Source organism: Somniosus microcephalus, unplaced genomic scaffold, assembly GCF_052327205.1.
Source record: "Somniosus microcephalus isolate GS21.2 unplaced genomic scaffold, FLI_Smic_1.0 unresolved_chr1, whole genome shotgun sequence".
NCBI classification, from domain to species: domain Eukaryota; kingdom Metazoa; phylum Chordata; class Chondrichthyes; order Squaliformes; family Somniosidae; genus Somniosus; species Somniosus microcephalus.
The window spans coordinates 24,105,125-24,176,510 of record NW_028225179.1 but is presented as its reverse complement, the minus strand read 5'-3'; the positions used below and the strand labels follow the sequence as shown (position 1 = coordinate 24,176,510).

General features: G+C 45.7%; 12 non-coding genes across 12 annotated transcripts; 5 read left to right on the top strand and 7 right to left on the bottom strand.

Annotated features, from left to right (window-relative positions):
- Positions 1–41,155: 41,155 nt before the first annotated feature.
- Positions 41,156–41,245, top strand: trnap-agg (transfer RNA proline (anticodon AGG)). The gene is given in 2 exon segments: positions 41,156–41,191; positions 41,210–41,245. It is a non-coding gene; the product is annotated as a tRNA-Pro (tRNA).
- Positions 41,246–42,517: 1,272 nt separating this feature from the next.
- On the bottom strand, positions 42,518–42,607 carry trnar-ucg (transfer RNA arginine (anticodon UCG)). Its single transcript is given in 2 exon segments — positions 42,518–42,553; positions 42,571–42,607. It is a non-coding gene; the product is annotated as a tRNA-Arg (tRNA).
- Positions 42,608–44,147: 1,540 nt separating this feature from the next.
- Positions 44,148–44,237, bottom strand: trnar-ucg (transfer RNA arginine (anticodon UCG)). Its single transcript is given in 2 exon segments — positions 44,148–44,183; positions 44,201–44,237. It is a non-coding gene; the product is annotated as a tRNA-Arg (tRNA).
- A 1,541-nt stretch (positions 44,238–45,778) lies between these two features.
- trnar-ucg (transfer RNA arginine (anticodon UCG)) lies at positions 45,779–45,868 on the bottom strand. Its single transcript is given in 2 exon segments — positions 45,779–45,814; positions 45,832–45,868. It is a non-coding gene; the product is annotated as a tRNA-Arg (tRNA).
- Positions 45,869–47,680: 1,812 nt separating this feature from the next.
- Positions 47,681–47,770, top strand: trnap-agg (transfer RNA proline (anticodon AGG)). Its single transcript is given in 2 exon segments — positions 47,681–47,716; positions 47,735–47,770. It is a non-coding gene; the product is annotated as a tRNA-Pro (tRNA).
- A 1,272-nt stretch (positions 47,771–49,042) lies between these two features.
- On the bottom strand, positions 49,043–49,132 carry trnar-ucg (transfer RNA arginine (anticodon UCG)). The gene is given in 2 exon segments: positions 49,043–49,078; positions 49,096–49,132. It is a non-coding gene; the product is annotated as a tRNA-Arg (tRNA).
- A 1,811-nt stretch (positions 49,133–50,943) lies between these two features.
- trnap-agg (transfer RNA proline (anticodon AGG)) lies at positions 50,944–51,033 on the top strand. The gene is given in 2 exon segments: positions 50,944–50,979; positions 50,998–51,033. It is a non-coding gene; the product is annotated as a tRNA-Pro (tRNA).
- A 1,544-nt stretch (positions 51,034–52,577) lies between these two features.
- On the top strand, positions 52,578–52,667 carry trnap-agg (transfer RNA proline (anticodon AGG)). The gene is given in 2 exon segments: positions 52,578–52,613; positions 52,632–52,667. It is a non-coding gene; the product is annotated as a tRNA-Pro (tRNA).
- A 1,274-nt stretch (positions 52,668–53,941) lies between these two features.
- Positions 53,942–54,032, bottom strand: trnar-ucg (transfer RNA arginine (anticodon UCG)). The gene is given in 2 exon segments: positions 53,942–53,977; positions 53,996–54,032. It is a non-coding gene; the product is annotated as a tRNA-Arg (tRNA).
- Positions 54,033–55,557: 1,525 nt separating this feature from the next.
- On the bottom strand, positions 55,558–55,648 carry trnar-ucg (transfer RNA arginine (anticodon UCG)). Its single transcript is given in 2 exon segments — positions 55,558–55,593; positions 55,612–55,648. It is a non-coding gene; the product is annotated as a tRNA-Arg (tRNA).
- Positions 55,649–58,790: 3,142 nt separating this feature from the next.
- Positions 58,791–58,881, bottom strand: trnar-ucg (transfer RNA arginine (anticodon UCG)). Its single transcript is given in 2 exon segments — positions 58,791–58,826; positions 58,845–58,881. It is a non-coding gene; the product is annotated as a tRNA-Arg (tRNA).
- Positions 58,882–59,060: 179 nt separating this feature from the next.
- trnap-cgg (transfer RNA proline (anticodon CGG)) lies at positions 59,061–59,151 on the top strand. The gene is given in 2 exon segments: positions 59,061–59,096; positions 59,116–59,151. It is a non-coding gene; the product is annotated as a tRNA-Pro (tRNA).
- The last annotated feature ends 12,235 nt before the right edge of the window (positions 59,152–71,386 follow it).

The following is a 71,386-nucleotide window of genomic DNA, read 5'->3' as shown; positions in this document are numbered from 1 at the left end:
AAGATACCACTGAAGCAGAGTTGTGCAGAGCTTTGCATCTCACGCCTATAGGTGACGCCATGGAGATGGATAACATAGAATCATAGAATGATTGAATATTACAGCACAGTAGGGGGCATTCGGCCCATCGAGCCTTTGTAAGAGCGAACCAATTAATCCCACTGCCCTGCGGGTTCCCCATAGTCCAGCATATTTTTTATTTCCAATTGTTTATCTAATTACCTTTTAAATATTAGTATTGAATCTGCTCCCACTACCCCTTCAGGCAGTGCATTACAGATCATAAAAATTCACTGTATTAATGTTTCCTCCTGTCACTTCTGTTTCAGTTCCAAATACCGTAAATCTGTGAATTCATGTAACCCACCCTCTGGTCACTGGAAACTGATTGTTCTTCTTAACTCTCCCCAAATCCTTCAAGTTTTTAATCACTTCCCTCAAATCTCTCCTTAATCTTCGCTGCTCCAACGAGAACAATCCAGCTTCTCTAGTCTCTGCACATAACTGAAGTCTTTCATCACTGGTACCATTCTAGTAAATCTCCACTGCACACTCTCTGAGGGCGTGACATCATTCCTCACTGTGGAGCCCAGAATTGGCCACAATACTCCAGCTTGGGCCTAATTAGTGTTTTATGAAGTTTGAACATAAATTCCTTGCTTTTTCCTCAATTCCTCGATTTATAAAGTCATGGACCGCGAATGCCCTCCTTACAGCTTCTCAACTTGTCCCAACACCTCCAAATGCATGTGAACGTACACCCCCAGGTCGCTCTGTTCCTGCACCCACTTTAAATGTAACACGTGGTTTATTTTGACTCTCCTGATACTTCCTACCAAACTTAATTAATTTGACAAATTTCATCTGCCATGACCATATGTCCTCCTGAAATCTGCCAATAACATACTCACTATTTATTACGTTGCCAACACATCCGCAAACTTTGAATTTTGACTCCCCATACCCAAGTCCAGGTCATTTATATATAACAAGAAAAGCACTGATCCTAATACCCATCGCTGGGGGACCCACTGCAGCGAAGGCAGCGCATTACTGCCAGTGAAGCAACATACCACAGGGCCCAGCGAGGCCTCATCATACACAGAACACATTGACAATGAAATCACAGTCACTCGGCCTTCCAGCAACAGTTCGCGTTTTGTTTAATTCAGTGTGTAACTGCAGGGTCATTGGGATATGAATCAGGAAGTCAGAATGACCGAATGGTCTAAGGTGCTCCGTTCAGGTTGTAATTTTCTCTAGAGGCGTGTGTTTAAATCCCCCTTCTGACATTTTGTCCTTTACTTATACAGAACGATTTTATTTGGATCTTTTGGAGGTAATTTTTCGGCCCAGTTGATTTATTCCTTCCAGAAAACGAAGCCCACTTCCATCCAAGTTGGTTTGTTTTATTGGTTGTAAGTATGTATTGTGTTGGCAGTCAGCAGAACAGGGCCAGAATCAATCTATTGTGCTTCAAACTTGCAGTTCCACGTCATAAATTATCAGATAGGACCCAAATCATTCCACAGCAATCTCCAGTGGCTTTGGAAGAGGGTTAATGTAAACTACCATATTTAATTCAGGACATAAAGACACACAATTAAAGTCTTTTTTTAGCAATCAATTACCTGTGATCCTTCTAAATATATTTGGGTGTGCCCATGTTAGATACACATGTATTTGTGAGTTGCTAATGTGTTGAATGTAAATGATTTTGCGTCTCTGTTAGTTACTAATATAGTTAGATGTGTCTGTATTATTATTTAATGTATTGGGTCGGGAATGTGTGTCAGTTATAAATGTATTTCTGAGCGCTGCAAATGTCCAGTCCGGCCCCATTCTACCTTCTCATTGTTCCCACTTAGGACACGGCAGACCATCTGTCACATTCGGATTCAACTTTGCTTACATTAACCATGTTGATATTAAGACAATGTGAAGTTTACACGATAACAACTCTTGTTCCACCAGACTCGCTGCTACCACCTAAGCATTCCTCAATCTTTCTGATACAACCTGAGATTTAATTTCCCACTCTGATATCTCCAGAGCATTGGTTACTCTCACTGATAGCTCCTCAGTGTCCCGTACCCTCTTTGATACATTCTGAGCGTCCCTTACTCTCTCTCTCATACCTCCCGATCGCTCATTAACCTCTCTGATACCTCGTGAGTTCCCTTTACCTCTGCAATACCTTCTGAGTGTCCGTTACTCTCTCTGGTATACACTTAGAGCCCTCATACCCACGTGATACTATCTCAGAAACCCTTCACTTCTCTCACAGCCTCTGAGCTCCCCATTGCTCTGGCAATCCCCTCTGAGAAAATCTGAGACTCCCTGATGCCAGGAGCAATGTGTGTTTGGAATGTTGCGGCGCAGGACAATGTGGGCAGAAACGGCTGCCTTTACATCATGTGTGGGGAAAGTTAAGTAGATCTTGTATGTGAGAAGAGCGCAGAAACGTTTTGCCTGGAGCTGCGCCCTTGAGGCAAGTTTTGTGTTGTCAGGTAAACTGCTATAGTGAAAACACAAAATTAAAACAGAAAATGCTGGAAATATTCAATAGCTCAGGCAGCATCTGAAGAGAAATTTTCCTTTTACCAGGACGTCACTGTCCACTTTGAATTATACTTCACGTAACTTATATCTTACAATTTCAACACCTCCGTGCAAGAAACAGTTTGGGCTGAAATGAGGACTTTGCTGATTTGTGCAAATAGAGCGAGGCAGCTAAACAAAACTTCCCACTGCGGATTGGGCAAGGAAAGGACTCAGATACAGGAGTCTTGGATGTGTTGAAAAAGATCTAGTCTTAAATGCAATAACAGTAGAATTCAAAACAATGCGTGTAGAGCACAGACGATTAGCAACCCATCGCCTTAACCCCTCAACCACCTCGCTCCATAAACACAGCTCAGAAAGCTCTTTTATTTCCCTCTTTCTCACTGCAAAGCCCTTGACTCAATGCAAAAGCATTAGGAGAGCCGGCTTTCAATTATCAGTCACCAGTATCAGAAATGTGGAAACATTGGCGGGGTAGCATGACCGTGGTCAAAGGCACTGGGTTTAGGCTCCAGTTTCTTCGAGGGCTGTTGGTTCAAAAGCCACCCCTGCCATAAAATTGCGTCAATTTTTGTTGTTGTCCGAAGAAATGCTCGCTGCAAAGTTCAAAATAAAAAATATATGATGGAGCGAACATTGATCAGGTCAAGCAGCATCTAGTGAGAAATGCACTTCATCAACAATCCCTTATATTAAGCAACATCATGCGTGAAAAATCTGTTCTTTTTTTTCCTTCCTGGAATGTGGGCCTCGCTGGCAATCCCTAATTGTCCTTGAGAAGGCGATGGTGAGCCGCCTTCTTGAACCGCTGCAGTCCGTGTGATGAAGGTACTCCCACAATGCTGTTAGAGAGGGACTTCCAGGATTTTGACCCAGTGACGATGAAGGAACGTTGATATATTTCCAACTCAGGCTTGTGTGCGACTTGGAGGGGTACATGGAGGTGATGGTGTTCCCATGCGCGTGCTGCCCTTGTTCTTCTAGGTGGTAGAGTTCGTGGGTTTGGCAGGTGCTGTTGAAGAAGCCTTGGCGTGTTGCTGCAATGCATCTTGTAGATGGTACACACTGCAGCCGCGGTACACCACTGGTGAAGGGAGTGAATGTTTAAGGTGGTGAATGGGATGCCAATCAAGCGGGCTGCTTTGTCCTGTATGGTGTCGAGCTTTCTGAGTGTTGTTGGAGCTGCACTCATCCAAGCAATTGGAGAATATTCCATCACACACTTGACTTGTGCCTTGTAGATGGTGGAAATGACTTGGGGAGTCAGGAGATGAGCCAATCGCCATAGAATACCCAGCATCTGACTTGCTCTTGTAGCCACTGTTTTCAGCGGCTCCCAGGCATGCCTCAAGCCGGGACCGGCAGCTCTCCACCGGTAGTGGCGGATTAGAGGGTGGGCATCCTGGCTGCTGCTGCTTCTGCCTCTTGCATTCCGAGAGCCCTGGTGGTGGTCCACACCGATCTACCTTCTCTGGATTCGGTGTCACTTGCAAACTGTGGACCTAGTGGTGGAACGCCAGTGTATCTGCATTCACAGTATAATGCTGTGTGTTTGAATCACTGCGGGATCACTGAGCTTTCACAGTGTGCGGTACTGAGTTTATATCAGGGCAGTGTTTGAATGATTGAATATCCAGTTTTGGGGCAATAATTATTTTCCGAATTAAGTGTGCCTTTTCTGTTACTTTTGATTACACTGTCAGTTTTTCTGTTAGAGTGTATTTTTTAAATCTTATATCTGAACAATGTTGAAGGGATGTGCTGCGCTCACTGATTTTAGAATAACTCTCTCACCCACTAGATAGAGATTTCTGATGCGGTAACAGAGAGGGTTGATGAGCGCAATGCAATTGACGTGGTGTACATGGACTTCGAAAAGGTTTTCGACAATGTGACACTTAATAGGCTTGCCAGCAATGTTAAAGCCCATGGAATAAAAGGGACAGTTGTAGCATGGATACGAAACTGATCTAAGTACAGGAAACAGAGAGTTGTGCTGAACTGTTGCTTTTCGGACTTGAGGAAGGTTTACAGTGTTGATCCCGGGCTCAGTACTGGGACCACTGCTTTTGTTGATATATATTAATGACTTGGGCCTGGGAGTTCAGGGCACAATTTCAAAACTTGCAGCTAATGCAAAATTTGGAAGTACAGTGAACAATGAGGAGGATAGTGGTAGAGTTCATGAGGTCATAGACAGCCTGGAGGAAAGCGCGGACACGTGGAAGATGAAATTTAATGCAGAAAAGTGCGAAGTGATACATACTGGTCGAAAGATTGAGGAGAGGAAATGTAAACTAAAGGGTACAAACATAAAGTAGGTGTATGAAGAGAGAGACCTGGGGGTATATGTGCACAAATCTTTGAAGGTGGCAGAGCAGGTTGAGAAAGCAGTTAACAAATACGCTTACAGGGTCCTGGGCTTCATGAATAGGTCTATAGAGTACAAAAGCATGGAAATTATGATGATCCTGTGGAAAACACTGGCTCGACTCCAACTGGAGTATTGTGTCCAATCCTGGGCACCAAAATTTAGGAAGGATGTGAAGGCCTTAGAGAGGGTGCAGAAAAAGGTGAACGAGAATGATTCCAGGGGTGAGGGACTTCAGTGACGTGGATAGACCGGAGAAGCTCAGGTTGTTATCCTTAGCGCAGAGAAGATTGAGTTGAGATTTAATAGAGGTTTTCAAAATCATGAGGGGTCTGGATAGAGTAGAGATAAGCTGTTCCCATTGGCAGAAGTGTCGAGAACCAGAGGACACAGATTGAATATGATTGGCAACAAACCAAAGGCGACTGAAGCACAACCTATTGTTACACAGCGAGTGGTTCGGATTTGGAATTCACTGCCTGAAAAGGTGGTGGAGGCAGTTCAATCATGGCTTTCAAAAGGGAGTTGGCAAAGTATCTGAAGGAAAAAAAATGCAGGGCTACGGGAATGGGCGGGTGCCAGGGACTAGCTCAAGTGTTCTTGCCGAGAGCCGGCACGGCCTCGACGGGCTGAATGGCCTTCTTCCGTGCTGTAACCATTCCATTCTATGATTCTATGAAAGGCGCTATATATATTCAAGTTGTTGTTGCTTTACAGTTTGTTATAATATTCGTAACATGCAAAATCTAAACTTTACAAAACGAAATCCACACAAAATGTCTGGGGCAATTTTTTTGAAGGACATCCATTGCACCTTTGCACTGGGCCGAGTAACACATCTTTCTGTTTATATGTCATTCTTCGGTTTGCTGATAAACGTTTAACTGGCGGCCAGTTCCCGTTAATGGTCACAAGCAGTAACAGACAGACAGAGCGTGTCTGACCTCACCGAGATGTGCAAAAGCATCAGTTTAGGACAAATGCATCTAATGACGCTAATTTCTTATTTCTCTTTAAATGCCACTGAATTAACTGACTGGAGGAATTGCTTCAACTCCACCTGATCGACTCGACTCAACCTTGGGCCGAGTGGCAAGTGGTGCAAACAAATTCTGCAACTGAATCATGAATGTTCTTCAAGGAAGGGAAACTGCCCCCTACACTTCCTGTTATACAAGTGGCCCCAGGTCCATTCGAACTTTCATGATGCTTAATCCCCTCTGAGCTGGACTGACGAACCATTTTCAAGAAGGCGGTTCATCGTCTGCTCAGCAGAAAAGTCAATCTGCTGGACGTCCAGCTCTGCCAGACTGCATGTTCTTTCAGTCTTTCCCCTTTTCTGCCCCTTTTGCGGGTTAGATCAGCTCTGGCAATCGATGTAAATGTAGCCCGGCAGCTCCAGCTCTTATTTATTCGAGCATTGTATGGAGCTTTAAACAGTATCGCAGCAAGCAGGAAAACCCGAGTGGATTTCAAGCCCAACGCATTAACCCTTCCGACCATCACAGCTGCAAGCGGCAGGTGCTGCACAGCCGGAGAGCATCGCTGCCTGTATTGCTGTGTTATAATCGTATTTGCATTTATTTACAATTTATTTACGAGCAACATAAGTACAAATATATACACAAAAATCACATTTATAACAAATACAGATGCGCCACAGTACAATTGTAAATAAAACTGTTGCATTCAAATACATAAACACTAACACAAATAAACAAAATATATTTTTATTCAACACAACAACTCACAACTACATGTGTTACTAACGCAGAGCCACCAAAATGTATTTACAACTATCAGAGATAAAAGAACATTTTACTCACTGCGGTTCCTCGGCAAATGTTGCTGTGTCTGTTTTTGCTGTGCTTGTGCTCGGTGTGTAGGAAGGTTTGGCTGGGCCGGGGTATATCGTTTCCCAGGGATGGGCTGTAATACGCTGTCTGAGGCCACATGCACTGCTTTATTATATATAAGTAATGACCTGGACTTGGGTATACAGGGCATAATCTCTAAGATTCTATGATTCTACCGATCCAATGCTTGTTACAGACATTGCATGATTTTCATAGCTTAAGAATCGATGGCAACATAAATCGGGGCACTCTTCTTAGGCAGTGCCTGGGAACCCGAGGATGACTTGCTTCCACGTTAAATATTAATTCTCAGGTGGTTGATGAGTCCAATGCGGGATCTACAGACTCTGTTACAGGTGGGGCACACGGTGGTTGAAGGGGCGGGTTGGTGGGACGCTTGGGTTAAAATGCGCTCGTTGTGCTTGGCTTCCATTTGCTCCCGGCGAAGTGTCTCGAGGTGTTTGGCGCCTTCCCGGATGCTTCTCCATCACTTTGTGCGGTCTTGGGCCAGGTTGTCAGTGGCGATGTTGCACTTTTTCAAGGAGGCTTTGAGGTTGCCCTTAAAGCATTTCCTGGGGCTCTCTTGCTGTGTCGCAGTTCTGAGTCGAGCATTTGTTTTGCGTGTCTCGTACCGGGAATACGGACTAAATCGTGGTCAAAGCTTCGATGCTGGGGACGCAGGCCTGAGCGAGAACACTGATGGTGGTGCGCCTATCCTGCCAATGGATTTGCAGGATCTTGCAGAGGCAGCGTTGGTGCTTCCACTCCAGTGCTTTGAGTTGCCTGCTGTACATCGTCCATGTCTGGGAGGCATACAGGAGGGCAGGAATCACTACTGCTCTGTAGACCATGAGCTTGGTGCCGGATTTGAGGTCCTGGTCTTCAAACACTCTCTTCCGCAGGCGACCAAAGGCTGCACTGGTAACTGTGTTGGACTTGTCATCGATGTCTGCCCTTATTGACAGTAGGTTCCCGAGGTAAGGAAAGTGGTCCAAGTTGTCCAAGGCCTTGTCCTGGTTTTTGATAATCAGGGTGCAGTACTGTGTGGCGGGTAGGTTGGTAGAGGACCTTCATCTTATGGATGTTTAGTGTAAGGCCCATGCTCTGGTACACTTCGGTGAAAGTGTTGATGATGGTTTGGCGTTCGACCTCCAACTGTATGCAGAGGCAAGCATCGTCTGGATAATGTAATTAGACGACAGAGAATGGGACGACCTTGCATCTGGACTGGAGGCGATGGAGATTTCACAATTTCCCGTTTGTTCTGTAAATTAGCTTCACTCAAGCGGGGAGCTTACTGAGGGTGAGTTGGAGCATTGCAGCAAGGAAGATCGAGAAGAATGTTGGTGCGATGACACAGCCTTGCTTAACCCCGGTCCATACTTGAATTGGGTCTGTTGTGGAACCATACATCAGGACCATGGCTTGCATATTGTCGTGAAGCAGGTGGAGGATGGTGACAAACTTTTTAGGGCAGCCGAATTTGAGGAGGACACTCCATAATCCCTCACGGTTGACAGTGTCAAAGGTGTTTGTAGGTCAAAGAAGGCCATGTACAGCAGTTGGTGCTGTTCCCTGCATTTCTCTTGTAATTGAGGCACGGTGAAGGTCATTTCCATTGTGCTCTTTAGTGGGCGGAATCCGCATTGCGACTCCGGGAGGAGCTCTTCAGCCACTGGGGAGAAGGCAATTGAGGAGGATTCTTGTGATGACTTTCCCTGGGGCAGACCGCAGGGAAAATCCTCTGTAATTACCGCAATCGGATTTGTCACCTTTCTTGAAGATGGTCATAATTACGGCATCTCTGAGATCCCCTGGCATGCACTCCTCCTTCCAGATAAGAGAAAGTAGTTCATGAATTCACAGCAGTAGTGCTTCTCTGCCATGCTTTAGTACCTCGTCAGGGATTCCATCTGCTCCTGTGCCTTTTTTGTTCTTCAGTTGTCGGATGGCCTTTTCAACCTCTTGCCGGCCTGGGGTTGTGATTAGGTGGTGGCGGGGAGCATGCTGCGGGATGGAGTTGAGTACACTTGCATCGAAGACAGATTCTTAGTTAAGGAGATCTTTGAAGTGCTCCTTCCAGCGGGATTTCACTGCCTCTCTGTTCTTGATGAGTGCCTCGCCATTCTTGGCCCATAGTGGGGTAGGAGCTTGAGTGCTTGGTCCGTACGTGGTCTTGACTGCACTAAAGAATCCACGCACGTCGTGGTTGTTGGTTAGCTGCTGGATCTCCTGTGATTTATCCACCCACCATCTGTTCTTTTTGTCGCTAGTTTTATGTTGCACCTCGGCCTTCAGGCGGCTGTAGAGTTGCTTTCTTGCTTTCAAGTTCTGTTCCTGTTTCCAGATCAGGCATGCCTTGTGCTTGTGGCTTATTAGCTCCTGGATCTCCTGGTCATTCTCGTCGAACCAGTCTTGGTTTTCCGGGTCGAGTGACCGAGCATCTCTTTACAGGTGCTTATTATGGAGGTCTTTATTGCAGACCAGGCGCTGTGGACACTCTGTGTCTCTGAATCACTGGGAGTCGTCAGGTTGATTGTGAGTTGCTGGCTGAACAGGGCTTTCTAAGCAGGGTCTTTGAGTGCTCCAGCGTTGATTTTCTTGTGGCATTGCTTCTGTTGCTGCCGCTGTTCTGTGGCTACGTTGATGGAGATGACAGAGTGGATTAGGCAGTGGATTGTCCAGCAATCGTCAGCTCCTGTCATGGGGCAGGTGACGCTGTCATCCTTGTGGTCCCTCGCTCGGATGATGACGTAGTCCAGCAGATGGCAGTGCTTTGAGCGAGCATGTTTCCATGAAGCCTTGCACTTGACGCTCTGATGGAACAAGGTGTTGGTTACGTTCTAAGCATTTCATCAGGAGGAGGCTACCTTGGAGTTGGCTTTCCCTGTTCCCTATCTGCCGATCGCACCTCCACAGAGGTCTGTGTCCTTTTCAACTCTGGCATTGAAGTCACCAAGGAGGATCAGCTTGTCGCCCGTTGGGACTCGGGACTGGAGTAGAATTCCTCTTTGGTCTCGTCGGTGACTTCCAGTGTTGGGACGTATGCACTGATGACCGCAGCGCACTGGTTCTGGGCTAAGGTGAGCCGTAGAGTCATCAGGCGTTCGTTTATTACACCAGGGGAGACTCTGAGACGTTCAACTAGCTCATTTTTTATGGTGAAGCCTATCCCATGGAGGCGGCATTCTTCTTCAGATTTGCCTTTCCAGAAGAAGGTTTAACCACCACCTTGCTCCTTGAGCTGGCCTTCCCCTGCATGCTAGGTCTCGATTAGGGTGGCGACATCTATGTCTAAGTGGCTGAGTTCGCTGACAACGATACCTGTACAGCATTCCGGGTTGTCGCTGTTGGGGTTGGCCATGAGGATCCCGATGTTCCAGGTCCCGAACTTCATTTTAAATGTTGGAAGATGCCTGTGCGTGAATTCTTCTAACGTGCGGTGGCCGTTTCACTCCAGCTATCACACGGGCTTGACAGAACAAGGTCTTGGTGCAATTGCAAGGGGATCAAAGATGATTGCAGACCAGGCTCTGCTACATCGGCCTAGCACACACAGCACACATGTAGGATCTTTATAGACATACAAACTTCGCTTATTGGGTTGAAATTTGGTCAGAGGTCACAGCCTCCCCCACCCCCATGCGCTCCTGCCATTTGCGAGGGAGTTTTTCAGGTTTAATTTACAGACTGGTTGAGTTGGTAATCAGGGGCGATGGAACCCTCAGTGTCCCCGGGTGAGACAGGGGTGAATCTGCCCGGGCCCGACCCTGAATGTGCGAATGTGGCAGAAAACACCAAGGGTGGTGGAGGAGATGGGTGGTGCTATGAACTGACAGCAAACCCCCTCCACAAGCAAAACTTGTCTCCGTCACAGAATCGAATGTCACTTCCGGGGCGATTGTTGCATCACTTGCTGCCTCCAAGTCTTCTCACTGCCTTTGCTGATTCATTGTCCAAATCTGAGGTATCGCGCCAAACTAATGCAGAAACTCTGCTGCTGCCCAAGGATGGGCTCCTGCTGTCCCGATACATTACTGTCCTAACAGTTCATTAACTGACTGAGTGGAGCAGTGTGGCACTTTAGAAGACAGGTAGAGAAGGCAAAATCAGAGCTATTTCGGCCTCAAGTGCTCTGGTTATCAAGAATGGCTAACACATGGTTTGATTATGGATACCTCTTGAGTGCACTTGCTTCCACCAGCTGGCTCGTTGTTTTAGGGGTATGATTCTCGCTTCGGGTTTATTGGTTGGAACTTGAGAGAAGTCCCGGATTCAAATCCCGGGCGAGCCCTCGTTTTGTTCCCGGCTTTTGAACTTGAACTGCCGTTGAAAATTCAGAAAGCATGTTCCCAAATCAATCCGGGTGAATCTCAAGCGCAAGGGTGTTTGCAAATATTCTGGAATAAAGGCACCTCAACGACGTACACTTTATGTCAACGAGTTTTGCTGGAATTTGAATTTGCATTGGATGGACAGAAGTGGTGTCAAAGGCTGTCTGATTGGATGTGGCTGGCCATGAAATCATACACTGGCTGAACGGCAATGCGGCCAGTGGATTGTTGCTCTAGTGCTGTGATTCTCGCTAAGGCGTTTCACTGACTGATATGCGAGAAGGCTTAGGTTCAAATCCCAAATGAGCGCAATATTGTAGTGAAAAGACGTCAGTTTATGGCGCAACACAACATATCTCGCCTCGTGCGTGCTGCAACATTGATGTATTAACAACTATGCACGCATTTAATGCTTCATTGCTGTGACTCGAGCTGCCTGTAATTTCAGGCTCCATAATCATATTTGATAGGAAGCTGCCATACAGCGATTCTGCTTTGTCAAAAGTTGAACACGAAATGAAAAAGTTCTTGTTCCCTCCGGGTTTCCATAGCTACCCAGCTTCCTGTTCTGTACACAGGGGTGGTGGATGAATGAGACTTGGTGCGAGTTAGGACTCGGGCAGCCAGGATGATCTCAGATTTACGGAGGATACAACGTGGGAGACCGGCCAGGCGTGCATTTTAATTGTCAAGTCTAGAGTTAAGAAAGGCATGGATGAGCTTTTTAGCAGCAGATGAGCCGAGGCAGGGATGGAGTCGGGCGATGTCCCGGAGGTGGAAGCAGGCAGTCTTGGTGATGGAGCACATATGTTGTCAGAAGCGCCTCTCGGGGTCAAATATGTCACCAAGTTTGTGAATACAATGCTTCAACCTCAGACAGTTACGAGTGAGAGAGGGATAGAGTTGATGGCGAGGGAATGGAGTTTGTGGCGGGGTCCGGAATCAATTGCATTGGTGTTTTGCATATACCATTAGAAGAAATATCCACTCAACCAGTACTGGATTATGTAGAAGCAGAATGACAAAACAGAGGCAGTGCAGGGGTGGAGAGCGGCAGTGGTGAGATAGAACTGGGTATCAGCATATATGTGGAAACTGACTCTGTGGTTTCGGATGATGTCGCCAAGGGGAAGCTTATTGATGAGGAACAGAAGGGGACCAAGCATAGATCCTTGGGCTCACTAGAGATAATAGTGCGGGAGCTGGAGGATAAGCCATTGTAGATGATTCTATGGGTACGACTGAATAGATAAGAATGGAACCAGGCGTGTGCAGTCCCATCCAGCTGGACGGCGACCTGGAGGTGCTGGAGAAGCATGGTGAACTATGTCAAATGCTATAGCGAGTTCGAGAAGGGTGAAGAGGGATCGTTTATCTTTTGTCACAGTCGCATAGGATGTCAATTGTGACTTTGATAAGATCAATTTCCGTACTGTGGTGGGGCGGAAACGTGATTGGGGGATTAAAGCATGAGGTTCCGGTATAGATGGACACGGAATTGGGAGGCGACAGCATGTTAATGGGTTTGAAGAGGAAAGGGAGGGTGGAGATGGGGCGGTAGTTTGCACGGTTGCAAAAACAGCAGTGAAAATATAAATAATAATAAAAAAGCATCGTTTGGAATGAAATGCGTCATTGTGAGTAATGAGACCGAACGAGCTTTGGCATGAACTTAATGTTAAATAAACTCCGTTCTTTTCTCTGTTGGACATTTTAATCGAATTGTGCAGAGCAACCGCAATCGAACCTGAGAATACTTTAGTAATTAGCTTTGTCATATGACTGGGAACCGAACCCGGGTCTCTGCGTGGCAGGCGAGAATGTTACTCCTGAAACAGCAATGCTCACCTTACCTTGTGTTTTAATTCTCCAGTCGCATTCGTGTTTCTGTTAATGAAAGAATAAAAGGCAAATCAAAATACTGCACAGTTCTCCAGGTGTGGTCTCACCAAGATCCTGTACAATTGTAGCAAAGTTTCAGGGAGGGAGCAGAGGCTGAGGCTGATCTGTATCACGTGGGAGCAGAACATAATATTCCTGCTGTTTATTTTCATTATCCTGCAGGATATTCCATACTCTTAATATCGGAGGGTTTAGTTTATTGCAAAGATCCCTGCGATTCTTTTCAATTTTATGAATTTGCTGCAAATTAAATATCACCAAACCAACGAAATGGTTATGTAACAATCAGTGCAGCGTCAGATATTTCTGAATTCAGCATGGCCAATTGGTTAAAGGCACTGCAGAAAGCATTTCACGGTTCTGCCTGGGGAAGTTAAAAGCTTGTTGTATTTAAATGTTAATAAATCCAATTTGATAGAAAAGTTTAAAGCCTTGGTTGATCTTAGTTTTGATTACCCTAAAGAGTGAAGAGAGTTAATAGAAAAATCCTACAGAGTCTCAAGTCCAAAGTCGCATTTTCCTCCCAAGCATGCTGCACTTAGCTCATGGCACGGCTCAAATTACTGATACATACTTGGAATGAAAAACATTGGTCGGACTGTGTGTTAGAGCAGGGACATGGCAATAATTGGACAGCTCGTGCAGAGAGCCGGCACGGGAAGGATTGGCCCAATGACTTTCATCACCACATTAAGAATTCTATGATTGTATTACTCCAAGCGTTGAAAGTTTTTCTACCAGCGGCTCATTGCTCCAGGGGTATGATGCTTGCTTGAAAAGTATCTTTAGTCAAACATCAACAATTTCCTCACCCTGGAGACATTGCAGAAGTCTTCAAATCAGTAATTGTTAGAAAATCAGCGCAGAGCCTAATTCCATTGTATCGCAAGAAACTCACGAGTTTATTTTTAACAGCGGGAATTCAGTCCCAGATGTGCAGAAACTGTGACATAAATATGAAAATCCGTCTATTCCCAGAAGCCGCCTCCACAATTTCCATATTGTCAATCTGGGAGCACAGGCAGAAGAGGCGGTAAAGACGACTTTATTAATGATTGTTTCTATCCTTTGGAAACTAAAATATTAAAATAAAAGTGATTTTCGGACGGCCGTCTTTGGATAATAAAGGTAGATGGAGGTTGGTGAGAGGTTAAGGTGATGGACTGTTCATCCAGTTGGAAGACACTTGGCCTGAAAATCTTACAGTCCCCAAGTAAGACAATCTTACTTCTCGCTGTGTAAAATTCTCCCACTTTCTCAAACTAATCTTTCACCCAGTTCTAATGGAACAGAGATCTCGGATTACAGATAGATCTTTCCCCCTTCCTTCCTTCCATTCCATTGCCTGCCGCGTTTCCTACATTACAACAGTGAATATACTTTAAAAGTACTTCATGGGCTGCAATGCACTTTGGAACGTCCGGTGGCCATGAAACGCGCTGCGGAATTTTCAACCTTTCTGTCTTTCCTTGTTCGCACTTTCCTGCCTTATTGGACAAGGAGCCTGATTTTGATGTTAATTCTGTGATCAAAAGCTTATCAGTTCCAGTACTAACCTCGTCTTTTTGCAGAATTATTAAAATCTATTTGATTGAAACTATCCAACATATAATAAATCGTCCATTTACAGCCAGTGAGTTATAACAGTCGTTTCAATGGTGAGGGGAATCTATAGAGGAACAGAACAACTCCTGCAGCATTAGAAATAGAGTCAGTGCCCAGCTCTGCTGTTCGGGGCAATCCTCGCCTCCTCCTGTTTCATTTTCACATCGATGGGAGAAGCTGAGAGCGAACTGCAATCTACACTGGCTTTACACCGCTTGAAAGATTGACGGAAAAATCAAATGATGAGGAATCATAGAATCATAGATAGTTACAGCACGGAATGAGACCATTTCGGCCCATTGTGTCCGCGCCGGCCAACAAAGAGCTATCCAGCCTAGGAAGCTGCAAAAATTGTTTACTTTATCATTTGAAAATTAATTTAATTTCTTATTTTTATTGATTTTAGATGAGCGCAGTTTTCTGATTGGCACCAAGTCTGTACAATTAATTTCTTTTAAAATTTATTTTGCTCCCGCTCTTCATAAAGAACAATGTGTCCCTCGCCATGGGCTTTCAAATACCTTTCAATTATGGCCCACCTCCTGTAATCACTGCGTTCATCCAGTAGCGCTCTTTTCATTTATCTGTTAATTGGTTCAATCGCACATTTGAAAAGACCTGTTAAGATTAAGGCGGAATGCTTTCGATCTAACTGCACCACACCAGCGAGCCAAAGCTTCACATTCCAACCGTCATTGGCAGCTAGGTGACGCTTCCCGTCGTTCACGCATCACGATAGTTTTGGGAAAAGTGTCAACCAGCAAGACAATAAAACCCAGTCCTTCAGTTAACAAGCCCACTATCACAAGCTTCCCGAAGAAAAAAGGTGAACAATCGGGCCACTGTCCTTGTCTGTCGAGCAGTCCCACAGATCTAAAGGTATCGACTGGTTCTAAGGCACTAATGTAAATTGGTGCGAATGGGTCCTGTGCCCAAACTAGCGGTGGTAGCAGATCAAACGTAAGGTGTAAGCAGCTGAAAGTGAATGTTGCATTAGGCAATACCGCAGGAAAGTGACAATGAAATGGAAGGAGGAAAGTAACGGAGGGCTGGTGATTGTGAAAGGATGATAAGGTTGGCTGGTTTGTATTATGGAGCATCAACACAGGTATGTGAGAGCGCAGGGTTTTGAAGGAGTAAATCGGTTTTCATCACCAATAAGACACATTTCTTCAGGTTGTAAGTACTGATGGCTCGCAGCGGTCTATCAGAGAACAGGCAGACAATATAAAGCGAGCTGTGCTGTAATAAGGATTCGAACAGTGGTTGCTGTGGTTAGAACGCAGATCACCAGTCACTTTACGATAACGGCAGCACACATCAGTTGCGGGGTGTTTGCTCTCACCACAGCATAGTTGCGCACGGCACGGATAGGTTTGCTGCTAAATATGAATAAAAAGCAACGTTTGTTTACAGCTGTTTCAATCATAGGAACATAGGAACAGGTGGTGGCCATTTAACCATCGAGCATGCTCCGCCATTCAATTACATCATGTCTTAACTCCATCTACCTGCTCTGATTCCATAAATCTTCATATCCTTGCCTAACAAAAATCTATCAACCTCAATTTAGAAATTATCAATTGACCCCCGGCCTCAACAGCCTTTTGTAGGAGAGAGATCCGGATTCCCACTACCCTCTGCGTGAAGAAGCGCATCCTCACATCATCCCTGAACGCGATAGCTGTAATTTTATGGTTATTCCCCATTCTGCTGGACCCTCCCACCAGAGGAAATAGTTTCTCTCTCTCTCTCACACTTATTTGACTGCAGCTCTGACCGAAGTCCACATCCCAGGACATTAACTGTTCCTCTGATCCTGTCCCACTAATTGGGATTTTGAGCACATGCCTCCTTCCCTGATGATTCTTTGCGCCCTGTCTCTGCAGTTGGATTTGCTGTAGATTACTGGCAGCTGGCGGCAGAAGCAAGCGGGATATGGGCGCTCACAGGGAATGCTGCTTCTCATGGCTGACTCACACCCCGCGGGAGCTGGTGGGGGTTGGAAAGCCGTCATGTATTACAAAGTCAGGATTGAAGAAGTGTTGTCTCAAAGTATAACCATATGAAGGAAGCGCCTCTTTATGGGGGTATTTGAGACACAACAGGATTTTGGGAACTTGCCTGACTCCAGATCATAAGACTACGTGTCCGGGTCACGGCAACTTTTTCTTACCAGATAGTGTGTGAATAACTCGAAACCCCTCACAGTAAACACTGTCGCCTTTCACTGATTAGCGGACGAGTTTCTCGGAGTGATGTGCCTGACCCTCTCATTCATTCGTTTGTTCAAACCTCGGGAAAAGACGGAGGTGGAAATGATTCACAGGAAATTATCAAAACATATCTTCAAGTCTCGCGTTCACCCATAAAGAAGCTCAAACTTACGGATTCATAATCTTCAAATGTAATCGGTTCTGTGGGTCAATGGATAGCGCGTTGGCCTTCTAATTAACGGTGGGAAGGTTGTGTGTTTGAGTTCCACCAGAGTCGCTGTTCAGTCAGGTTTTGGTGATGACCTTTTGCAGCAAAACCACAACTCGTTCATGGATGCCATTCAAGGAATGGGAATCGCCAATGAGTACGTTTGAATTGTGATTAATTAACATGTCAGCTTCAATTTGCACACCTCATGTCAGCTTCAATCTGCGCACCTCATGTCAGCTTCAATCTGCGCACCTCATGTCAGCTTCAATCTGCGCACCTCATGTCAGCTTCAATCTGCGCACCTCATGTCAGCTTCAATCTGCGCACCTCATGTCAGCTTCAATCTGCGCACCTCATGTCAGCTTCAATCTGCGCACCTCATGTCAGCTTCAATCTGTGCACCTCATGTCAGCTTCAATCTGCGGACCTCATGTCAGCTTCAATCTGTGCACCTCATGTCAGCTTCAATCTGCGCACCTCATGTCAGCTTCAATCTGCGCACCTCATGTCACCTTCAATCTGCGTACCTCATGTCAGCTTCAATCTGTGCACCTCATGTCAGCTTCAATCTGCGCACCTCATGTCAGCTTCAATCTGCGCACCTCCTGAAAAAATGTTCTTTACTGCACGAGTGTTGTGTCGACAAACCCTGTGCCTTCTGTCCACTGGAGCTCAAACATTCTCTGGCGAAAAGAGAATCCGAACTCCTGAAACGGTAAAAAGCCATCATTTGAACCTGGGAACCTCTCCCATATCAATCAATGAAACCCCCCGAGCGAGAATCAAACCCGAGACCGTTTCTGAGTCGGGACTTAGTGAATGGGTCCGATCCCGGTGCAGCTCACACACAGTCTACCCCTGACAGAGTCACATCTTTAAACCTTGTATTGATTCAGTGATTCCTCATCTGACCTCCGCTCTGTCAGTTCAGTGCTTTATTTTAACCGACACTCGGAGCTGTCTTTTACAGGGTGTCTGCTGTTTAGGTATTTCTCAGTCCCACTAAATCCATTAATAACACCATTTGCAGCTAACTGATGACCCGGGACTGTAAGCACTCCCGGTTTAAACAGACACAGAGTGATTCGCAAATGACCATGAAACCGCCCATTATAGATAGGCCTGATTTCCAATGCTTATGAAATCGATGGCTGTTTCTATAATGGACGACCGATTACGATGCCCGGTTTATTCTTGGACGCCTTAATCTCCGTCATTTCATTCATGAGAGTATGCCGAAAAGAACGAGGATTTCTCCCCCATTATTTATCTCTCAAGCAAAGGCACTGAAACAGAAAAATTAACGGGTGGCCGATTACGATGCCCGTTTTTTTCTTGGACGCCCAGTTGAAGGTTTACTCCATTATCATTTTTCCCTTTATCTCCGTCATTTCTCTCCAGCCAAATGAACTGTGTGGAAGTGTCAGCCGTGGTTCAGCGGCAGCAAACTCAAGCCCCACTCCAGAGACTTGAGTACATAATCCAGGCTGACACTCCAGTGCAGTACTGAGGTAGTGCTGCACTGTCGGTGCTGCTGTCTTTCTAGTAAGACGTTAAACCGGGGCCTCAGATACCGGGAGAGAATGCCGAAAAGAACGAGGATTTCTCACCCATTATTTATCTCTCAACCAAAGACACTAAAACAGAAAATCTCATCATTAAGGTGGATAAATATTTTTGAAATATCATTGCCTCCTAAAGGAGAAATTTATGTTTCTGCTCCCTAATCATTTGCCTCTGGTCCCGCTACTCTTTCATGCGGTGACAATCTCAGCAGAAGAAAGGAGGAGTTTGACAATCTCCGAATCGCGATCACTGCTCCACCTGCATTCAAGAAGTTGAAGAATTGCAGTGGTCTCTTTTAATTTTAACAAGATATGAGTAATGCATGGGGCACAGACCAGGAGTACCAGGGCAATTCTGACGAAATTGCATTTGAAAGCTTATTTTAGGCAAGATTCAGTTAAATGCTCGGAAAGTGTACCAGTATCAAACGCAATAACGACGAGGAGGGATCCGAACCCTCGCGTACAGATCGGCAATGGAGTAACAACCCATCGCCTTAACTTCTCGACCACCTCATCTCAATCATACACTGCTGTCAGACATTCCATTTCCTGCTTTTTGCATCTAAGCAGAAATACCCTGAAAGCAAGTCCACTTCACCGCTTATCCTGCACGTGCAATCATATCTACAATGTTGAAAATGTACAATCAGCTTAATGTAAGCAAAAGGCCTTCCGCTGCTTCAGTTGAGGGACTGTCAAAAATGGTCGGTTTGAAGCTAGATTCAGAGCATAAAAAGTGTCGCCCAGTTAATTAAACGACCGCAGCAGGACTCGAACCTGCAATCTTCTGATAACTGAAAAACTCGCAATTAGAAGTCAGACGTCTTATCCATTAGGCCACGCACCGTTGCTGCTGCTGAGCTTCTTTTTATGGGGAGAATTGTGTGCAGATTCAAGGAAACTGCTCGCAAAAAGAAGCGGATTGAGGAAAAGATAAACATTTTAACTGAATGAACAGGGCTTCTGCTAGCTGGGTTTGCACCAGCGCAGGGAATTGCAATGCAACTTGAAGTAAAGCATCGGCGGCTCGTTGGTCTAGGGGTATGATTCTCGCTTAGGGAATTTTTGTGGCTTAAATATGCGAGAGGTCCCGGGTTCAAATCCCTGACGAGCCCCGCCGCATTTAGTGAAACTCAACACCTCGGTCAGGAAAGCTGAAATCGCTCTACTTTAAAAAAAACGGAATGATCCGGGACTGTGAGCTCTGCCATTTTAAACAGACACAGAATGATCCGGGACTGTGAGCACTCCCGGTTTAAACAGGCCCAGAGTGATTAACAACTGACCACGACCCATTCCATTATAGACAGGCCTGATTTTCAATGCTTATGAAATCTATGCCATCATAAATCGGACTGTTTCTATAACAGGCGGCCGATTACGATGCCCGCTTTTCTGTTGGACGACAAATTGAAGGTTTACTCCATTATAATATTTCCCTTTATCTCCGTCATTTCTCTCCAGCCAAATGAACTGAGTGTAGGTGTCAGCCGTGGCTCAGCGGCAGCAAAGTCAAGCACCACTCCAGAGACTCGAGCACATAATCCAGGCTGACACTCCAGTGCAGTACTGAGGTAGTGCTGCACTGTTGGTGCCTCCCTCTTTCTAGCAAGACGTTAAACCGGGCCCTCCGATCCCATGAGAGTATGCCGAAAAAACGAGCATTTCTCGCCCATTATTTAGCTCTCAACCAAAGACACTAAAACAGAAAATCTCGTCATTAAGGTTGATAAATATTTTTGAAATCACATTGGCCCAGTAATTCCTCTCTGAACGCGTGAGTACGGACGGGGTACTCACGCGTGTGGCCGGAGGAATTGCCGGTTTTCAGCTTGCACAGCGCATGCGGGGAAAACTGGCATTTCCTGTCCCCTGACCTAAGGGGTTCAGAGGCACAGCGCGTGCGACTGCACAGGCAGCGCGTGCACAGTGAACTTCATCGATTTCATTCATGGATTCAGTGAGGGTAGGTCCTGACAACTTGGAAATGAAAAAAGCAGGAGTAAAGCTATCGAGAAGCTGCGGAGGAAAAGCCTGTCATCGTGGAGCTTCTGAAAGTCATTTTATTTCTGTTTGGGAAAGGGAGGAAAGTTATTTTAAGAATGGCTGAGGTAAGTTTAAAAAAATTTTTTTGTTTAAAACGATTTTTCAGTACTGTAGGTAGAAGGAGCAATTGTGGCTGTGGGCAAGCCCTCATTGAATTTATTTTTATAAAATGTGAAATTTACTGTTTTAAAAATAATAAAATGCTTACAAAATGAAATTGTCATCAGTAATATTTAGAAAGTATGTATGTACGATTGTATGTATGTCTGTATATATTCCATTAAGGATGTGCATTTATGTATGTATTCCTTTCAGTACGTGGATGAATGTATTTATGTAATGATGAATTTCTGCAAATGTAATTTATTAGAAAAGGATCTAGGCCTGTGATATTCATCAGGCGGGAAGGATGTGTTTGCAAGCAAGCAATGCTTCCTGGTATAGGCCGAGTTGATGTTATAGGCACTAAGTTTATTAAAATAACTGTAACAACTATTTCCATTTACTCCGAACAGGTACGTCTGTGTAGTGAGGAGTCCTGTGAGCGAGAAACATGCCCTCTTATAGAAATGTTGCCACGATGTTCTATGTGTATTTGCTTCAAAGAAATCGCAAGGCCAGGGAGCAACATAGAAGATTGAGGAACCATAACCGTCTCCTGATCAGAAGAAACAACTACCCACCCCACAGAGTTTACAGGGAGAGGCGATCATTTGATATGCTGTCCGAGGAGTTGTGTATCAGGAGGCTGCGCTTCAGTAAAGAGGCAATTGGCCGACTATGTGACATGTTGAAGGCAGACTTGTAGCCACGCTCGAAAACACGCACTGCCTTGTCAGTGAACATGAAGGTAACCACAGCATTGAACTTCTTTGCAAGTGGATCATTTCAAGCAGGCACCGGTGACATATGCAACATCTCCAAGAATGCTGCCAAGGTCTGCATTCACCAGGTCACAGAAGCCATTTGCCATAGGCTTTCAGATTTCATTCATTATGACTTGTCCACTCGACATCAGAAGGAGATGGCCTTAGCTTTTTATCGCATTGCTGGATTCCCCAAAGTGTTTGGGGCTGTCGATGGAACCCACATTGCTTTGAAGGCACCCAAGGATGCACCTGTGACATTCATTAACAGGAAGGGGTATCATTCATTGAATGTTATGATATTATGTGATGCACACCTCCAGATCCTAAACGTGAATGCAGGGCACTGGGGAAGTAATCATGACTCCTTCGTCCTCCGTAACTCTAAATTGTATGATTCTCTCAGCAAATTGCCTACAGGTTCCGCATGGATATTGGGCGACAAGGACTACCTGCTAAAATCATGGCTGGTGACGCCCTACCGCAATACCATTAATCAGTCTCAGGAGAGATACAACCATGCACATGTGACTACACGTCAAGTGGTGGAGAGGACAATAGGAGTTCTGAAATCACGCTTCCGGTACCTGGATAGGTTAGGGGGGACCTTGCAGTACTCTCACCAGAAAGTGGCGCGGATTGTGCTGGCCTGTCCTTGCCCTGCAGGAAGGACTGACCCTTAACAATGACGCCTGTTGAAGTGGAGGATGAAGGCGATGGCAATGTGCATGTTGCCAGGCCTCATGGGGAGGAGCCAAGTGCCGCCGAATCTAAGGCTGCTCGCGAACTGCTGGTAGCCAACACCTTGACGCAGTAGTTACGCCCTGTACCTACCCCTCCCCCCGCAAGGCAAAGACAGAAGCAGACACATATTAAAGTGAAAGAGTGACCTTTTATTGCATCATCAAAAACTTTTCATCTTCAATTTCGATGTATACAGTGAATAACTTGTAAATTTTAAGTAAAGCTTCTGTAGTTTTAAAAATTTTCTAAAAATGAACAATGCGGAAGAAATATTGTAAACAGTTCGTTTTTACTTGTCTTTCTTTTGTTGTGCAAGTAAAACATTCAGGATGTTAAGGACCTCTTTTATGCACTTTAATAATATTAAAGTTAACAGTTTTGAAATCACTTTATAAGCAGGTTTAAGTAATTTTTGTCTGATTTACAGTGAAATGGCAAAATTTAAGATGGGTACTACCTCATGTAACGTTTTCAAACATGTGCATAATGCTAACTGTTGGCAAAGAAAGTGTAAACATTTTACAGTAATTTTTACTTTCTTACTGCAATACAAACATTCAAGGTAAGAACTAGCTAGTTTCTACTTGTGTAACTGTTGTAAAAAAATTTGAAATAAAAGAAATGTTTAAATTGTTTTAAGATTGACTACTGGGTGTACTGCTTAAACGAAAAGGTAACATATCCTTTCATGCTGAAATAAACATTTAAATTTAAATATGAAAGAAAACATTAAACATTTCAATAAAATGAGAAATATAACAATTTAACGAATTGGCCACTGGCCTCTGTGGCTGAGGGTTGAAGGAGGCGGAGTGGGCAGAAGGTGACACGCTAACGTTTCCTGCGCCTTTTCAATGCCCTCTGCGGCCGCTGACTCCACGCACTGCTCATCCCGTGTTTGAGAGGTACTCTGTCCAGCTGTGGGAGTGAAGCAGAAAACATTTGCAAAGGTAAAGCAAGATGTGCCACATCACCGATATTCAACACACACCTATCCTTCTTCAACATATAGCTGGGCAGGGCAACTCACTATGAGGGTCAGCAATGTTTGTTTCAGATCCTTCAGCAGGGCGATTGCTAGCAAATCCACACATCTGTTCGACCCGTTCCTCATGCTCGGTCAAAACCCTCAGCAACACCACTGCCTGTGCGTGTGCGTTCTCTGGCATTGTGAGAACTCTTACTCTGATATTAAAGAAGAGGAAATAGAATCATACAGCTGCATTTCTGACATGGTCAGCAGAGGCTTTGAAGACTGGGTTGGGTGTTTCTTAAAATCTCTGATTGAAGTTTTACAGCTCAAAGCACTGGAATCAAAATAAGAGAACAGAAGGTAACCCTGAGCTGCCCCCAAAGCCACAAAGTTTTATTGTCAGCTCAGGTGACTTTACCATGAATTAGCTTTGGAAAATTTAATGCAGAAGCCTTTTGCAATCCAGTTAAAATAAACTCTTAGCAATTTAACAGTACACTTTCGTTAAAACTGTACAAACCCTGACACATCGCAACAAGTCACTGAATTTCTTGCGACATTGTTCCGCTGTACGCGGTATGGTGGAGCTCGCGCTGACAGCTTGTGCAACTTCCGACCACGCTGCCATCTGACCTTTTTGCGGTGCCCTCGACTCCTCATTCCCCATGATGCGCAGACGCCTCGCCTCCACCTCGCTGAGGAGATATCTGAGGTCATCCTCAGTGAAGTTCTGAGTTCTTTTAATCACGTTAAATGTGGTCATTCCAGCCATCTCAATTTGCTAATTAACTGAACAGAATTAAAAGATTGATTTCAAGGCTTTAAAAACTGCTCAAACAGCTTCAATTCTCTTTAAAACATTCTGAGAGTCATCAAAATCATTCAAAACTTTTTAAAAGTTTATAAAAGTTACCAAAACATTGATAAAAATATACAGAACCTACCTGCACTTCTCTTCTGTAAGAAAGAGTGCTCTCCAGCTGCTTTCACAGATTATGGGCGTGTCCTATTAAAATGAGACCTCAAGGGGCGTGTCTCACTTGCACAGCGCACCGCAGGCTTCGCGCTGGCTGCGCTCCTGGGCGGCGTGACGTCATACGCTGCCCGGGATTCTTCTCTTTCAAAAATGAATTCCAGGCGTCCCTGGAGGTGAACGGCAGGCACGTCGGGTAAGTGCAGATCGGGGGCTTGCACGCGCGACAAGCCCCCGATCGTAATTTCTGCCGCATTACCTCCAAAAGGAGAAATTTATGTTTCTGCTCCCTAATCATTTGCCTCTGTTCCTGCTACTCTTTCATTCGGTGACAATCTCAGCAGCAGAAAGGAGGAGTTCGACAATCTCCGAATCGCGATCACTGCTCCACCTTCATTCAAGAAGTTGAAGAATTGCAGTGGTCTCTTTTAATTTTAACAAGATATCAGTAATGCATGGGGCACAGACCAGGACGATGCTGACGAAATTGCATTTGAAAGCTTATTTTAGGCAAGATTCAGTTAAATACTCGGAAAGTGTACCAGCATCAAACGTAATAACGTCGAGGATGGGATCCAAACCCTCGCGTACAGATCAGCAATGGATTAACAGTCCATCGCCTTAACCTCTCGGCCACCTCGTCTCCACCATACACTGCTCTCAGCCATTGCATTTCCTGCTTTTTGCATCTAAGCAGAAATACCCTGAAAGAAAGTCCACTTCACCGCTTATCCTGCCCGTGCACACAGATCTACAATGTTGAAAATGTACAATCAGCTTAATGTAAGCAAAGGGCCTTCCGCTGCTTCAGTTGAGGGACTGTCAAAAATGGTCGGTTTGAAGCTAGATTCAAAACATAAAAAGTGTCGCCCAGGATTCGAACCTGCAATCTTCTGATAACTGAAAAACTCACAAGGGAAGTCAGGTGCTTTATCTATTCGGCTATGCAGCCGCTGATATTGGTTGGCCCCTTTATATGGGGAGAATTGTGAGCAGATTCAAGGAAACTGTTTGCAAAAAGAAGCGGATTGAGCAGAAGACAAACATTTTAACTGAAAGAACAGGACTTCTGCGAGCTGGGTTTGCACCAGCGGAGGGAATCACAATGCAACTTGAAGCAGAATATCGGCGGCTCGTTGGTCTAGGGGTATGATTCTCGCTTAGGGTAATTCTGTGGCTTAAAATGCGAAATGTCCCGGGTTGAAATAACGGACGAGCCGCGCCGCATTGAGTTAAACTCAACACCTCGGCCATTAAAGCTGAAATCGCTCTACTTCAAAAAAAACGGAATGATCCGGGACTGTGAGCTCTGCCATTTTAAACAGACACAGAATGATCCGGGACTGTTAGCACTCCCGGTTTAAACAGAACCAAAGTGATTAACAACTGACCACGACCCATTCCATTATAGGCAGGCCTGATTTTCAATGCTTATGAAATCGATGGCAACATAAATCGGACTGTTTCTATAACAGGCGGCCGATTACAATGCCCGCTTTTCTGTTGGACGACAAATTGAAGGTTTACTCCATTATAATTTTTCCCTTTATATCCGTCATTTCTCTCCAGCCAAATGAACTGAGTGTAGGTGTCAGCCGTGGCTCAGCGGCAGCAAAGTCAAGCACCACTCCTGAGACTTGAGCACATAATCCAGGCTGACACTCCAGTGCGGTACTGAGGTAGTGCTGCACTGTTGGTGCCTCCGTCTTCCTAGCAAGACGTTAAACTGGGTCCTCCGATCCCTTGAGAGTTTGCCGGAAAGAACGAAGATTTCTCGCCCATTATTTATCTCTCAACCAAAGACACTAAAACAGAAAATCTCTTCATTAGGGTTGATAAATAGTTTTGAAATTACATTGCCTCCTAAAGGAGAAATTTATGTTTCTGCTCCCTAATCATTTGCCTCTGGTCCCGCTAGTCTTTCATTCGGTGACAATCTCAGCAGAAGAAAGGAGGAGTTCGACAATCTCTGAATCGCGATCACTGCTCCAACTGCATTCAAGAATTTGAAGAATTGCAGTGGTCTCTTTTAATTTTAACAAGATATGAGTAATGCATTGGGCACAGACCAGGAGCACCAGGGCGATTCTGACGAAATTGCATTTGAAAGCTTATTTTAGTCAAGATTCAGTTAAATGCTCGGAAAGTATACCAGTTTCAAACGTAATAACGACGAGCATGGGATCCGAATACTCACGTACAGATCGAGCAATGGGTAAACAGTCCATCTCCTTAGCCTGTCGGCCACCTCGTCTCCACCATATCCTGCTCTCAGCCATTCCATTTCCAGCTTTTTGCATCTAAGCAGAAAAATCCTGAAAGAAAGCCCACTTCACCGCTTATCCTGCCCGTGCACCCAGACCTACAATGTTGAAAATGTACAATCAGCTTAATGTAAGGAAAAGGCCTTCCACTGCTTCAGTTGAGGGACTGTCAAAAATGGTCGGTTTGAAGCCAAATTCGGAACAGAAGAAGTGTCGCCCAGTTAATTAAACGACCGCAGCAGGACTCGAACCTGCAATCTTCTAATAACTGAAAAAACTCGCGACCGAAGTCAAACGCCTTATCCATTAGGCCACGCAGCCGCAGATGCTGCTAAGCCTCTTCTTATGGGGAGAATTGTGAGCAGATTCAAGGAAACTGCTCGCAAAAAGAAGCGGATTGAGGAACAGTTAAACATTTTAACTGAATGAAGAGGACTTCTGCGAGCTGGGTTTGCACCAGCGCAGGGAATCGCAATGCAACTTAAAGCAGAACATCGGTGGTTCGTTGGTCTAGGGGTATGACTCTCGCTTAGAGAATTTCCGTGGCTTAAAATGCGAGACGTTCCGGTTGCAAATCCTGGACTGAGCCCCGCCGCATTTAGTTAAACTCAACACCTCGGTCATGAAAGCTGAAATCGTTCTACTTTAAAAAATACGGAATTAATCGGGACTGTGAGCTCTGCCATTTTAAACAGAAACAGAATGATCCGGGACTGTGAGCACTCCCGGTTTAAATAGACCCAGAGTGATGAACAACTGACCACGACCCATTCCATTATAGACAGGCCTGATTTTCAATGCTTATGAAATCGATGGCAACATAAATCGGACTGTTTCTATAACAGGCGGCCGATTACGATGCCCGCTTTTCTGTTGGGTGACAAATTGAAAGTTTACTCCATTGTAATTTTTCCCTTTATCTCCGTCATTTCTCTCCAGCCAAATGAACTGAGTCCAGGTGTCAGCCGTGGCTCAGCGGCAGCAAAGTCAAGCACCACTCCAGAGACTTGAGCACATAATCCAGGCTGACACTCCAGTGCAGTACTGAGGTAGTGCTGCACTGTTGGTGCCTCCGTCTTTCTAGTAAGACGTTAAACGGGGACCTCGGATCCCATGAGAGTATGCCGAAAAGAGCGAGGATGTCTCGCCCATTATTTATATCTCAACCAAAGACACTAAAACAGAAAATCTCGTCATTAAGGTTGATAAATATTTTTGAAATTACATTGCCTCCTAAAGGAGAAATTTTTGTTTCTGCTCCCTAATCATTTGCCTCTGGTCCCGCTACTCTTTCATTCGGTGACAATCTCAGCAGAAGAAAGGAGGAGTTCGACAATCTCCGAATCGTGATAACTGCTCCAACTTCATTCAAGAAGTTGAAGAATTGCAGTGGTCTCTTTTAATTTTAATAAGATATGAGTAATGCATGGGGCACAGACCAGGAGCACCAGGGCGATTCTGACGAAATTGCATTTGAAAGCTTATTTTAGACAAGATTCAGTTAAATGCTGGGAAAGTGTACCAGTATCAAACGTAATAACGACAAGGATGGGAGCTGAACCCTCGCGTACAGATCGGCAATAAATTAACAGCCCATCGCCGTAACCTCTCGGGCACCTCGCCTCAACCATATACTGCTCTCAGCCATTCCATTTCCAGCTTTTTGCATCTAAGCAGAAATACCCTGAAAGAAAGTCCACTTCACCGCTTATCCTGCCCGTTCACCCAGATCTACAATGTTGAAAATGTACAATCAGCTTAATGTAAGCAAAAGGCGGCTCGTTGGTCTAGGGGTATGATTCTCGCTTAGGCAATTTCCGTGGCTTAAAATGTGAGAGGTCCCGGGTTCTAAATCCCGGGCTGAGCCCCGCCGCATTTAGTTAAACTCAACACATCGGTCATGAAAGCTGAAATCGTGCTACTTTAAAAAATACGGAATGATCCGGGACTGTGAGCTCTGCCATTTTAAACAGACACAGAATGATCCGGGACTGTGAGCCCTCCCGTTTGAAATAGACGCAGAGTGATTAACAACTGACCACGACCCAATCCATTATAGACAGGCCTGATTTTCAATGCTTATGAAATCGATGGCAACATAAATCGGACTGTTTCTATAACAGGAGGCCGATTACGATGCCCGCTTTTCTGTTGGGTGACAAATTAAAGTTTACACCATTGTAATGTTTCCCTTTATCTCTGTCATTTCTCTCCAGCCAAATGAACTGAGTGTAGGTGTCAGCCGTGGCTCAGCGGCAGCAAAGTCAAGCACCACTCCAGAGACTTGAGCAGATAATCCAGGCTGACACTCCAGAGCAGTACTGAGGTAGTGCTGCACTATTGGTGCCTCCATCTTTCTAATAAGACGTTAAACCGGGTCCTGCGTTCCCATGAGAGTATGCCTAAAAAAACGAGTATGTCTCGCCCATTTTTTATCTCTCAACCAAAGACACTAAAACAAAAAATCTCGTCATTAAGGTTGATAAATATTTTTGAAATTACATTGCCTCCTAAAGGAGAAATTTATGTTTCTGCTCCCGAATCATTTGCCTCTGGTCCCGCTACTCTTTCATTCGGTGACAATCTCAGCAGAAGAAAGGAGGAGTTCGACAATCTCCGAATCGCGATAACTGCTCCAACTTCATTCAAGAAGTTGAAGAATTGCAGTGGTCTCTTTTAATTTTAACAAGACGTGACTAATGCATCGGGCACAGACCAGGAGCACCAGGGCGATTCTGACGAAATTGCATTTGAAAGCTTATTTTCGGCAAGATTCAGTTAAATGCTCGGAAAGTGTACCAGTATCAAATGTAATAACGATGAGGATGGGATCTGAATCCTCATGTACAGATCGGCAATAGATTAAGAGTCCATCGCCTTAACTTCTCGGCCACCTCGCCTCAACCATACACTGCTCTCAGCCATTCCATTTCCTTCTCTTTGCATCTAAGCAGAAATACCCTGAAAGAAAGTCCTCATCACCGCTTATCCTGCCCGTGCACACATATCTACAATGTTGAAAATGTACAATCAGCTTAATGGAAGGAAAAGGCCTTCCACTGCTTCAGTTGAGGGACTGTCAAAAATTGTCGGTTTGAAGCCAGATTCGGAACAGAAAAAGTGTCGCGCAGTTAATTAAAGGACCGCGGGAGGACTCGAACCTGCAATCTTCTGATAACTGAAAAACTCACGAACCGAATTCAGACGCCTTACCCATCAGGCCACGCAGCCGCAGATGTTGCTGAGCATCTTTTTATGGGGCGAATTGTGAGCAGATTCAAGGAAACTGCTCGCAAAAAGAAGCGGATTGAGGAAAAGTTAAACATTTTAACTGAATGAGCAGGACTTCTGCGAGCTGGGTTTGCACCAGCGCAGGGAATCGCAATGCAACTTAAAACATAACATCGGCGGCTCGTTGTTCTAGGGGTATGATTCTCGCTTAGGGAATTTCCATTGCTTAAATTGCGAGAGGTCCCGGTTTCAAATCCCGGACGAGCCCCGCCACATTTAGTTGAATTCAACACCTCGGTCATGAAAACTGAAATCGTTCTCCTTTAAAAAAAACGGAATGATCCGGGACTGTGAGCTCTGCCATTTCAAACAGAAACAGAATGATCCGGGACTGTGAGCACTCTCTTTTTAAACAGACCCAGAGTGATTAACAACTGACCACGACCCATTCCATTATGGACAGGCCTGATTTTCAATGCTTATGAAATCGATGGCAACATATATCGGACTGTTTCTATAACAGGCGGCCGATTACGATGCCCGCTTTTCTGTTGGGTGACAAATTGAAAGTTTACTCCATTGTCTCCGTCATTTCTCTCCAGCCAAATGAACTGAGTCTAGGTGTCAGCCGTGGCTCAGCGGCAGCAAAGTCAAGCACCACTCCAGAGACTTGAGCACATAATCCAGGCTGACACTCCAGTGCAGTAATGACGTAGTGCTGCACTGTTGGTGCCTCCGTCTTTCTAGTAAGACGTTAAACCGGGCCCTCGGATCCCATGAGAGTATGCCGAAAAGAACGAGGATGTCTCGCCCATTATTTATATCTCAACCAAAGACACTTGTGGTAAACCACTTTTATCGTTACACTATAGTTATCACTGTTGTATTGTTATCACCGTTATCACTGTTGTATCACGATACGAGGTCGCCTCTTGTCGCGCTGTTATACCTGGGCTGACCACCTCCGGCTCCGCCCATGGCTCCACCTACCTGCCCAGGTATAAAGGTAGTCGACTGGCTGGTATTCCTCCTTGTTGGATCCGATCACCCACGAGGGTGGGCTCTGTTATTTAGTCAATAAAAACCTTTAGTTACGTTCCTAACTCGTCGCCTTTTATTGGACGAATTGATAGGTATATCAATTTTATTGACTAAATTTTAAAGATGTCTACTACTGGCCAGCCAGAAGCCCTCCCAGAAGCACAGCCACAGCAGCTTTCAGACACCGGGCTACGCCAGCCACACCAGCCGGCTTGGCTGCAAGCCCTCAAACCACCGTACCTGGATCTAAACCCACAGGCAGCAAACTCAGCCCTCAACTTCAAACACTGGCTGGACTGCTTCGAATCCTACCTGGAAGAATCCGGCGTCCCGCAGAGATCCAAACTAAGACTTCTGAACGCCCAAGCGAGCCCGAGAGTATACGCACTCATCCAGGACACGACTACGTACGAGGCCGCTATCAACCTACTGAAACAGCAGTACCGCAGCCCGGTAAATTACATGTACACCAGGCACCTCCTAAGATCCCGCCCGCAACAGCCAGGAGAGTCTGTTGCTGAATTTTTACGGGCGCTAAGAGCACTCGGCAGGAACTGTGACTTTAAAGCGGTGACGGCTGTTGAAAATACGGAAGATAATATCCGCGATGCCTTTGTGAAAGGCCTACGGTCCGACTACTCACGGCAAAGACTGCTTGAAGCTAAAGACCTCGACCTGGACAAAGCTGAAGCCCTCGCTCTCTCCCTGGAGGTGGCCCATCAGGACCAGGAGGCGTTTTCCAGGTACTGCTCGTGACCCTGGGACTCGGGCCCGACCCCTACCGCAATACCCTTCGCAGCGCCGCCCCCGGGACCTACCTCAGCGTCGGCGTCCCGGACCCGACCGGGCCCGCCACCCCCGGTACCGGCTCCGACATCGGGCACCTGTGATCGGGCCGCCGGCTGCTTCTTTTGCGGCCAGGAGAAGCACCCGAGGTCGCGCTGCCCAGCCAGGAACTCTACCTGCGCAACCTGCAGGAAGAAAGGCCACTTCTCTAAGGCCTGCAGGAGCAGATCTTCAGAGGCCAGCAGTGCCTCATGCGAACTGTGGGGGCGGCCATCTTCTTTCACGGCAACTGAGGCCAGCATCCCCACACGTGAGTCATGGGGGCGGCCATCTTTGATCAAGGCAACCGACCCCAATAGTGCCTCATGTGAGTTATGGGGGCAGCCATCTTCTCCGCCATTTTGTCCTACCTCGTGGGAGACGCCATTTTACCCACCATGCCCGACTGCCACCGGGCCCCCGGACCCGACGACCGCCTCGCCCGCAGACGACAACGACTCGCTTACCTACACACTAGCCTCCGTCACTCTGGATCAAGCCCGCCCACACCACCTGTCCAAGCCGATGATGGACATCAAAGTAAACGGCCACGCCACGACCTGCCTGTTCGACAGCGGAAGCACGGAGAGCTTCATCCACCCAGACACGGTGAGCCACTACTCCCTCCCTGTCCTGCCAACACGCAACCGAATCTCGATGGCATCGAGGTCCCACGCCACGGACATTAGCGGCTACTGTGCTGTGACCTTGTCGGTTAAGGGTACAGAGTATAAAAATATTAAACTCCTCGTCCTCCCCCAGCTCTGCGCTGCCGTCCTACTAGGGCTGGACTTCCAATCCCACCTCCAAAGTGTAACCCTAGCATACGGTGGACTCCTCCCCCCACTCACAGTCGACAACCAGCGAAGGTTAAACCGCCCACCGCGTAACACCTGCAGCCTATCCACCCTCAAGGTGCCGCCACCTTCCCTGTTCGCTAACCTCACCCCCGACTGCAAACCCGTCGCTACCAAGAGCAGGCGGTACAGCGCTGGGGACAGAGCTTTCATTAGCTCTGAGGTGCAGCGTCTCCTGAAGGAGGGCATCATCGAGGGGAGCAACAGCACCTGGCGTGCCCAGGTCGTGGTCGTTAAGACCGGCGATAAAAATCGCCTGGTCATCGACTACAGCCAGACCATAAACAGATACACCCAGCTGGACGCATACCCCCTTCCCCGCATATCTGACATGGTCAATCAGATTGCACAATACCGCGTATTCTCGACCATCGACCTTAAGTCGGCCTACCACCAACTCCCTATCCACCCCGAGGACCGCCAGTACACCGCCTTCGAGGCGAATGGGCGCCTATACCACTTCCTTAGGGTCCCGTTCGGTGTCACCAACGGGGTCTCGGTCTTCCAAAGGGAGATGGACCGGATGGTTGACCAGAACGGACTGCAGGCCACATTCCCCTACCTAGATAACGTCACCATCTGCGGCCGCGACCGGCAGGACCACGACGTGAATCTGGAGAAATTCCTCCGTACAGCCCAACGGCTAAACCTCACCTACAATAAGGAGAAATGTGTGTTTAACACCTCGCGCCTTGCCATCCTTGGCTGTGTAGTAGAGAACGGACTCATCGGCCCCGACCCCGAAAGAATGCGCCCCCTCATGGAGCTACCCCTCCCCCACTGCCCTAAGGCACTTAAGAGAACCCTGGGGCTCTTCGCCTACTATGCCCAATGGGTGCCCAATTATGCGGACAAAGCCAGACCCCTCATGAAGTCCACATCCTTCCCCCTTATGGAGGAAGCGTGCGCAGCCTTCTCCCTCATTAAGGGAGACATTGCCAAGGCCACTATGCATGCAGTGGATGAGTCCATCCCCTTCCAAGTCGAGAGCGATGCATCCGACTTCGCCCTAGCCGCCACCATTAACCAGGAGGGGAGACCGGTGGCCTTCTTCTCAAGGACCCTACAGGGCCCTGAGATCCGACACTCGTCGGTCGAGAAGGAGGCCCAGGCGATTGTGGAGGCGGTACGACGCTGGAGGCACTACCTGGCAGGCAAACGATTTACCCTCCTTACCGACCAACGTTCGGTCGCTTTTATGTTTAATAACAAGCTGAGGGGCAAAATCAAGAATGACAAGATCTTGAGGTGGAGAATCGAGCTCTCCACCTACGATTATGATATCTTGTACCGGCCAGGTAAGCTGAACGAACCCCCCGATGCTCTGTCACGAATTACATGCGCCAGCGCACAAAGTGATAGACTTCAGACCCTGCACAACGACCTCTGCCACCCTGGGGTCACCAGACTTTACCACTTCATTAAGGCCCGCAACCTGCCCTACTCCATCGAGGAGGTCAGGACCATAACCAGGAACTGCCAGACCTGTGCCGAGTGCAAACCGCACTTCTTTAGGCCGGACAGAGCAAGCCTGATCAAGGCCACCCGCCCCTTCGAGTGCCTGAGCATCGACTTTAAGGGGCCCCTCCCGTCCTCTGACCGTAATGTGTACTTCCTCAACATTGTTGATGAGTACTCCCGTTTCCCCTTTGCCTTCCCCTGCCCAGACATGACCAGTACCACGGTCATTAAATGCCTGAACGACCTCTTCGCCTTGTTCGGGTTCCCAAACTATATACATAGTGACCGGGGCTCCTCTTTCATGAGCGAGGAACTCCGTCAGTTCCTACTAGCGAGAGGTATTGCAGCAAGTAGGACCACCAGCTACAACCCCCGAGGGAACGGCCAGGTGGAAAGAGAGAACGCGACGGTATGGAAGGCCGTCCTCTTAGCCTTAAAGTCTAAGGGCCTCCCAACCTCCCACTGGCAGGAAGTCCTCCCGACAGCGCTGCACTCCATCCGGTCACTACTTTGCACTGCCGTTAACGCCACCCCCCATGAACGAATGTTTGTTTTCCCCAGGAAGTCGACTACGGGAACCACTCTACCAACCTGGCTGACCTCTCCGGGGCCCGTCTTGCTGCGAAAGCACGTGAGGGCCCATAAAACAGATCCCCTGGTCGAGAGGGTGAACCTCCTGCACGCCAACCCCCAGTACGCCTACGTGGCTTACCCAGACGGGCGGGAGGACACTGTCTCCTTACGAGACCTCGCAGCCTCGGGCACTCCGGAGACACCACCTTTACCCCCCCCCACCAACCCCCAATTCCAGCCCAGGTAGACGGCATGCCGGAACCCCACGAGCCTTCGCCGACCACGCAGACACCAGCACTAACACCGGATAATGCAGCACCGCTGCTGCGACGATCGGAGAGGCTTACGAGGCCTCCGGACAGACTGACATACCAGAACTGGTAGTACACTTCACCCCGCCGGACTCAAATCTAAACAAGGGGTGAATGTGGTAAACCACTTTTATCGTTACACTATAGTATCACTGTTGTATTGTTATCACCGTTATCACTGTTGTGTCACGATACGAGGTCGCCTCTTGTCGCGCTGTTATACCTGGGCTGACCACCTCCGACTCCGCCCATGGCTCCACCTACCTGCCCAGGTATAAAGGTAGTCGACTGGCTGGTATTCCTCCTTGTTGGACCCGATCACCCACGAGGGTGGGCTCTGTTATTTAGTCAATAAAAACCTTTAGTTACGTTCCTAACTCGTTGCTTTTTATTGGACGAATTGATAGTTATATCAATCTAGTAAGACGTTAAACCGGGCTCTCGGATCCCATGAGAGTATGCCGAAAAGAACGAGGATGTCTCGCCCATTATTTATATCTCAACCAAAGACACTAAAGCAGAAAATCTCGTCATTAAGGTTGATAAATATTTTTGAAATTACATTGCCTCCTAAAGGAGAAATTTATGTTTCTGCTCCCTTATCATTTGGCTCTGGTCCCGCTACTCTTATAATTCGGTGACAATCTCAGCAGAAGAAAGGAGGAGTTCGACAATCTCCGAATCGCGATCACTGCTCCAACTTCATTCAAGAAGTTGAAGAATTGCAGTGGTCTCTTTTAATTTTAACAAGATATGAGTAATGCATGGGGCACAGACCAGCAGCACCAGAGCGCCTCTGACGAAATTGCATTTGAAAGCTTATTTTAGACAAGATTCAGTTAAATGCTCGGAAAGTGTACCAGTATCAAACGTAATAACGACGAGGATGGGAGCTGAACCCTCGCGTACAGATCGGCAATAGATTAACTGTCTATCGCCTTAACCTTTCGGCCACCTCGAGTCAACCATATACTGCTCTCAGCCATTTCATTTCCTGCTTTTTGCATCTAAGCAGAAATACCCTGAAAGAAAGTCCACTTCACCGCTTATCCTGCCCGTGCACCCAGATCAACAATGTTGAAAATGTACAATCAGCTTAATGTAAGCAAAAGGCCTTGCACTGCTTCAGTTGAGGGACTGTCAAAAATGGTCGGTTTGAAGCCAGATTCGGAACAGAAAAAGTGTGGCCCAGTTAATTAAACGACTGCGGTAGGACTCGAACCTGCAATCTTCTGATGACTGAATAACTCATAACCGAAGTCAGATGCCTTATCCATTAGGCCACGCAGCCGCTGATACTGCTGGGTGTCTTTTTATGGGGAGAATTGTGAGCAGATTCAAGGAAACTGCTCGCAAAAAGAAGCGGATTGAGGAAAAGTTAAACATTTTAACTGAATGAACAGGACTTCTGCGAGCTGGGTTTGCACCAGCGCAGGGAATCACAATGCAACTTGAAGCAGAGCATCGGTGGTTCGTTGGTCTAGGAGTATGACTCTCGCTTAGAGAATTTCCGTGGCTTAAAATGCGAGACGTCCCGAGTTCAAATCCCGGACTGAGCCCCGCCGCATTTAGTTGAACTCAACACCTCGGTCATGAAAGCTGAAACCGTTCTACTTTAAAAAATACGGAATGATCCGGGACTGTGAGCTCTGCCATTTCAAACAGAAACAGAATGATCCGGGACTGTGAGCACTCTCTTTTTAAACAGACCCAGAGTGATTAACAACTGACCACGACCCATTCCATTATAGACAGGCCTGATTTTCAATGCTTATGAAATCGATGGCAACATATATCGGACTGTTTCTATAACAGGCGGCCGATTACGATGCCCGCTTTTCTGTTGGGTGACATATTGAAAGTTTACTCCATTGTAATTTTCCCTTTATTTCCGTCATTTCTCTCCAGCCAAATGAACTGAGTCTAGGTGTCAGCCGTGGCTCAGCGGCAGCAAAGTCAAGCACCACTCCAGAGACTTGAGCAGATAATCCAGGCAGACACTCCAGTGCAGTAATGACGTAGTGCTGCACTGTTGGTGCCTCCGTCTTTCTAGTAAGACGTTAAATCGGGCCCTCGGATCCCATGAGAGTATGCCGAAAAGAACGAGCATGTCTTGCTCATTATTTATATCTCAACCAAAGACACTAAAGCAGAAAATCTCGTCATTAAGGTTGATAAATATTTTTGAAATTACATTGCCTCCTAAAGGAGAAATTTATGTTTCTGCTCCCTAATCATTTGGCTCTGGTCCCGCTACTCTTTAATTCGGTGACAATCTCAGCAGAAGAAAGGAGGAGTTCGACAATCTCCGAATCGCGATCACTGCTCCAACTTCATTCAAGAAGTTGAAGAATTGCAGTGGTCTCTTTTAATTTTAACAAGATATGAGTAATGCATGGGGCACAGACCAGGAGCACCAGAGCGCCTCTGACGAAATTGCATTTGAAAGCTTATTTTAGACAAGATTCAGTTAAATGCTCGGAAAGTGTACCAGTATCAAACGTAATAACGACGAGGATGGGAGCTGAACCCTCGCGTACAGATCGGCAATAGATTAACTGTCTATCGCCTTAACCTTTCGGCCACCTCGACTCAACCATATACTGCTCTCAGCCATTTCATTTCCTGCTTTTTGCATCTAAGCAGAAATACCCTGAAAGAAAGTCCACTTCATCGCTTATCCTGCCCGTGCACACAGATCAACAATGTTGAAAATGTACAATCAGCTTAATGTAAGCAAAAGGCCTTCCACTGCTTCAGTTGAGGGACTGTCAAAAATGTTCGGTTTGAAGCCAGATTCGGAACAGAAAAAGTGTCGCCTAGTTAATTAAACGACTGCGGCAGGACTCGAACCTGCAATCTTCTGATGACTGAATAACTCATAACCGAAGTCAGACGCCTTATCCATTAGGCCACGTAGCCGCTGATACTGCTGGTTGTTTTTTTATGGGGAGAATTGTGAGCAGATTCAAGGAAACTGCTCGCAAAAAGAAGCGGATTGAGGAAAAGTTAAACATTTTAACTGAATGAACAGGACTTCTGCGAGCTGGGTTTGCACCAGCGCAGGGAATCACAATGCAACTTGAAGCACAGCATCGGTGGTTCGTTGGTCTAGAGGTATGACTCTCGCTTAGGAAATTTTCGTGGCTTAAAATGCGAGACGTCCCGGGTTCAAATCCTGGACTGAGCCCCGCCGCATTTAGTTAAACTCAACACCTCTGTCATGAAAGCTGAAACCGTTCTACTTTAAAAAATACGGAATTAATCGGGACTGTGAGCTCTGCCATTTTAAACAGAAACAGAATGATCCGGGAATGTGAGCACTCCCGGTTTAAATAGACCCAGAGTGATTAACAACTGACCACGACCCATTCCATTATAGACAGGCCTGATTTTCAATGCTTATGAAATCGATGGCAACATAAATCGGACTGTTTCTATAACAGGCGGCCGATTACGATGCCCGCTTTTCTGTTGGGTGACAAATTGAAAGTTTACTCCATTGTAATTTTTCCCTTTATCTCCGTCATTTCTCTCCAGCCAAATGAACTGAGTCTAGGTGTCAGCCGTGGCTCAGCGGCAGCAAAGTCAAGCACCACTCCAGAGACTTGAGCAGATAATCCAGGCAGACACCCCAGTGCAGTAATGAGGTAGTGCTGCACTGTTGGTGCCTCCGTCTTTCTAGTAAGACGTTAAACCGGGTCCTCCGATCCCATGAGAGTATGCCGAAAAGAACGAGGATGTCTCGCCCCTTATTTATATCTCAACCAAAGACACTAAAACAGAAAATCTCGTCATTAAGGTTGATAAATATTTTTGAAATTACATTGCCTCCTAAAGGAGAAATGTATGTTTCTGCTCCCTAATCATTTGCCTCTGGTCCCGCTACTCTTTAATTCGGTCACAATCTCAGCAGAAGAAAGGAGGAGTTCGACAATCTCCGAATCGCGATCACTGCTCCAACTTCATTCAAGAAGTTGAAGAATTGCAGTGGTCTCTTTTAATTTTAACAAGATATGAGTAATGCATGGGGCACAGACCAGGAGCACCAGAGCGCCTCTGACGAAATTGCATTTGAAAGCTTATTTTAGACAAGATTCAGTTAAATGCTCGGAAAGTGTACCAGTATCAAACGTAATAACGACGAGGATGGGAGCTGAACCCTCGCGTACAGATCGGCAATAGATTAACTGTCTATCGCCTTAACCTTTCGGCCACCTCGACTCAACCATATACTGCTCTCAGCCATTTCATTTCCTGCTTTTTGCATCTAAGCAGAAATACCCTGAACGAAAGTCCACTTCATCGCTTATCCTGCCCGTGCACACAGATCAACAATGTTGAAAATGTACAATCAGCTTAATGTAAGCAAAAGGCCTTCCACTGCTTCAGTTGAGGGACTGTCAAAAATGTTCGGTTTGAAGCCAGATTCGGAACAGAAAAAGTGTCGCCTAGTTAATTAAACGACTGCGGCAGGACTCGAACCTGCAATCGTCTGATGACTGAATAACTCATAACCGAAGTCAGACGCCTTATCCATTAGGCCACGCAGCCACTGACACTGCTGGTTGTCTTTTTATGGGGAGAATTGTGAGCAGATTCAAGGAAACTGCTCGCAAAAAGAAGCGGATTGAGGAAAAGTTAAACATTTTAACTGAATGAACAGGACTTCTGCGAGCTGGGTTTGCACCAGCGCAGGGAATCGCAATGCAACTTAAAACATAACATCGGCGGCTCGTTGGTCTAAGGGTATGATTCTCGCTTAGGGAATTTCCATGGCTTAAATTGAGAGAGGTCCCGGGTTCAAATCCCGGACGAGCCCCGCCACATTTAGTTGAATTCAACACCTCGGTCATGAAAACTGAAATCGTTCTCCTTTAAAAAAAACGGAATGATTCGGGACTGTGAGCTCTGCCATTTCAAACAGAAACAGAATGATCCGGGACTGTGAGCACTCTCTTTATAAACAGACCCAGAGTGATTAACAACTGACCACGACCCATTCCATTATAGACAGGCCTGATTTTCAATGCTTATGAAATCGATGGCAACATATATCGGACTGTTTCTATAACAGGCGGCCGATTACGATGCCCGCTTTTCCGTTGGGTGACAAATTTAAAGTTTACTCCATTGTAATTTTCCCTTTATCTCCGTCATTTCTCTCCAGCCAAATGAACTGAGTCCAGGTGTCAGCCGTGGCTCAGCGGCAGCAAAGTCAAGCACCACTCCAGAGACTTGAGCAGATAATCCAGGCTGACACTCCAGTGCAGTAATGACGTAGTGCTGCACTGTTGGTGCCTCCGTCTTTCTAGTAAGACGTTAAATCGAGCCCTCGGATCCCATGAGAGTATGCCGAAAAGAACGAGGATGTCTCGCCCATTATTTATATCTCAACCAAAGACACTAAAGCAGAAAATCTCGTCATTAAGGTTGATAAATATTTTTGAAATTACATTGCCTCCTAAAGGAGAAATTTATGTTTCTGCTCCCTAATCATTTGGCTCTGGTCCCGCTACTCTTTAATTCGGTGACAATCTCAGCAGAAGAAAGGAGGAGTTCGACAATCTCCGAATCGCGATCACTGCTCCAACTTCATTCAAGAAGTTGAAGAACTGCAGTGGTCTCTTTTAATTTTAACAAGATATGAGTAATGCATGGGGCACAGACCAGGAGCACCAGAGCGCCTCTGACGAAATTGCATTTGAAAGCTTATTTTAGACAAGATTCAGTTGAATGCTCGGAAAGTGTACCAGTATCAAACGTAATAACGACGAGGATGGGAGCTGAACCCTCGCGTACAGATCGGCAATAGATTAACTGTCTATCGCCTTAACCTTTCGGCCACCTCGACTCAACCATATACTGCTCTCAGCCATTTCATTTCCTGCTTTTTGCATCTAAGCAGAAATACCCTGAAAGAAAGTCCACTTCACCGCTTATCCTGCCCGTGCACCCAGATCAACAATGTTGAAAATGTACAATCAGCTTAATGTAAGCAAAAGGCCTTCCACTGCTTCAGTTGAGGGACTGTCAAAAATGTTCGGTTTGAAGCCAAATTCGGAACAGAAAAAGCGTCGCCCAGTTAATTAAACGACTGCGGCAGGACTCGAACCTGCAATTTTCTGATGACTGAATAACTCATAACCGAAGTCAGACGCCTCATCCATTAAGCCACGCAGCCACTGATACTGCTGGTTGTCTTTTTATGGGGAGAATTGTGAGCAGATTCAAGGAAACTGCTCGCAAAAAGAAGCGGATTGAGGAAAAGTTAAACATTTTAACTGAATGAACAGGACTTCTGCGAGCTGGGTTTGCACCAGCGCAGGGAATCGCAATGCAACTTAAAACATAACATCGGCGGCTCGTTGGTCTAAGGGTATGATTCTCGCTTAGGGAATTTCCATGGCTTAAATTGCGGGAGGTCCCGGGTTCAAATCCCGGACGAGCCCCGCCACATTTAGTTGAATTCAACACCTCGGTCATGAAAACTGAAATCGTTCTCCTTTAAAAAAAACGGAATGATCCGGGACTGTGAGCTCTGCCATTTCAAACAAAAACAGAATGATCCGGGACTGTGAGCACTCTCTTTTTAAACAGACCCAGAGTGATTAACAACTGACCACGACCCATTCCATTATAGACAGGCCTGATTTTCAATGCTTATGAAATCGATGGCAACATATATCGGACTGTTTCTATAACAGGCGGCCGATTACGATGCCCGCTTTTCCGTTGGGTGACAAATTTAAAGTTTACTCCATTGTAATTTTCCCTTTATCTCCGTCATTTCTCTCCAGCCAAATGAACTGAGTCCAGGTGTCAGCCGTGGCTCAGCGGCAGCAAAGTCAAGCACCACTCCAGAGACTTGCGCAGATAATCGAGGCTGACACTCCAGTGCAGTAATGACGTAGTGCTGCACTGTTGGTGCCTCCGTCTTTCTAGTAAGACGTTAAATCGGGCCCTCGGATCCCATGAGAGTATGCCGAAAAGAACGAGGATGTCTCGCCCATTATTTATATCTCAACCAAAGACACTAAAGCAGAAAATCTCGTCATTAAGGTTGATAAATATTTTTGAAATTACATTGCCTCCTAAAGGAGAAATTTATGTTTCTGCTCCCTAATCATTTGGCTCTGGTCCCGCTACTCTTTAATTCGGTGACAATCTCAGCAGAAGAAAGGAGGAGTTCGACAATCTCCGAATCGCGATCACTGCTCCAACTTCATTCAAGAAGTTGAAGAATTGCAGTGGTCTCTTTTAATTTTAACAAGATATGAGTAATGCATGGGGCACAGACCAGGAGCACCAGAGCGCCTCTGACGAAATTGCATTTGAAAGCTTATTTTAGACAAGATTCAGTTAAATGCTCGGAAAGTGTACCAGTATCAAACGTAATAACGACGAGGATGGGAGCTGAACCCTCGCGTACAGATCGGCAATAGATTAACTGTCTATCGCCTTAACCTTTCGGCCACCTCGACTCAACCATATACTGCTCTCAGCCATTTCATTTCCTGCTTTTTGCATCTAAGCAGAAATACCCTGAACGAAAGTCCACTTCACCGCTTATCCTGCCCGTGCACCCAGATCAACAATGTTGAAAATGTACAATCAGCTTAATGTAAGCAAAAGGCCTTCCACTGCTTCAGTTGAGGGACTGTCAAAAATGTTCGGTTTGAAGCCAGATTCGGAACAGAAAAAGTGTCGCCCAGTTAATTAAACGACTGCGGCAGGACTCGAACCTGCAATCTTCTGATGACTGAATAACTCATAACCGAAGTCAGACGCCTTATCCATTAGGCCACGCAGCCACTGACACTGCTGGTTGTCTTTTTATGGGGAGAATTGTGAGCAGATTCAAGGAAACTGCTCGCAAAAAGAAGCGGATTGAGGAAAAGTTAAACATTTTAACTGAATGAACAGGACTTCTGCGAGCTGGGTTTGCACCAGCGCAGGGAATCGCAATGCAACTTAAAACATAACATCGGCGGCTCGTTGGTCTAAGGGTATGATTCTCGCTTAGGGAATTTCCATGGCTTAAATTGAGAGAGGTCCCGGGTTCAAATCCCGGACGAGCCCCGCCACATTTAGTTGAATTCAACACCTCGGTCATGAAAACTGAAATCGTTCTCCTTTGAAAAAAACGGAATGATCCGGGACTGTGAGCTCTGCCATTTCAAACAGAAACAGAATGATCCGGGACTGTGAGCACTCTCTTTTTAAACAGACCCAGAGTGATTAACAACTGACCACGACCCATTCCATTATAGACAGGCCTGATTTTCAATGCTTATGAAATCGATGGCAACATATATCGGACTGTTTCTATAACAGGCGGCCGATTACGATGCCCGCTTTTCCGTTGGGTGACAAATTTAAAGTTTACTCCATTGTAATTTTCCCTTTATCTCCGTCATTTCTCTCCAGCCAAATGAACTGAGTCCAGGTGTCAGCCGTGGCTCAGCGGCAGCAAAGTCAAGCACCACTCCAGAGACTTGAGCAGATAATCCAGGCTGACACTCCAGTGCAGTAATGACGTAGTGCTGCACTGTTGGTGCCTCCGTCTTTCTAGTAAGACGTTAAATCGAGCCCTCGGATCCCATGAGAGTATGCCGAAAAGAACGAGGATGTCTCGCCCATTATTTATATCTCAACCAAAGACACTAAAGCAGAAAATCTCGTCATTAAGGTTGATAAATATTTTTGAAATTACATTGCCTCCTAAAGGAGAAATTTATGTTTCTGCTCCCTAATCATTTGGCTCTGGTCCCGCTACTCTTTAATTCGGTGACAATCTCAGCAGAAGAAAGGAGGAGTTCGACAATCTCCGAATCGCGATCACTGCTCCAACTTCATTCAAGAAGTTGAAGAATTGCAGTGGTCTCTTTTAATTTTAACAAGATATGAGTAATGCATGGGGCACAGACCAGGAGCACCAGAGCGCCTCTGACGAAATTGCATTTGAAAGCTTATTTTAGACAAGATTCAGTTAAATGCTCGGAAAGTGTACCAGTATCAAACGTAATAATGACGAGGATGGGAGCTGAACCCTCGCGTACAGATCGGCAATAGATTAACTGTCTATCGCCTTAACCTTTCGGCCACCTCGACTCAACCATATACTGCTCTCAGCCATTCCATTTCCTGCTTTTTGCATCTAAGCAGAAATACCCTGAACGAAAGTCCACTTCACCGCTTATCCTGCCCGTGCACACAGATCAACAATGTTGAAAATGTACAATCAGCTTAATGTAAGCAAAAGGCCTTCCACTGCTTCAGTTGAGGGACTGTCAAAAATGTTCGGTTTGAAGCCAGATTCGGAACAGAAAAAGTGTCGCCCAGTTAATTAAACGACTGCGGCAGGACTCGAACCTGCAATCTTCTGATGACTGAATAACTCATAACCGAAGTCAGACGCCTTATCCATTAGGCCACGCAGCCACTGACACTGCTGGTTGTCTTTTTATGGGGAGAATTGTGAGCAGATTCAAGGAAACTGCTCGCAAAAAGAAGCGGATTGAGGAAAAGTTAAACATTTTAACTGAATGAACAGGACTTCTGCGAGCTGGGTTTGCACCAGCGCAGGGAATCGCAATGCAACTTAAAACATAACATCGGCGGCTCGTTGGTCTAAGGGTATGATTCTCGCTTAGGGAATTTCCATGGCTTAAATTGAGAGAGGTCCCGGGTTCAAATCCCGGACGAGCCCCGCCACATTTAGTTGAATTCAACACCTCGGTCATGAAAACTGAAATCGTTCTCCTTTGAAAAAAACGGAATGATCCGGGACTGTGAGCTCTGCCATTTCAAACAGAAACAGAATGATCCGGGACTGTGAGCACTCTCTTTTTAAACAGACCCAGAGTGATTAACAACTGACCACGACCCATTCCATTATAGACAGGCCTGATTTTCAATGCTTATGAAATCGATGGCAACATATATCGGACTGTTTCTATAACAGGCGGCCGATTACGATGCCCGCTTTTCTGTTGGGTGACAAATTGAAAGTTTACTCCTTTGCAATTTTTCCCTTTATCTCCGTCATTTCTCTCCAGCCAAATGAACTGAGTCTAGGTGTCAGCCGTGGCTCAGCGGCAGCAAAGTCAAGCACCACTCCAGAGACTTGAGCACATAATCCAGGCTGACACTCCAGTGCAGTAATGACGTAGTGCTGCACTGTTGGTGCCTCCGTCTTTCTAGTAAGACGTTAAATCGAGCCCTCGGATCCCATGAGAGTATGCCGAAAAGAACGAGGATGTCTCGCCCATTATTTATATCTCAACCAAAGACACTAAAGCAGAAAATCTCGTCATTAAGGTTGATAAATATTTTTGAAATTACATTGCCTCCTAAAGGAGAAATTTATGTTTCTGCTCCCTAATCATTTGGCTCTGGTCCCGCTACTCTTTAATTCGGTGACAATCTCAGCAGAAGAAAGGAGGAGTTCGACAATCTCCGAATCGCGATCACTGCTCCAACTTCATTCAAGAAGTTGAAGAATTGCAGTGGTCTCTCTTAATTTTAACAAGATATGAGTAATGCATGGGGCACAGACCAGGAGCACCAGAGCGCCTCTGACGAAATTGCATTTGAAAGCTTATTTTAGACAAGATTCAGTTAAATGCTCGGAAAGTGTACCAGTATCAAACGTAATAACGACGAGGATGGGAGCTGAACCCTCGCGTACAGATCGGCAATAGATTAACTGTCTATCGCCTTAACCTTTCGGCCACCTCGACTCAACCATATACTGCTCTCAGCCATTTCATTTCCTGCTTTTTGCATCTAAGCAGAAATACCCTGAAAGAAAGTCCACTTCACCGCTTATCCTGCCCGTGCACCCAGATCAACAATGTTGAAAATGTACAATCAGCTTAATGTAAGCAAAAGGCCTTCCACTGCTTCAGTTGAGGGACTGTCAAAAATGGTCGGTTTGAAGCCAGATTCGGAACAGAAAAAGTGTCGCCCAGTTAATTAAACGACTGCGGCAGGACTCGAACCTGCAATCTTCTGATGACTGAATAACTCATAACCGAAGTCAGACGCCTTATCCATTAGGCCACGCAGCCGCTGATACTGCTGGTTGTCTTTTTATGGGGAGAATTGTGAGCAGATTCAAGGAAACTGCTCGCAAAAAGAAGCGGATTGAGGAAAAGTTAAACATTTTAACTGAATGAACAGGACTTCTGCGAGCTGGGTTTGCACCAGCGCAGGGAATCACAATGCAACTTGAAGCACAGCATCGGTGGTTCGTTGGTCTAGGGGTATGACTCTCGCTTAGGGAATTTTCGTGGCTTAAAATGCGAGACGTCCCGGGTTCAAATCCCGGGCTGAGCCCCGCCGCATTTAGTTAAACTCAACACCTCGGTCATGAAAGCTGAAACCGTTCTACTTTAAAAAATACGGAATTAATCGGGACTGTGAGCTCTGCCATTTTAAACAGAAACAGAATGATCCGGGAATGTGAGCACTCCCGGTTTAAATAGACCCAGAGTGATTAACAACTGACCACGACCCATTCCATTATAGACAGGCCTGATTTTCAATGCTTATGAAATCGATGGCAACATAAATCGGACTGTTTCTATAACAGGCGGCCGATTACGATGCCCGCTTTTCTGTTGGGTGACAAATTGAAAGTTTACTCCATTGTAATTTTTCCCTTTATCTCCGTCATTTCTCTCCAGCCAAATGAACTGAGTCTAGGTGTCAGCCGTGGCTCAGCGGCAGCAAAGTCAAGCACCACTCCAGAGACTTGAGCAGATAATCCAGGCAGACACCCCAGTGCAGTAATGAGGTAGTGCTGCACTGTTGGTGCCTCCGTCTTTCTAGTAAGACGTTAAACCGGGTCCTCCGATCCCATGAGAGTATGCCGAAAAGAACGAGGATGTCTCGCCCCTTATTTATATCTCAACCAAAGACACTAAAACAGAAAATCTCGTCATTAAGGTTGATAAATATTTTTGAAATTACATTGCCTCCTAAAGGAGAAATTTATGTTTCTGCTCCCTAATCATTTGCCTCTGGTCCCGCTACTCTTTCATTCGGTGACAATCTCAGCAGAAGAAAGGAGGAGTTCGACAATCTCCGAATCGCGATCACTGCTCCAACTTCATTCAAGAAGTTGAAGAATTGCAGTGGTCTCTTTTAATTTTAACAAGATATGAGTAATGCATGGGGCACAGACCAGGAGCACCAGAGCGACTCTGACGAAATTGCATTTGAAAGCTTATTTTAGGCAAGATTCAGTTAAATGCTCGGAAATTGTACCAGTATCAAACGTAATAATGACGAGAATGGGAGCTGAACCCTCGCGTACAGATCGGCAATAGATTAACAGTCTATCGCCTTAACCTTTCGGCCACCTCGACTCAACCATATACTGCTCTCAGCCATTCCATTTCCTGCTTTTTGCATCTAAGCAGAAATACCCTGAAAGAAAGTCCACTTCACCGCTTATCCTGCCCGTGCACCCAGATCAACAATGTTGAAAATGTACAATCAGCTTAATGTAAGCAAAAGGCCTTCCACTGCTTCAGTTGAGGGACTGTCAAAAATTGTCGGTTTGAAGCCAGATTCGGAACAGAAGAAGTGTCGCCCAGTTAATTAAACGACCGCAGCAGGACTCGAACCTGCAATCTTCTGATAACTGAAAAACTCGCTAACCGAATTCAGACGCCTGTACCCATTAGGCCACGCAGCCGCAGATGCTGCTGAGTTTCTTTTTATGGGGAGAATTGTGAGCAGATTCAAGGAAACTGCTCGCAAAAAGAAGCGGATTGAGGAAAAGTTAAACATTTTAACTGAATGAACAGGACTTCTGCGAGCTGGGTTTGCACCAGCGCAGGGAATCGCAATGCAACTTAAAACATAACATCGGCGGCTCGTTGGTCTAGGGGTATGATTCTCGCTTAGGGAATTTCCATGGCTTAAATTGCGAGAGGTCCCGGGTTCAAATCCCGGACGAGCCCCGCCACATTTAGTTGAATTCAACACCTCGGTCATGAAAACTGAAATCGTTCTCCTTTAAAAAAAACGGAATGATCCGGGACTGTGAGCTCTGCCATTTCAAACAGAAACAGAATGATCCGGGACTGTGAGCACTCTCTTTTTAAATAGACCCAGAGTGATTAACAACTGACCACGACCCATTCCATTATAGACAGGCCTGATTTTCAATGCTTATGAAATCGATGGCAACATATATCGGACTGTTTCTATAACAGGCGGCCGATTACAATGCCCGCTTTTCTGTTGGGTGACAAATTGAAAGTTTACTCCATTGTAATTTTCCCTTTATCTCCGTCATTTCTCTCCAGCCAAATGAACTGAGTCTAGGTGTCAGCCGTGGCTCAGCGGCAGCAAAGTCAAGCACCACTCCAGAGACTTGAGCAGATAATCCAGGCAGACACTCCAGTGCAGTAATGAGGTAGTGCTGCACTGTTGGTGCCTCCGTCTTTCTAGTAAGACGTTAAACCGGGCCCTCGGATCCCATGAGAGTATGCCGAAAAGAACGAGGATGTCTCGCCCATTAGTTATATCTCAACCAAAGACACTAAAGCAGAAAATCTCGTCATTAAGGTTGATAAATATTTCTGAAATTACATTGCCTCCTAAAGGAGAAATTTATGTTTCTGCTCCCTAATCATTTGGCTCTGGTCCCGCTACTCTTTAATTCGGTGACAATCTCAGCAGAAGAAAGGAGGAGTTCGACAATCTCCGAATCGCGATCACTGCTCCAACTTCATTCAAGAAGTTGAAGAATTGCCGTGGTCTCTCTTAATTTTAACAAGATATGAGTAATGCATGGGGCACAGACCAGGAGCACCAGAGCGCCTCTGACGAAATTGCATTTGAAAGCTTATTTTAGACAAGATTCAGTTAAATGCTCGGAAAGTGTACCAGTATCAAACGTAATAACGACGAGGATGGGAGCTGAACCCTCGCGTACAGATCGGCAATAGATTAACTGTCTATCGCCTTAACCTTTCGGCCACCTCGACTCAACCATATACTGCTCTCAACCATTTCATTTCCTGCTTTTTGCATCTAAGCAGAAATACCCTGAAAGAAAGTCCACTTCACCGCTTATCCTGCCCGTGCACCCAGATCAACAATGTTGAAAATGTACAATCAGCTTAATGTAAGCAAAAGGCCTTCCACTGCTTCAGTTGAGGGACTGTCAAAAATGTTCGGTTTGAAGCCAGATTCGGAACAGAAAAAGTGTCGCCCAGTTAATTAAACGACTGCGGCAGGACTCGAACCTGCAATCTTCTGATGACTGAATAACTCATAACCGAAGTCAGACGCCTTATCCATTAGGCCACGCAGCCGCTGATATTGCTGGTTGTCTTTTTATGGGGAGAATTGTGAGCAGATTCAAGGAAACTGCTCGCAAAAAGAAGCGGATTGAGGAAAAGTTAAACATTTTAACTGAATGAACAGGACTTCTGCGAGCTGGGTTTGCACCAGCGCAGGGAATCACAATGCAACTTGAAGCACAGCATCGGTGGTTCGTTGGTCTAGGGGTATGACTCTCGCGTAGGGATTTTTCGTGGTTTAAAATGCGAGACGTCCCGGGTTCAAATCCCGGGCTGAGCCCCGCCGCATTTAGTTAAACTCAACACCTCGGTCATGAAAGCTGAAACCGTTCTACTTTAAAAAATACGGAATTAATCGGGACTGTGAGCTCTGCCATTTTAAACAGAAACAGAATGATCCGGGAATGTGAGCACTCCCGGTTTAAATAGACCCAGAGTGATTAACAACTGACCACGACCCATTCCATTATAGACAGGCCTGATTTTCAATGCTTATGAAATCGATGGCAACATAAATCGGACTGTTTCTATAACAGGCGGCAGATTACGATGCCCGCTTTTCTGTTGGATGACAAATTGAAAGTTTACTCCATTGTAATTTTTCCCTTTATCTCCGTCATTTCTCTCCAGCAAAATGAACTGAGTCTAGGTGTCAGCCGTGGCTCAGCGGCAGCAAAGTCAAGCACCACTCCAGAGACTTGAGCAGATGATCCAGGCAGACACCCCAGTGCAGTAATGAGGTAGTGCTGCACTGTTGGTGCCTCCGTCTTTCTAGTAAGACGTTAAACCGGGTCCTCCGATCCCATGAGAGTATGCCGAAAAGAACGAGGATGTCTCGCCCCTTATTTCTATCTCAACCAAAGACACTAAAACAGAAAATCTCGTCATTAAGGTTGATAAATATTTTTGAAATTACATTGCCTCCTAAAGGAGAAATTTATGTTTCTGCTCCCTAATCATTTGCCTCTGGTCCCGCTACTCTTTCATTCGGTGACAATCTCAGCAGAAGAAAGGAGGAGTTCGACAATCTCCGAATCGCGATCACTGCTCCAACTTCATTCAAGAAGTTGAAGAATTGGAGTGGTCTCTTTTAATTTTAACAAGATATGAGTAATGCATGGGGCACAGACCAGGAGCACCAGAGCGACTCTGACGAAATTGCATTTGAAAGCTTATTTTAGGCAAGATTCAGTTAAATGCTCGGAAATTGTACCAGTATCAAACGTAATAATGACGAGAATGGGAGCTGAACCCTCGCGTACAGATCGGCAATAGATTAACAGTCTATCGCCTTAACCTTTCGGCCACCTCGACTCAACCATATACTGCTCTCAGCCATTCCATTTCCTGCTTTTTGCATCGAAGCAGAAATACCCTGAAAGAAAGTCCACTTCACCGCTTATCCTGCCCGTGCACCCAGATCAACAATGTTGAAAATGTACAATCAGCTTAATGTAAGCAAAAGGCCTTCCACTGCTTCAGCTGAGGGACTGTCAAAAATGGTCGGTTTGAAGCCAGATTCGGAACAGAAGAAGTGTCGCCCAGTTAATTAAACGACCGCAGCAGGACTCGAACCTGCAATCTTCTGATAACTGAAAAACTCGCTAACCGAATTCAGACGCCTTACCCATTAGGCCACGCAGCCGCAGATGCTGCTGAGCTTCTTTTTATGGGGAGAATTGTGAGCAGATTCAAGGAAACTGCTCGCAAAAAGAAGCGGATTGAGGAAAAGTTAAACATTTTAACTGAATGAACAGGACTTCTGCGAGCTGGGTTTGCACCAGCGCAGGGAATCGCAATGCAACTTAAAACATAACATCGGCGGCTCGTTGGTCTAGGGGTATGATTCTCGCTTAGGGAATTTCCATGGCTTAAATTGCGAGAGGTCCCGGGTTCAAATCCCGGACGAGCCCCGCCACATTTCGTTGAATTCAACACCTCGGTCATGAAAACTGCAATCGTTCTCATTTAAAAAAAACGGAATGATCCGGGACTGTGAGCTCTGCCATTTCAAACAGAAACAGAATGATCCGGGACTGTGAGCACTCTCTTTTTAAACAGACCCAGAGTGATTAACAACTGACCACGACCCATTCCATTATAGACAGGCCTGATTTTCAATGCTTATGAAATCGATGGCAACATAAATCGGACTGTTTCTATAACAGGCGGCCGATTACGATGCCCGCTTTTCTGTTGGGTGACAAATTGAAAGTTTACTCCATTGTAATTTTCCCTTTATCTCCGTCATTTCTCTCCAGCCAAATGAACTGAGTCTAGGTGTCAGCCGTGGCTCAGCGGCAGCAAAGTCAAGCACCACTCCAGAGACTTGAGCAGATAATCCAGGCAGACAGTCCAGTGCAGTAATGACGTAGTGCTGCACTGTTGGTGCCTCCGTCTTTCTAGTAAGACGTTAAACCGGGCCCTCGGATCCCATGAGAGTATGCCGAAAAGAACGAGGATGTCTCGCCCATTATTTATATCTCAACCAAAGACACTAAAGCAGAAAATCTCGTCATTAAGGTTGATAAATATTTCTGAAATTACATTGCCTCCTAAAGGAGAAATTTATGTTTCTGCTCCCTAATCATTTGGCTCTGGTCCCGCTACTCTTTAATTCGGTGACAATCTCAGCAGAAGAAAGGAGGAGTTCGACAATCTCCGAATCGCGATCACTGCTCCAACTTCATTCAAGAAGTTGAAGAATTGCAGTGGTCTCTCTTAATTTTAACAAGATATGAGTAATGCATGGGGCACAGACCAGGAGCACCAGAGCGCCTCTGACGAAATTGCATTTGAAAGCTTATTTTAGACAAGATTCAGTTAAATGCTCGGAAAGTGTACCAGTATCAAACGTAATAACGACGAGGATGGGAGCTGAACCCTCGCGTACAGATCGGCAATAAATTAACTGTCTATCGCCTTAACCTTTCGGCCACCTCGACTCAACCATATACTGCTCTCAGCCATTTCATTTCCTGCTTTTTGCATCTAAGCAGAAATACCCTGAAAGAAAGTCCACTTCACCGCTTATCCTGCCCGTGCACCCAGATCAACAATGTTGAAAATGTACAATCAGCTTAATGTAAGCAAAAGGCCTTCCACTGCTTCAATTGAGGGACTGTCAAAAATGGTCGGTTTGAAGCCAGATTCGGAACAGAAAAGGTGTCGCCCAGTTAATTGAACGAACGCAGCAAGACTCGAACCTGCAATCGTTTGATAACTGAAAAACCTCGCAATTTAAATCAGACGCCTTATCCATTAGGCCACGCAGCCACTGATGCTGCTGCACCCCTTTTTATGGGGAGAATTGTGAGCAGATTCAAGTAAAAATGCTAGCAAAAGGAAGCGGATTGAGGAAAAGATAAACATATTTTAACTGAATGAACAGGACTTCTGCGAGCTGGGTTTGCACCAGCGCAGGGAATCGCAATGCAACTTGGAACGTAACACCGGCGGCTCGTTGGTTTAGGGGTATGATTCTCGCTTAGGAAATTTCTGTGGCTTAAAATGCGAGAGGTCCCGGGTTCAAATCCCGGACGAGCCCAGTCGCATTTAGTTAAACTCAACACCTCAGTCATGAAAGCTGAAATCGCTCTACTTTAAAAAAAACTGAATGATCCGGGACTGTGAGTTCTGGCATTTTAAACAGACACAGAATGATCCGGGACTGTGAGCACTCCCGGTTTAAACAGACCCAGAGTGATTAACAACTGACCACGACCCATTCCATTAAAGACAGTCCTGATTTTCAATGCTTATGAAATCGATGGCAACATCAATCGGACTGTTTCTATAATAGGCGGCCGATTACAATGCCCGCTCTTCTGTTGGACGACAAATTGAAGGTTTACTCTATTATAATTTTTTCTTTTATCTCCGTCATTTCTCTCCAGCCAAATGAACTGAGTGTAGGTGTCAGCCGTGACTCTGCGGCAGCAAAGTCAAGCAGCACTCCAGAGATTTGAGCACATAATCCAGGCTGACACTCCAGTGCAGTACTGAGGTAGTGCTGCACTGTTGGTGCCCCCGTCATGCTAGTAAGACGTTAAACCGGGCCCTCCGATTCCATGAGAGTATGCCGAAAAGAACGAGGATTTCTCGCCCATTATTTAGCTCTCAACCAAAGACACTAAAACAGAAAATCTCTTCATTAAGGTTGATAAATATTTTTGAAATTACATTGCCTCCTAAAGGAGAAATTTATGTTTCTGCTCCCCTAAACATTTGCCTCTGTTCCCGCTACTCTTTCATTCGGTGACAATCCCAGCAGAAGAATGGAGGAGTTCGACAATCTCCGAATCACGATCAGTGCTCCACATTCATTCAATAATTTGAAGAATTGCAGTGGTCTCTTTTAATTTTAACAAGATATGAGTAATGCATGGGGCACAGACCAGGAGCACCAGGGCGATTCTGACGAAATTGCATTTGAAAGTTTATTTTAGGCAAGTTTCAGTTAAAAGCACGGAAAGGGTACCAGTATCAAACGTAATAACGACGAGGATTGGATTCGCATTCTCGCGTACAGAGCACTGCTAGATTAACAGTCCATCACCTTAACCTCTCGGCCACCTCGTCTGAACCATGCACTGCTCTCAGCCATTCCATTTCCTGGTTTTTGCATCTAAGCAGAAATACCCTGAAAGAAAGTCCACTTCACCGCTTATCCTGCCCATGCACACAGATCTACAATGTTGAAAATGTACAATCAGCTTAATGTAAGCAAAAGGCCTTGCGCTGCTTCAGTTGAGGGACTGTCAAAAATGGTCGGTTTGAAGCCAGATTCAGAACAGAAAAAGTGTCGCCCAGTTAATTGAACGACCGCGGCAGGACTCGAACCTGCAATCGTCTGATAACTGAAAAACCTCGCAACCGAAGTCAGACGCCTTATCCATTAGGCCACGCGGCCACTGATGCGGCTGTATCTTTTTTTATGGGGAGAATTGTGAGCAGATTCAAGTAAAATGCTCGCAAAAAGAAGCGGATTGAGGAAAAGATAAACATATTTTAACTGAATGAACAGGACTTCTGCGAGCTGGGTTTGCACCAGCGCAGGGAATCGCAATGCAACTTGAAACATAACATCGGCGGCTCGTGGGTCCAGGGGGTATGATTCTCGCTTAGGAAATTTCTGTGGTTTAAAATGTGAGAGATCCCGGGTTCAAATCCCGGACAAGCCCAGTCACATTTAGTTAAACTCAACACCTCAGTGATGAAAGCTGAAATCGCTCTACTTTAAAAAAAACGGAATGATCCGGGACTGTGAGCTCTGCCATTTTAAACAGACACAGAATGATCCGGGACTGTGAGCACTCCCGGTTTAAACAGACCCAGAGTGATTAACAACTGACGACGACCCATTCCATTAAAGACAGGCCTGATTTTCAATGCTTAAGAAAGCGATGGCAACATAAATCGGATTGTTTCTATAATAGGCGGCCGATTATAATGCCCGCTCTTCTGTTGGACGACAAATTAAGGTTTACTCCATGATAATTTTTCCATTTATCTCCGTCATTTCTCTCCAGCCAAATGAACTGAGTGTAGGTGTCAGCCGTGGCTCAGCTGCAGCCAAGTCAAGCAGCACTCCAGAGACTTGAGCACATAATCCAGGCTGACACTCCAGTGCAGTACTGAGGTACTGCTGCACTGTTGGTGCCCCCGTCTTGCTAGTAAGACGTTAAACCGGGCCCTCCGATCCCATGAGAGTATGCCGAAAAGAACGAGGATTTCTCGCCCATTATTTAGCTCTCAACCAAAGACACTAAAACAGAAAATCTCTTCATTAAGGTTGATCAATATTTTTGAAATTACATTGCCTCCTAAAGGAGAAATTTATGTTTCTGCTCCCTAAACATTTGCCTCTGGTCCCGCTACTCTTTCATTCGGTGACAATCTCAGCAGAAGAAAGGAGCAGTTCGACAATCTCCGAATCACGATCACTGTTCCACATTCATTCAAGAGGTTGAAGAATTGCAGTGGTCTCTTTTAATTTTAACAAGATATGAGTAATGCATGGGGCACAGACCAGGAGCACCAGGGCGATTCTGACGAAATTGCATTTGAAAGTTTATTTCAGGCAAGTTTCAGTTAAAAGCTCGGAAAGGGTACCAGTATCAAACGTAATAACGACGAGGACGGGATCCGCATTCTCGATTAACAGTCCGTCGCCTTAACCTCTCGGCCACCTCGTCTCAACCATGCACTGCTCTCAGCCATTCCATTTCCTGGATTTTGCATCTAAGCAGAAATACCCTGAAAGAAAGTCCACTTCACCGCTTATCCTGCCCATGCACACAGATCTACAATGTTGAAAATGTACAATCAGCTTAATGTAAGCAAAAGGCCGTACGCTGCTTCAGTTGAGGGACTGTCAAAAATGGTCGGTTTGAAGCCAGATTCAGAACAGAAAAAGTGTCGCCCAGTTAATTGAACGACCGCGGCAGGACTCGAACCTGCAATCGTCTGATAACTGAAAAACCTCGCAACCGAAGTCAGACGCCTTATCCATTAGGCCACGCGGCCACTGATGCGGCTGTATCTCTTTTTATGGGGAGAATTGTGAGCAGATTCAAGTAAAATGCGCGCAAAAAGAAGCGGATTGAGGAAAAGATAAACATATTTTAACTGAATGAACAGGACTTCTGCGAGCTGGGTTTGCACCAGCGCAGGGAAGCGCAATGCAACTTGAAACATAACATCGGCGGCTCGTGGGTCCAGGGGGTATGATTCTCGCTTAGGGAATTTCTGTGGCTTAAAATGCGAGAGGTCCCGGGTTCAAATCCCGGACGAGCCCAGTCGCATTTAGTTAAACTCAACACCTCAGTCATGAAAGCTGAAATCGCTCTACTTTAAAAAAAACGGAATGATCCGGGGCTGTGAGCTCTGCCATTTTAAACAGACACAGAATGATCCGGGACTGTGAGCACTCCCGGTTTAAACAGACCCAGAGTGATTAACAACTGACCACGACCCATTCCATTAAAGACAGGCCTGATTTTCAATGCTTAAGAAAGCGATGGCAACATAAATCGGACTGTTTCTATAATAGGCGGCCGATTACAATGCCCGCTCTTCTGTTGGACGACAAATTGAAGGTTTACTCCATTATAATTTTTCCATTTATCTCCGTCATTTCTCTCCAGCCAAATGAACTGAGTGTAGGTGTCAGCCGTGGCTCAGCGGCAGCAAAGTCAAGCAGCACTCCAGAGACTTGAGCACATAATCCAGGCTGACACTCCAGTGCAGGACTGAGGTAGTGCTGCACTGTTGGTGCCCCCGTCTTACTTGTAAGACGTTAAACCGGGCCCTCCGATCCCATGAGAGTATGCCGAAAAGAACGAGGATTTCTCGCCCATTATTTAGCTCTCAACCAAAGACACTAAAACAGAAAATCTCTTCATTAAGGTTGATAAATATTTTTGAAATTACATTGCCACCTAAAGGAGAAATTTATGTTTCTGCTCCCTAAACATTTGCCCCTGGTCCCGCTACTCTTTCATTCGGTGACAATCTCAGCAGAAGAAAGGAGGAGTTCGACAATCTCCGAATCACGATCACTGCTCCACATTCATTCAAGATGTTGAAGAATTGCTGTGGTCTCTTTTAATTTTAACAAGATATGAGTAATGCATGGGGCACAGACCAGGAGCACCAGGGCGATTCTGACGAAATTGCATTTGAAAGTTTATTTTAGGCAAGTTTCAGTGAAAGGCTCGGAAAGGGTACCAGGATCAAACGTAATAACGACGAGGATGGGATCCGCATTCTCGATGAACAGTCCATCGCCTCAACCTCTCGGCCACCTCGTCTCAACCATGCACTGCTCTCAGCCATTCCATTTCCTGGTTTTTGCATCTAAGCAGAAATATCCTGAAAGAAAGTCCACTTCACCGCTTATCCTGCCCATGCACACAGATCTACAATGTTGAAAATGTACAATCAGCTTAATGTAAGCAAAAGGCCTTCCGCTGCTTCAGTTGAGGGACTGTCAAAAATGGTCGGTTTGAAGCCAGATTCAGAACAGATAAAGTGTCGCCCAGTTAATTGAACGACCGCGGCAGGACTCGAACCTGCAATCGTCTGATAACTGAAAAACCTCGCAACCGAAGTCAGACGCCTTATCCATTAGGCCACGCGGCTACTGATGCGGCTGTACCTCTTTTTATGGGGAGAATTGTGAGCAGATTCAATTAAAATGCGCGCAAAAAGAAGCGGATTGAGGAAAAGATAAACATATTTTAACTGAATGAACAGGACTTCTGCGAGCTGGGTTTGCACCAGCGCAGGGAATCGCAATGCAACTTGAAACATAACATCGGCGGCTCGTTGGTCTAGGGGTATGATTATCGCTCAGGGATATTTCTCTGGCTTAAACATGCAAGAGGTCGCGGGTTCAAATCCCGGACGAGCCCCGTCACATTTAGTTAAACTCAACACCTCAGTCATGAAAGCTGAAATCGCTCTGCTTTGACAAAAACGGAATGATCCGGTCATGTGAGCTCTGCAATTTAAACAGACACAGAATGATTCGGGACGATGAGCACTCCCGGTTTAAACAGACCCAGAGTGATTAACAACTGACCACGACCCATTCCATTAAAGAGAGGCCTGATTTTCAATGCTTAGGAAATCGATGGCAACATAAATCGGACTGTTTCTATAATAGGCGGCCGATTATAATGCCCGCTCTTCTGTTGGACGACAAATTAAGGTTTACTCCATGATAATTTTTCCATTTATCTCCGTCATTTCTCTCCAGCCAAATGAACTGAGTGTAGGTGTCAGCCGTGGCTCAGCGGCAGCAAAGTCAAGCAGCACTCCAGAGACTTGAGCACATAATCCAGGCTGACACTCCAGTGCAGGACTGAGGTAGTGCTGCACTGTTGGTGCCCCCGTCTTGCTTGTAAGACGTTAAATCTGGCCCTCCGATCCCATGAGAGTATGCCGAAAAGAACGAGGATTTCTCGCCCATTATTTAGCTCTCAACCAAAGACACTAAAACAGAAAATCTCTTCATTAAGGTTGATAAATATTTTTGAAATTACATTGCCACCTAAAGGAGAAATTTAAGTTTCTGCTCCCTAAACAATTGCCTCTGGTCCCGCTACTCTTTCATTCGGTGACAATCTCAGCAGAAGAAAGGAGGAGTTCGACAATCTCCGAATCACGATCACTGCTCCACATTCATTCAAGATGTTGAAGAATTGCAGTGGTCTCTTTTAATTTTAACAAGATATGAGTAATGCATGGGGCACAGACCAGGAGCACCAGGGCGATTCTGACGAAATTGCATTTGAAAGTTTATTTTAGGCAAGTTTCAGTGAAAAGCTCGGAAAGGGTACCAGGATCAAACGTAATAACGACGAGGATGGGATCCGCATTCTCGATGAACAGTCCATCGCCTCAACCTCTCGGCCACCTCGTCTCAACCATGCACTGCTCTCAGCCATTCCATATCCTGGTTTTTGCATCTAAGCAGAAATACCCTGAAAGAAAGTCCACTTCACCGCTTATCCTGCCCATGCACACAGATCTACAATGTTGAAAATGTACAATCAGCTTAATGTAAGCAAAAGGCCTTCCGCTGCTTCAGTTGAGGTACTGTCAAAAATGGTCGGTTTGAAGCCAGATTCAGAACAGAAAAAGTGTCGCCCAGTTAATTGAACGACCGCGGCAGGACTCGAACCTGCAATCGTCTGATAACTGAAAAACCTCGCAACCGAAGTCAGACGCCTTATCCATTAGGCCACGCGGCCACTGATGCGGCTGTATCTCTTTTTATGGGGAGAATTGTGAGCAGATTCAAGTAAAATGCTCGCAAAATGAAGCGGATTGAGGAAAAGATAAACATATTTAACTGAATGAACAGGACTTCTGCGAGCTGGGTTTGCACCAGCGCAGGGAATCGCAATGCAACTTGAAACATAACATCGGCGGCTCGTTGGTCTAGGGGTATGATTATCGCTTCGGGAATTGCTCTGGCTTACATATGCGAGAGGTCCCGGGTTCAAATCCCGGACGAGCCCCGTCACATTTAGTTAAACTCAACACCTCAGTCATGAAAGCTGAAATCGCTCTGCTTTGACAAAAACGGAATGATCCGGTCATGTGAGCTCTGCCATTTTAAACAGACACAGAATGATCCGGGACTGTGAGCACTCCCGGTTTAAACAGACCCAGAGTGATTAACAACGGAACAATATTCCGGGGTACGGAATCTTCAGGCGAGACAGAGGGGGAGGTATAAGAGGAGGGGGTGTCGCAATATTAATTAAGGAGTCAATTACTGCAGTAAGGAGGGATGATATATTAGCAGGGTCCTCTAATGAGGCCATATGGGTGGAGCTTAAAAACAAAAAAGGGGCAAGCACTTTGCTGGGAGTGTACTATAGGCCTCCAAACAGTCAGGGGGAAATAGAGGAACAGATATGTAGGCAAATCTTAGAGAAATGTGCAAATTATAGGGTAATAATAATGGGGGATTTCAACTTCCCCAATATTAACTGGGATAGTCAAAGTGTGAAAGGCTCAGAGGGTGTAGAATTCTTAAAGTGCATCCAGGAGAGCTTTTTGAGCCAGCATGTAGAAAGTCCTACAAGAGAGGGGGCGGTACTGGACCTAATTCTAGGGAATGTGGCCGGCCAAGTGGAAAAAGTGCTAGTAGGTGAGCACTTTGGTGATAGTGACCATAATATGGTAAGATTTAAGGTGGTCATGGAAAAGGACAGGGATGGGCCGGAAATAAAGGTTCTAAATTGGGGGAAGGCCGATTTTAATAGGATAAGGCAGGATCTGGCCAAAATGGACTGGGATCAGCTACTTGTAGGAAAATCCGCATCGGAGCAATGGGAGGCTTTCAGAAGGGAGATTGAGATCATACAAGGGCAACATGTTCCCATAAATGTCAAGAGTGGTTCCAAAAACCACAGGGAACCGTGGATGTCAGGGGATATACGGGAATGGATTTGGAAAAAAAGGAGGGCTTTTGGTAGATACAAAAGGCTAAAGACGGAGGAAGCCCTAGAGGAGTACAAAAAGTGCAGGGGGATACTTAAAAAAGAAATTAGGAGATCAAGGAGGGGCCATGAAATAACACTGGCGAGCAAAATAAAGGAAAATCCGAAGATGTTTTATAAGTATATTAAGGGTAAAAGGATAACTAGGGAAAAAATAGGGCCCATTAGGGACAAAAGTGGCAATCTGTGTGTGGAGCCGGAAGATGTAGGAGGGGTTCTAAATGAATTTTTTGCATCTGTTTTCACTATGGAGAAGGACGATGTAGACATAGAAATAGGGCGGGGGGACTGTGATATGCTCGAACATATTAACATCGAGAGGGAGGAGGTATTGGCGGTTTTAGCTGGCCTAAAAATGGATAAATCCCCAGGCCCGGATGAAATGTACCCCAGGCTGCTGTGTGAGGCAAAGGAGGAGATTGCGGGGGCTCTAACACATATATTCAGGACCTCTCTGGCCACAGGGGATGTGCCAGAGGACTGGAGAACCGCTAATGTAGTACCATTATTCAAGAAGGGTAGTAGGGAAAAACCGGGGAACTACAGGCCAGTGAGCCTAACATCAGTGGTAGGAAAATTACTGGAAAAAATCCTGAGGGACAAAATTTGTCTCCACTTGGAGAGGCAAGGATTAATCAGGGATAGTCAACATGGCTTTGTCAAGGGAAGATCATGTCTGACTAATTTGATTGAATTTTTTGAGGGGGTGACTAGGTGTGTGGATGAGGGTAACGCAGTGGATGTGGTATACATGGATTTCAGTAAGGCCTTCGATAAAGTCCCGCACAGGAGACTGGTCAAGAAGGTAAGAGCCCATGGAATCCAGGGTGCCTTGGCACATTGGATACAAAACTGGCTTAGTGGCAGAAGGCAGAGGGTGATGGTCGAAGGTTGTTTTTGTGACTGGAAACCTGTGGCCAGTGGGGTACCACAGGGATCGGTGCTGGGTCCCTTGCTGTTTGTGGTCTACATTAATGACTTGGATATGAATGTAAAGGGTATGATCAGTAAATTCGCGGATGATACTAAAATTGGTAGGGTGGTAAATAGCGAGGAGGGTAGCCTCAGTCTGCAGAACGATATAGATGGGTTGGTCAGATGGGCGGAACAGTGGCAAATGGAATTTAACCCGGAAAAGTGCGAGGTGATGCACTTTGGGGGGTCTAACAAGGCAAGGGAATACACAATGAAGGGAAAGACCCTAGGCAAGACGGAGGGTCAGAGGGATCTGGGTGTGCAGGTACACAGATCCCTGAAGGCGGCGGAACAGGTGGATAAGGTGGTAAAAAAGGCATATGGGATACTTGCCTTCATTAGCCGAGGCATAGAATATAAGAGCAAGGAGGTTATGATGGAGCTGTATAAAACACTGGTTAGGCCACAGCTGGAATACTGTGTGCAGTTCTGGTCGCCACACTACAGGAAAGATGTGATCGCGTTAGAGAGGGTGCAGAGGAGGTTCACCAGGATGTTACCAGGGCTGGAGCGCTTCAGCTATGAAGAGAGACTGGGCAGATTGGGTTTGTTTTCCTTGGAGCAGAGGAGGCTGAGGGGGGACATGATTGAGGTGTACAAAATTGTGAGGGGCATAGATAGGATGGATGCTGAGGAGCTTTTCCCCTTAGTAGAGGGGTCAATAACTAGGGGGCATAGATTCAAGGTAAAGGGCGGGAGGTTTAGAGGGGATTTGAGAAAGAACTTTTTCACCCAGAGGGTGGTTGGAGTCTGGAACTCACTGCCTGAAAGGGTTGTGGAGGCAGAAACCCTCACAACATTTAAGAAGCATTTGGATGAGCATTTGAAATGCCATAGCATACAAGGCTACGGGCCAAATGCTGGAATATGGGATTAGATTAGACAGGGCTTGATGGCCGGCATGGACACGATGGGCCGAAGGGCCTCTATCCGTGCTGTATTACTCTATGACTCTATGACTATGACCACGACCCATTCCATTAAAGACAGGCCTGATTTTCAATGCTTATGAAATCGATGGCAACATAAATCGGACTGTTTCTATAATAGGCGGCCGATTACAATGCCTGCTCTTCTGTTGGACGACAAATTGAAGGTTTACTCCATTATAATTTCCCAGAGTGATGAACAACTGACCACGACCCATTCCATTCTAGACAGGCCTGATTTTCAATGCTTATGAAATCGATGGCAATATCAAACGGACTGATTCTATATTAGGCGGCCGATTACGATGCCCGATTTTCTGTTGGACAACAAATGGAAGATTTTTCCATTTTAATTTTTCCCTTTATCTCCGTCATTTCTCTCCAGCCAAATGAACTGAGTGTTGGTGTCAGCCGTGGCTCAGCGGCAGCAAAGTCAAGCACCGCTCCAGAGACTTGAGCACATAATCCAGGCTGACACTCCAGTGCTGCACTGTTGGTGCCTCCGTCTTTCTAGTAAGACGTTAAATCGGGCCCTCTGATCCCATGAGAGAATGCCGAAAAGAACGAGGATTTCTCACCCATTATGTATCTCTCAACCAAAGACACTAAAACAGAAAATCTCGTCATTAAGGTTGATAAATATTTTTGAAATTACATTGCCTCCTAAAGGAGAAATATAATTTCTGCTCCCTAATCATTTGGCTCTGGTCCCGCTATTCTTTCATTCGGTGACAATCTCAGCAGAAGAAAGGAGGAGTTCGACAATCTCCGAATCGCGATCTCTGCTCCACCTTCATTCAAGAAGTTGAAGAATTGCAGTGGTCTCTTTTAATTTTAACAAGATATGAGTAATGCATGGTGCACAGTCCAGGAGCACCAGGGCGGTTCTGACGAAATTGCATTTCAAAGCTTATTTTAGGCAATATTCAGTTAAATGCTCGGAAAGTGTACCAGCATCAAACGTAAAAACGACGAGGATGGGATCCAAACCCTCGCGTACAGAGCACAATGGATTAACAGTCCATCGCCTTAACCTCTCGGCCACCTCGTCTCAAACATACACTGCTCTCAGCCAATCCATTTCCTGCCTTTTGCATCTAAGCAGAAATACCCTGAAAGAAAGTCCACTTCACCGCTTATCCTGCCCGTGCACACAGATCTATAATGTTGAAAATGAACAATCAGCTTAATGTAAGCAAAAGTCCTTCCGTTGCTTCAGTTGAGGGACTGTCAAAGATGTTCGGTTTGAAGCCAGATTCAGAACAGATAAAGTGTCGCCCACTTAATTAAACGACCGCGGCAAGACTCAAACCTGGAATCTTCTGATAACTGTTAAAACTCACAACTGACGTCAGACGCCTTATCCATTAGGCCACGCGGCCGCTGATGATACTGCGCCTCTTTTTAAGGGGAGAATTGTGAGCAGATTCAAGGAAACTGCTCGCAAAAAGAAGTCATTAACAACTGACCACTCATAACTCTTGTGCCAAAGCCTATTGCATTTAAAACTGACATTTTTTTTTATTATTCATTGATGGGATGTGCGCGTCGCTAGCTGGTTGGCCTGCCTTTAGTGCTTATCCCTAATTGCCCTTGAGAAGATGGTGGTGAGCCGCATTCTTGAACTGGTACAGTCCATATGGTGTAGGTACTCCCACAATGCTGTTCGGAAGGGAGTTCCAGGATTTTGGCCCAGCGGCAGTGAAGGACCGGCGATACAGGTCCAAGTCCGGATGGTGTGTGGCTTGGTGGGGAACTTGTAGGTGGTGATGTTCCGATGCGTCTGCTGCCCTTGTCCTTCTAAGTGGTAGAGGTCGCGGGTTTGGAAGGTGCTGTTGAAGGAGCTTTGGCGAGTTGCTGCAGTGCATCTTGTAGATGGTACACACTGCAGCCACAGTGCGCTGGTGGTGGAGGAAGTGAATGTTGAAGGTGGTGGATGGAGTGCCAATCAAGCGGGCTGCCTTATCTTGAATGGTGTCGAGCTTCTTGAGTGTTGTTGGAGCTGCACTCATCCAGGCAAGTGGAGAGTATTCCATCACACTCCCGACTTGTGCCTTATAGATGGTGGAAAGGCTTTGGGGAGTCAGGAGGTGAGACACTCGCCGCAGAATTCCCAGCCTCTGGCCTGCTCTTGTAGCCACAGTATTTACATGGCTGGTCCAGTTCAGTTTCTGATCAATGGTAACCCCTAGAACGTTGATAGTGGGGGATTCAGCGATGGTAATGCCATTGAATGTCAAGGGGAGATGGTTAGAGTCTCGCTTGTTGGAGATGGTCATTGCGTGGCAGTTGTGTGGTGCGAATGTTACTTGCCAGCCCAAGTCTGAATGTTGTCCAGGTCTTGCTGCATATGGACACGGATTGTGTCAGTATCTGACGAGTCTCGAATGGTGCTGAACAGTGTGCAATCATCAGCGAACATCACCACTTCTGACCTTATGATGGAGGGAGGGTCATTGATGAAACAGCTGAAGATGGTTGGGCCTAGGACACTGCCCTGAGGAACTCCTGCAGTGATGTCATGTGATTGAGATGAATGACCTCCAAGAACCACAGCCAACTTCCTTTGTGCTAAGTATGATTCTAACCAATGGGGAGTTTTCCCCTTGATTCCCATTGACTTCCGTTTTGCTAGGGCTCCTTGATGCCACACTCGATTAAATGCTGCCTTGATGTCAAGGGCAGTCACTCTCACATCACCTCTTGAGTTCAGCTCTTTTGTCCATGTTTGGACCAAGGCTGTAATGAGGTCAGGAGCTGAGTGGCCCTGGCGGAACCCAAACTGGGCATCAGTTAGCAGGTTATTGCTGAGTAAGTGCCGCTTCATGGCACTGTCAAGGACACCTTCCATCACTTTGCTGATGATTGAGAGTAGACTGATGGGACGGTAATTGGCTGGGTCGGATTTGTCCTGCTTTTTGTAGACAGGACATACTTGGGCAATTTTCCACATTGCCGGGTAGATGCCAGTGTTGTAGCTGTACTGGAAGAGCTTGGCTAGGGGCGCAGCTTGTTCTGGAGCACAAGTCTTTAGTACTATTGCCGGAATGTTGTCAGGGCCCATAGCCTTTGCAGTATCCACTGTCTTCAGCCGTTTCTTGACATCACGTGGAGTGAATTGAATGGGCTGAAGACTGGCATCTGTGATGCTGGGGACCTCAGGAGGAGGCCGAGATGAATCATCCACTCGGCACTTCTGGCTGAAGATAGTTGCAAATGCTTCAGCCATGTCTTTTGCACTCACGTGCTGGGCTCCACCATCATTGAGGATGGGGATATGTTTGGAGCCTCCTCCTCCTGTTAACTGTTTAATTGTCCACCACCACTCGCGACTGGATGTGGCAGGGCTGCAGAGCTTTGATTTGATCCGATGGTTGTGAGATCGCTTAGCTCTGCCATCTCCTATACTGCAGCTATATGTTCCTCCAAGGCAGCCACTTTAACTTTCTGCTGGTTGTCTACCTCGGTCGCCCATCTGATCAGTTCATCAAAGGTCTGCATGGTGACCAATCCAGTTTTCAGTGTGGCCTGATGGGCACCACACAGCCCTTCCTTGTACATTTAACAACATGCCAAATTGTCTTGTTGTGGTGCTATTATACCTGAGTGGGCTACAAAACTAGTCCACTTCCGTTCTCCATAGTCATGGGCGGACTCCCCTTTCCCCTGACTAATTCCAATGACTTGTCCCTACTTTACTTGTACAAATCCTAAAACGTGCGTAACAGCGGTCCTAAATGCTGTATAATCCATATCTCGTTGCTGCTTTGTAGGGGCTACATTTTGATACCATGTTCCGTCCCTATATTGTTGAGTTAATTGACCCCACAGATCTTCACTCATTTTTGCCCTCACTACTCCATCAGCATCCCGGTTTTGGAAGTTCTGACCTATTCTCATTTCTCTTAGTTTCTGTCAGAATATGGCATTACTCTGTCGGGGTTTAGTTCCGGCAGTATTTGAAGCAACTTTAATTTATCTCCTGGGGAGAAAGGTACGTAAGTGTTTTTTATCTGAACTGGTACTGCTGGGATGGTAATGGTGCCTGGGGATGCCCCTACCAGTGTAGGCATCGCCGGGGTGCCCGGAATAAATTCCACCTTAATAGGTGCCGTTTTTATGTCGTCATATGGGGGCGGGATATCCCCATCATTACAGTCGAGGTCATGTTCAGCCCCTTTTTGGCTTAGCGCATCCCAGTCTATCCTGTCCTTGAATACTCTTTTCACCTCTGATGGCGCTACAGGATCTGTTGCCATTACTGGTACTTCGGTACAATTTTCGCGCCCGTTTTTGGTCCAAATTCGAGCACGGCTACTCAACTCATAATATGCGTGAGCCACTAAAATGATGGCCTTTTCTTCATTTAATTTTCTTTCTTTAGCTTACCATTCTCTTTGTTTCGCCGGTGGGTCATTCGGTTGCCAATCCTTATTAACAATTTTGTCAATTAATCTTTTATTTTTGTCCGCTAAATAGTGTGTCAGAGACCCCACCGGTCCCCACTCGAGTTCTTCACTTTCCATGGTTAATTGTTGCCAGCAGTACGTCCCGTACTTTACTCTTGCAGAGTGAGACAGTACTTGCAACCACAGTTGTCAGAGTTACCATCTTTGCTTTACTCTCGCAGAGTGAGATGTTACTTGCAACCGCAGTTCTCAGAGGTATCTCCCTTATTTACTCTCACAGAGTGAGTCCATACTGGCAACAATTTTGTTCGGGTAATTTGTTGTCAGATGTATGCTGAGCACTACTTTCAACTGGAGTTGTCAGAGGTATGCTTAAACTTTCTGCATTGCTTGTAACTCGAGTTGTCAGAGTTATGCTTTAGACTTTTTCTCCAAAGTTAACGCACTACTTGCAACACATACCACACCTGCACTTCCGCGAATTTCACCTGCACCCCAAGACCGCTTGACTTATCGATTCACATGTTTTAGTTCTTTGATTCAAAAGGGGGCGGTGGACATGAGACGGTGTTACCTTGCCCTAACTGTATGTGGCTTTTTAAAGTACTCACGTTTTTGGCTCAGCTTCACTCGCCCATGCTTCCCGTCCGTGAGGATCCTGTTCGTGATGCCAATTGATGTGGAGCATTTTAAACAAACACTTGACACAAGGTTTTCGGATCGATAATCAACTCTTCTTTATTACACTGGTGGGGAGACAATCTGCTCTGTCTTAGCCAGACTTCACCAAATTGGTACAGCAAACACTACATTTTTATACATTAAAACACATATGTCCTGCTCGCTCAGAATTCATTCCTGCCACCTGATTGGACCTTGGCCATATGCATCTTCACTGATTGGTTGCCTATGCTGCATAACATTAAAGTACCACTTTTATTATCGTAAACCTTTATGTCCGTTATCCCCCACGCTGTTGTTGCACCTATGATCTTTGCTTATGCGAGATAGGGACTCATCAACATTGTACTTCTGACTCATTGTCCTCCTTTCCTGCCTCTCTAGGCCTCTTTAATTCCAACTCATTGTTTTACTTTCCTGCTAGAACAGAACTTACATCCTCTAGGCCTCTTATGGTTTCCACATCTGACTATTTGCAATTGTCTGTAAGTGACACAGTCTGCAGTTCTAACACTACCGCTTAGGTTATCTCAACTGCCAGTTCAGCAATTTAGAAAAAGCTTACTACTGCAAAGACTTATTAGATTATTTTCTTTATTACACCATTCAGTGAAACTGCCAGCGATATCACTTTTACTCTTTCCCCACTGCAGATGGAACCATTTATTTAATATCAACATTTATAAACGGGCCATGCTGGGACACCCTGGCAGGATCTGTGGGGAGAGGAAGGCAGAGTTAAGGTTTCAGCTCGATGATCATCTGTTCCTACAAATAAACATCATGCATATGTTAGTAGTTTTTAAACAGTAAAAAAGACAACTTGCACTCCTATAGCACCTTTCACGACCGTCGGACGTCCCAGTTGCTCACCAATGCTCAGTTTGAGTCCCGACAGGACCACTAGGTTCCAGACCACATTACAGCCTTGATTCTAACATGGACAAAGGAGCTGAATTCTAAAGGCGAGGTGAGAGTGATTGCTCTTAGCAGCAAAACAGCATTAGACCAAGTGTTGCACCAATGAGCCCGAGTAAAATTGAAGTCAATGGAACTTGTGGGTGGACACAGGGGAAAGCCGACTTTTGGAGACATACCTAGCATAAAGGAAGATGCTTGTGGATGTTGGAGGCGAATCATGTCAGCACCGGGACATCACTGCAGGAGTTAATCTTCACCTGCTTCATCAATGACCTTCCTTCTATCATAAGGTCTGACCTGGGGATGTTCAGTGATGATTGCACAATGTTCAGTTCCATTCTCTTCTCATCAGATAATGAATCAATCCTGGCCTGCATGCAGCAAGACCTGCACAACATTCAGGCTTGGGCTGATATGTGGAAAGTAACAATCGCGCTACACAAGTGCTGAAGCTTCTTCCACAGCACCTCCCAAAACCGCGACCTGTACCTCATAGAAGGACAAGAGCAGTTAGTGCATGGGAACACCACCACCTACAAGTTCCCCTCCAAGGAATGCACCATCCTGACTTGGAAATATATCATCGTTCCTTCATTGTCTCTGGGTCAAAATCCGGGATCTCCATCCCTAAAAGCAACGTGGGTACCTTCACCTCACGGACTGCAGTGTTTCGAAAAGGCGCTCATCACCACCTTTTCAAGGGCAATTAGGGATGTGCAATAAATTCTGATATTGCCAGCGACACCCACATCCCATCAATGTTGATTTTTTAAAAATTGCTTTACAGAAAATGAAGTACTTTTTGAAGCATAGTCACTGCTTATAATATAGGAAAACATGGCAGCCGATTTCTGCACAGCAAGATCCCACTGTGATGTTGGCTGTCGGACACAGCTATGCCCAGGACACCTAGGAGAACTCAGTACCTCTTAGACTCAAAGAACCTTAGAAATTTACAGCACAGAAGGAGGGTGATAGGCTCTGGCTGAAAGACCGACCCAGCCTAATCCCACTTTCCAGCTATTGGTCCGTAGCCTTGCAGTTTACGGCACATCAAGTGAATATCCAAGTACTTTTCAAATATGACGTGGGTTCCTGCTCTACCACCATTTCAGGTAGAGAGTTACAGACCCCCACCACCCTTTGGGTGAAAAAAGTTCTCCCCAACTTCCCTCTAATTCTTCTACCAATTACTTTAAATCTATTCCTCCTTGTTATAAACCTCTCTGCTAACTGAAATGGGTGCTTCCTATCCACTCTAGCTCGGCCCCACAATATTTCATACACCTGAATTAAGTCTCACCTCCGCCTCCTCTGTTCCAAAGAAAACAACTCCAGCCTATCCAATCTTTCCTCAGAGCCAAAATTCTCCAGTCCTGGCATCACCCAGAGGACAACAGTCGAAATGTAATTGGCAAAAGAACCAGAGGGGAGATGAGGAGTTTTTCTTTTTTACATTACGAGTTATTATAATCTGTAATGCTCTGCCTGAAGTGGTGGTGGATGCAGCTTCAATAGTAACTTTCAAAAGGGAATTGGATAAATACTTGAATTGGAAAATTGTGCAGGGGTATGGGGAACGAACTGGGAATAATTGGATTGCTCTTTCAAGAGCACGACGGGGCAAATGGCCTCATTCTGTGATGTATGATTCTCTGATTCTCTGAAAGGTTTTATTAAAGGATTCATCTAAATGAGGCGGTTATTTGCCGGCTCCACTATCTCATTTTATTGCTGTATACAAGTATCTGTTCTGTTTTCCCTCAACCTCAACTCAAGCTCTGAGTACTGCACGGTGGCCAAGTGGTAAGGCGTCCGTCTCATAAACCAAATATCACCCCCAACTGTGCCTGGGAGGGTTTTATCATATTTAATTTGACATTTTTAAGGTTTCTCCTTTTTTATCTCTATCAAAACCATTCTTAATTTTGAACATATCTATCAACAATCTTCTTGACATTCACTGCTCTAAGGAGAAAAATCCCAGCTTCTCCAGTCTCTTCGCATAAATGAGGTCCCCCATCCCTGGTACCATTCCAGTAACTCTATTCTGGACTCTCTACAAGGCCTTGAGTTCTTTCCTAAAGTGTGCTGCCCAGAATTGAACGCAATACTCCAGCTGAGGCCTCACCAATGCTTTATAAATGTTTAGCATAATTTCCTTGCTTTTATGCTCTATTCATCTATTAATAAAAGAAAGGAACCCTAATCATTTCTAACATCCTTCTCGCCTTGTCCTGCCACCTTCAAAGGTTTGTGTGCACACACCCAATGTCTCCCTGTTCCTGCACCTTTTTTATAATTGAACCATTTAGAGCTGTTTAATAAATTGCAGTGGAGAGCATTGTGAGCAATTTAGGGGCCAGTGATCTCCAGAGGGAGCCGATAAAAGGAAATAATCGGCCCCATTAAATTAGTACCATTTAGTTTACATTGCCTCTCCTCATTCTTCCGACCAAAATATATCCCTTTGCACTTCTCTGCGTTAACTTTCATCTGCCATGTCTCTGCCCATTTCACCAGTCTCTTTCTGTTCATACTCCCTCTTTGTAGCTATTACTATCTGCTCTTGCTATCTGTGCTTTGTATCTTTCCCATTCGTCAGGATCTGTGCTATGTTTAGCTTTTTTGTATGCTTTTTATTTTATTTTACTGCTGTCTGTCTCTTACCTCTTTAGTCGTCCATGCCTGTTTTATTGTCCAGTAGAGTTCTTGCCCCTCAGGGGTATAAACTGATTCTGTACCATGTTAAATTTATTTTGAACACTGATCTGCTGTCATTTAACCTATTAACAGATTTGCCCAGTTTAATGTGGACAGTCTCTCCTTCATCCCGTTGAAGTCGGCCTCACCTAAATCTAGAATCTTAGTAGTTGTTTCGCGTTTCTTCCTTTCAAACACTACGTTGAACTCGATCATGTTATGATCACTATTAAATAAATGTTGATGCACCTTTAGTCTGTTGAATAAATCTGACTCATTACTCATTACTAAATCAAATATGGCCTGCCCGCCTGTTTTTTCTAAGGCATATTGTTGTAGAAAACTATTCCGGACGCACTCAATAAATTAATTAACTATCTGACAGGTGCTAGTCTGCTTATCGCTATCTATAGGAAAATTTAAATCCTCCATTAAAACCACTCTGCTTTTCCTACACGCTTGTCTAATTTCTGCATTTATAAAATCTAACATTTCACAGCTGCGACCAGGGGGCCTCTACCCAACTTCCACGACAGTCTTAAATCTTTTCCTAGCTCTTAATTCTACCCATAAAGTCTCCATAGCCTACTTATCTCTCATTATATCCTCTCTTAGCATTGTAGTGAT